General features: G+C 40.6%; 5 protein-coding genes across 8 annotated transcripts in view; 2 read left to right on the top strand and 3 right to left on the bottom strand.

The window, feature by feature from the left end:
- Positions 1–13931: 13931 nt before the first annotated feature.
- On the bottom strand, positions 13932–19870 carry pigr (polymeric immunoglobulin receptor). 3 transcript variants are annotated; one of them, XM_032532220.1, is made up of 8 exons: positions 19722–19870; positions 18798–19142; positions 18592–18673; positions 18155–18381; positions 17050–17146; positions 16818–16906; positions 16625–16680; positions 13932–16509 (listed from the first exon to the last, which is right to left on the bottom strand). In XM_032532220.1, exons 1-7 carry the CDS (start codon positions 19768–19770, stop codon positions 16637–16639), a joined length of 933 nt encoding a protein of 310 aa, XP_032388111.1. In that variant the 5' UTR covers positions 19771–19870; the 3' UTR covers positions 13932–16509; positions 16625–16636. The 3 variants fall into 3 exon arrangements, with proteins under 3 accessions (XP_032388111.1, XP_032388113.1, XP_032388112.1); XM_032532222.1 differs by having other exon boundaries at positions 16625–16674; XM_032532221.1 differs by having other exon boundaries at positions 17050–17143.
- Positions 19871–23036: 3166 nt separating this feature from the next.
- dad1 (defender against cell death 1) lies at positions 23037–27364 on the bottom strand. Its single transcript, XM_032532224.1, has 3 exons — positions 27016–27364; positions 24614–24783; positions 23037–23225 (listed from the first exon to the last, which is right to left on the bottom strand). The coding sequence occupies exons 1-2, from the start codon at positions 27224–27226 to the stop codon at positions 24653–24655; spliced, it is 342 nt and encodes a 113-aa protein (XP_032388115.1). The 5' UTR covers positions 27227–27364; the 3' UTR covers positions 23037–23225; positions 24614–24652.
- Positions 27365–27806: 442 nt separating this feature from the next.
- Positions 27807–53649, top strand: abhd4 (abhydrolase domain containing 4, N-acyl phospholipase B). Of its 2 annotated transcripts, XM_032532219.1 has the most exons (9): positions 27807–28022; positions 28884–28978; positions 29608–29712; positions 29822–30110; positions 31419–31606; positions 31689–31800; positions 31935–32121; positions 32310–32399; positions 53611–53649. In XM_032532219.1, exons 1-8 carry the CDS (start codon positions 27970–27972, stop codon positions 32397–32399), a joined length of 1119 nt encoding a protein of 372 aa, XP_032388110.1. In that variant the 5' UTR covers positions 27807–27969; the 3' UTR covers positions 53611–53649. The 2 variants fall into 2 exon arrangements, with proteins under 2 accessions (XP_032388110.1, XP_032388109.1); XM_032532218.1 differs by lacking the exon at positions 53611–53649 and having other exon boundaries at positions 32310–32977.
- On the bottom strand, positions 35728–57347 carry tgm1l1 (transglutaminase 1 like 1). Its single transcript, XM_032532212.1, has 14 exons — positions 57098–57347; positions 50753–51027; positions 50387–50578; positions 47236–47487; positions 44708–44826; positions 42850–42957; positions 42201–42378; positions 41229–41367; positions 40246–40438; positions 39650–39803; positions 38563–38847; positions 37095–37255; positions 36825–36961; positions 35728–36709 (listed from the first exon to the last, which is right to left on the bottom strand). The coding sequence occupies exons 2-14, from the start codon at positions 51024–51026 to the stop codon at positions 36565–36567; spliced, it is 2337 nt and encodes a 778-aa protein (XP_032388103.1). The 5' UTR covers position 51027; positions 57098–57347; the 3' UTR covers positions 35728–36564.
- A 5615-nt stretch (positions 57348–62962) lies between these two features.
- nop9 (NOP9 nucleolar protein) overlaps positions 62963–70538 on the top strand; it is a 7649-nt gene continuing 73 nt past the window's right edge. Inside the window, exons 1-7 of the mRNA XM_032531864.1 lie at positions 62963–63026; positions 63820–64128; positions 65480–65716; positions 65828–66023; positions 66757–66854; positions 70188–70310; positions 70454–70538. The exon at positions 70454–70538 is cut by the window's right edge and continues 73 nt beyond it. Of these exons, the coding sequence (XP_032387755.1) occupies positions 63903–64128; positions 65480–65716; positions 65828–66023; positions 66757–66854; positions 70188–70310; positions 70454–70538 (965 nt within the window). The 5' untranslated portion in view covers positions 62963–63026; positions 63820–63902. The remainder of the gene's footprint in view (positions 63027–63819; positions 64129–65479; positions 65717–65827; positions 66024–66756; positions 66855–70187; positions 70311–70453) is intronic.

Genomic DNA, 70538 nt, shown 5'->3' with positions numbered 1-70538 from the left:
TGTCGTGGACACAGTGGCAAATGCGCAAAATGTATAATGTGACTGGCATTTAGAAGTGTGTCTGTTGTTTTGTAAAAAACCCTCTATCACTGAATACACACTGAGTGTGCTAAACTGTTGTTTAATTTGTATACAGCGTGCACCTCCTCTAATCATTGCACATTATTTTCAAAGATCTCCCCCAGTGTACCTGCAGGCTGTGCTGTTGATTAGAGACCGTCATAATTGATTTAACAACCAGACAATTATGCAGAAATAATAGTGTGGAAAATAGAAGTGTGAAAATCAAGGTTTAAATGTACTGCTACTGGTAAGAACACCCCACTAAAAGGCTTTTCATTTTCCAAAATGCGCATGTGGGATAGGTAAGGCGATTGTTCTAACATTTTATGATGGTGTAAGAGGTCTATGGTTGAAGATTTAATATTCCAGATTCTGGAAACTCGTTTTAGAGCTGTGTCTGAATCTGAACATTTTTCATATGCTTGTGGGGGAGTATAACAGTTTTGGTTTTTGGTATTCAATTCATACAGTTGTCCAATGTTACAATACTTTTTTTTTATCAAAAAAGAGATAGCACATTCTCTAACAGTTCAGTACAATCATAATGCACATTCACACAACATAGAAAATGGATGCACTCCAATTGTTATTGCTGGAATTCTGTACCAATCACATTTTGCTTTCCCTTTTCATAGCAAAGGTTGCCTGTGATCCCATCAATCAATAAATCAAAGTGGGGATGGTTCTCACATTATTCTTTTTTTTTTTTTTACCAATCCAACTTCTTTCATGTATCTGTTCTCATCTCTCTTGACACTTGGTTCAACATAAGGGAATGGATTTTCAAATGATGTCAAATATGAAATATGTGACAATGAAGTATTGATGTACTTCTACCTTGCCTTGACAATGGCTCTTCCCAGAATAATTTGCATAAATTTATGTCACAGTATGAACAATACAGTTACAGTTAATTAACAGAAAATACATATCATCAAAAAGATTAAATATCTGTGTGCATATGCAAAGAATGTGTGGCAAAAGAAGACTCAAACAGCTAGCAGCCTTCTTGTGCGTTGATTTAATTAGTTAATAATATGTATACTGTTTAATTAGAATTTCCAATGTAGTTTTGCCTGAATGGTAATCTTCATTCAGGGCATGAGTGAAAAGCATGTGATTTCTCTCTAAGGAACACATGAGTAAAGAGCCGAAAAAAATCAATACAGGTCAAAACTATATTTTTTAATTTAACACCAGACCTGTCAAACAAACAACAGATATGAAAATCTAACAGAAAGCCCACAGGGCTGGCAGAATATTTTGGATGAAAAAAACATCAATGAATCAAGCTGCACTTGAGTGTCTTGCTTGATATCTGCAGAGCAATTTCTTCAGTTGTGCTTTATCTTTTCAAATGGACCTGAGTCCTGCACAACACCAACATCATAGTAATTGGTAACCTATGAAGAACAGTGTTAGTATTAAAAAATGATAGTATATTGTTGTGGTTTGGGGTTTTTGTTGGGTTTGTTTTCCCCGTTTCTGCCTCCTTGTGAATGTCTCAGTGTTTTCCCAGGTCCTGTGTGCTGTGTCCTGTTCCGTCCCCCGGTTAAACGTCTGTGTGTTTCCTTCCTGTTTTATTGTGAAGTCGGCTTCCTGTCTAGTCTTGTCTGTCTTGTCTAGCTTCACTTTGTTTGTCTGATTGCCCTGCCCCGCCCTAATGTGATTCCACTGATGTCTCACCTGTTCCTCATTACCTAATTACCTCTGTATTTAACCCCAGTGTTTCCTCTGCTTCTTGTTGGATCATTGTTGTTTTGTCAGCCTGCCTGTTCCATGTGTTTGCAACGTTCCTGATCACCTCGTGAGTTTTTGCCCCCAGTGTTTTTCTATTGTTTTTCCATCTTGCCCTGCTCCTGTGCCTATCTTTTGGACTTTTGGAATTTGGATTTTACCCCTGGTCTTTGTGCTCCTTCTTGGATCGTTTTTTTGTTACCATACTGTAATAAAGCCTTGGTATCTGCTCTCTGCCTCTTCGTATCTCTGCATTTGGGTCCTCCCCTCATCATCCCGTCACAGAATGATCCAACCAGATACGACCCAGCAGAATACGTCTTCGAGCCGCTCCTCCACCCCTTGGACCCTTTGGCGGACCTCATGGCCACCGCATTCCGCCGCTTTCATGAGGAAGATCCCACGGACACCTGGCACGTCCATGTTGGGCGGTGGGAGGGGTGGACAGGAAGTTTGGTCCCCTCCCGGAGCCTACGAGACGGACTCCCGGGGAGTTGCCACTGATAAGTCCTCCCGGTGGGCGGCGCGGACCCAGCAGCCTTCGAGGAGTTGGACAGGCTGGAGTATGCCGTTGGCCGGTTTGTCGTCGAGCTGGGAAAACCCGGACTGGGGCGCCGACTATCATCTGTTCCCTGATAAGAAACGCTGTGACAAGCAGCCGGGCTCTTTGAAGTCCCAGGCATGAAGACCCTACTCCGGGAGGTTTACCAGCTGGAAGCTAGCCTGCAGGTCACTCTTACCCCCACCAGCGAGCTGGCGCCTAGTGTTCCTGACCCCCAGCTGAAGACTGCCGCTGACAGCCGGATCCTCAGCAGCCGGCATCCAGCGCCGATGAGGCGGACCCCCAGCCGCCGGCCCCCGCCGATGAGGCGGACCCTCAGCCGCCGGCTCCCGCCGATGAAGCGGACCCACAGCCTCCGACTGCTTCCGACGACGCGGACCCCCAGCCGGCGCCCGGAAAGACTGCATCCCAGGGAGTGTTCACTGATCAGTCCTCCCTGGGAGCTACCCCGGACCCTCAGCCGGTGTCCGCCGCCGCGGACCCCCAGTCGGCTCCAGCAGAGACTGCTCCCCAGGGAGTGTTCACTGGACAGTCCTCCCTGGGAGCCGCCCCGGACCCTCGGCCTGTGACCGGATGTTCTGCCTCTCAAGGAGTGTGCACTGACCAGTCTTCCCTGGGAGCCGCCGTGGTCACCCAGCCGCCGGCTGCCGCCGCAGCTGACCCCCAGCGGCCGACCGGCCCCCCTGACCCGGACCGGCTGCCTGGCCCCCTAGACCCTGACCCGCCGACCGGCCCCTTAGACCCAGATCCTGACCGGCCGACCGGCCCCCCTGACCTGGACCGGCTGCCTGGCCCCCTAGACCCTGACCCGCCGACCGGTCCCCTAGACCCAGACCCCGACCGGCCGACTGACCCCCCTGACCCAGACCAGCCAACCGGCCCCCTAGATCCAGACCAGCCGACCAGCTTCCCAGACCCAGACCAGCTGACCGGCGTCCCTGACCCAGACCAGTCAATTGGCCCCACTGACCCAGACAGGCCGACCTGCTCCCCTAACCCAGACCACCTGACCAGACCTCCCGACTCTGATCAGAGGCCCAGCATTTCTGACCCCTGGCTGGCACTCGGTGGTCCTGCCCCCCGGCCGACGGCAACAGTTTCTGGCCCTCAGTCGGAGGTCGGTGCCACCGACCGCCAGCCGGTGTCTGGGCCTCTGCCCTCTCTAGGCACTGGCTCCCGGGGTCCCCCTGGTACCGGTTCCAGGTGTCCCCCGGGACTCAGTCCCCTGGCTTCCTCAGGTCCTGGCCTCAGTCCCAGGTCCTCCGGAACCCCGGCCCGCCATGTCTTTGCTTCTCCTAGTCCTAGTCTCCCTGGTCTTGTGTCTGTCCCTGTCTCTGTCTTTGTCCCCGTCACTGTGTCGGTTCCTGTTCCCGTCTCTGTACCTGTTCGTATCCCGGTCCCAGTGCTTGTCCCCGTGCCTACGTCTGTCCCCGTGCTTGTCTCAGTCCCTGTGTTTGTCTCTGTTCCAGTCTTTGTCCCTGTCCCGGTCACTGTCTCTGTCCCTGTCACCGTTCCTGTTCCAGTCTTTCTTCCTGTCCCTGCGTCCACCCCATCCAAATTCATTCCCACACCTGATCAGTCTGTAGTCTCACCGTCTCCGTCCGTCCCATCTAAAACTGCCCCTGAACCCGACCCCTCTGTCTCCGTGCTGTCCGTTCCGTCCACGTCCCATTCTGCCTGGTCTACGCCTGTCCCGTTTCCCTGTGGGTCTTCCGTGAGCCCCTCCGCGGGCTCTTCCGTGAGCCTCTCCGCGGGCTCTTCCGTGAGCCCCTCCGCGGGCTCTTCCGTGAGCCCCTCCGCGGGCTCTTCCGTGAGCCCCTCCGCGGGCTCTTCTGTGAGCTCCTCCGCGAGCTCTTCCGTGACCCCCCTCCCGGGGGCTTCTTCGTGTCCCTAGTGCGCCCCCCGTGGGTTTCTCCGTGCTCCTAGTGCGCCCCCCCCTGTGGGCTTCCTCGTGCCCCTAGTGCGCCCCCTAGTGGGGTTTTGTGGTATACCCGCTCGTACTTTCCCTTGCGCTTCCTAGTGCCCTTTCCTTTGTCCTTCTTCGGTCCCTGTGTTTGTGGGTCTCCCGTACTCTTTGTCTCTGTACCTCTCTCCCTTTTGTTTGTTGGTCTCTCTTCTCTCTCTGTCAGTGTCTCCCTCGTTTTGTCTTAGTCTTGTCCCTCTCTGTGGTCTAGTCAGGTCTCAGTTCTGTCCCCTGTCTTTTTGCTTTGTTTCTTTGCCCGATTTGCCACCGCTGTCTCTGTGTGCTTCTCCATGTGTTTGTCCAGCTCACCTTGTCTCTCTCACCCGCTCTGTGTCGCTTTGTCTCCTCGTCTGTTTCCCCCATTGCCTTTTGCTCTTGATGTCCTTGTCTGTTTCTCCCCTCTGTTTTGTTCGGTCCCTGTGTCTGTCGGTGTAACCACCTTTCGTTTTGTTTGGATCTCTCTCCCTGTCCTGGCCCTTAGTCTCTTCTCTGCTTTCTGTCCCCCGCCTGTCTCGCTCTCTTCCTGTCCTGGTATCTGTGTCTCTTTGCCTTCCTCTCCGCTCGCCCAGTCTCTCTGTGGGTTCATCTCGCTCTGTCCCTTTCGCTTCGTTTTTGCATGGTTGTCTCTCCCTTTCCCTGTGTCTGTCCTGCTCTCTGGGTTTCAGTCTTTTTTCTTTTTGTCTGTATGGGTGTCTCTCCCTGTTTTTTTTTTCCATTTTTCGTCTGTCCGTCTTAACCTCTCTGTGTTTTCACCCGTCTCTCCGTGCCATGCTCCCTTTCTCTGTCCCTCTCCTTCAATCCCTCGCTGGTTTTTGTCCTTGCCCGGTCTCCTTTGCTCTGTCTCTGTTGTTCCCTGTGTCTGTCTGTCTTCTCTGTGCACCTCTTGCTCTGTTGTCTTTGTCTGTCGCTCTCTCTCTCTCTTTCTGTTGGTTGTCTCTCTGTTTCTCCCCATCGGTTTTGCTCTCCGTCCTAGTGTCTTTTCTCCTCTGGTCCCTTGCTTGCCACCTGTCTCCGTCCTTTTTTCTGGACTTCTTCCTTGTGCCCTCTGTCTGTGCTCTTTCCTCGACTGTTCTCTCTTCTCCTTGTTTCCTTGAGCCTTCGCCTTGCCTCCTCCTCTTGCCTCCTCCTCTTTTGTCCCATGTGCCTCCGTTCCCTGGTCCTTTGCTCCCCATGTTCTTCTGTCCTTAGTGCCTTTTGCCCCCGCTTCCCTGTGTCGTAGGTCCCCTGGCCCTTGGTCCCCCTCTCTCCAGTCTGTGGTTCGCCCTCCCGGGTTTGTTTTCTGTTCCGTTTTGGGGTTTTTATTTGACACTCTGGAATCTGTCTTTGGGGGGGGGTACTGTTTGTGGTTTGGGGTTTTTGTTGGGTTTGTTTTTCCCGTTTCTGCCTCCTTGTGAATGTCTCAGTGTTTTCCCAGTCCTGTGTGCTGTGTCCTGTTCCGTCCCCGGTAAGCGTCTGTGTGTTTCACTTCCTGTTTTATTGTGAAGTCGGCTTCCTGTCTAGTCTTGTCTTGTCTAGCTTCACTTTGTTTGTCTGATTGCCCTGCCCCGCCCTAATGTGATTCACCTGATGTCTCACCTGTTCCTCATTACCTAATTACCTCTTGTATTTAACCCCAGTGTTTCCTCTGCTTCTTGTTGGATCATTGTTGTTTTGTCAGCCTGCCTGTTCCATGTGTTTGCAACGTTCCTGATCACCTCGTGAGTTTTTGCCCCCAGTGTTGTTTTCTATTGTTTTTCCATCTTGCCCTGCTCCTGTGCCTATCTTTTGGACTTTTGGAATTTGGATTTTACCCCTGGTCTTTGTGCTCCTTCTTGGATCGTTTTTTGTTACCAGACTGTAATAAAGCCTTGTGTATCTGCTCCTGCCTGCCTTCGTATCTCTGCATTTGGGTCCTCCCCTCATCATCCCGTCACAGTATATTATGTCATAAAAATTTAAAGTGTAGTATGCCATAAAAATAATCTTGAAAAGTCATGGTATTGTATGTCATAAAAAGGTCATGGTACAGTATGTCATATAAAGTCAAAGTATAGTATTTTTTTATTTTGTACAAATTTCATTAAAATGTTGGAATGGAAGTAGCTCACTCTGCAGGGAGTCAGGTTAAGAACCAGAGGGTAGCTGATTCAAGTCACAATACGGACTAGAGTGCGGACTGGTAGCTGGAGAGGTGCCAATTCACCTTCTGGGCAAGTCATGATGTAGCATGTCAAAAGGCCATTGTATACAGTACGTAGGTTTTTTGCAAAAAGTAATTAAAAAAAACCATGGTGTACTATGTTGATGAAAACATCGAAGTATGGTATGTTGAAAAAAGTGGTAAAAAGGTCATGAAAAATTCATAGTATAGTTTGTCATAAGAAATTATGTAAATACATAAAGCAATTTGATAAAGCTAAACTGGACTGTTGGCATAATTGCGTAACAAGAAGGTGAAGTAGTGAGAATAGTTGGAAAAGTGGGAATGGTGTTAAGTAGTATGAATTTCACTGAAGTGTTAGGGTGGCAGTAGCTCTGCGCGTAGCGTGTTAGGCTAGGATCCAGAGGGTCAATGGTTTGAGTACCTGTAGAGACAGAAATACGGTGTGGTGGTAGTTGAAAAAGACATAATGTCATAATGTAACATGTTCAAAAATCATAGCATAGTTATGCCGATAAAAGTCATAGTATAGCATGTTGAAAATGGTGATAAAAAGCCCAAGTATAGTAAGCTGAAAAAAATTTAAAAATTGATTTTATAGAATGTCAAAAAGAGTCCTCAAGAAGTCATTCTTGAAAAAAGTCAAAGTATAGTACGCCGAAAGAAGCAATAAAATAGTCATAGTATAGCATGTTGCAAAAAGTATATAAAAGTCATAGTATAATATGCCAAAAAAGTAATAAAATAGTCATAGTATAGTATGTCGAAAAAAGTTATAAAAAAAGTCATGATATAGTGTGTCGAAAAAGTAATAATAGTCATGGTATAGTATGTCGATAAAAGTCATAGTATAGTATATTGAATGGAGTCATTAAAAGTCATGGTATAGTATGTCGGAAAAGAGTCATGAAAAAATAATTTTATAGCATGTAAAAAAAAAGCCATAAGTAATTATTGAAAAAAGTCATAGCATAGTATGCCCAGAGAAGTAATAAAATAGTCATAGTATAGCATGTCGAAAAAAGTCATTATATAGTATGTCGACAAAAGTAATAAAACAGTCATAGTATAGTATGTCAAAAAAAGTTATAGTATAGTATGTTGACAAAAGTAATAAAATAGTCATTGTATAGTATGTCAAAAAAAGTAATAACAGTCATAGTATAGTATGTCAATAAAAGTCACAGTATAGAATGTTGATGGGAGTCATGAAAAGTCATAGTATAGTATGTCAGAAAAAAGTCATGAAAAGGTTATTGTATAGCATGTAAAAAAAAAGCCATTAAGAAGTCATTGTTGAAAAAGTCATAGTATAGTATGCCCAAAGAAGTAATAAAATAGTCATAGTATAGTATGTCGAAAAAAGTTATAGTATAGTGTGTCGACAAAAGTAATAAAATAGTCAGTACAGAATGTTGAAAAAGTAACTAAATATTCATAGTATAGTATGTTGAAAAAAGTAATTAAAAAATCATAGTATAGTATGTCAAAAACAGTAATATAGTAGTCATAGTACAGTATGTCAAAAAAGTAATAGTACAGTGGATAGAGAAAATTGAAAAAAAATCATAGTATTGCATGTATGTCAAAAAGTCACAGTACCGCATTTGGTGGTATAGAGTCAAACTGGATGCAATTAAATGATTTCTTATCCCACTTCAGGCCGTAAATAAAGTGTAGGTAAAACCTTTAATTGCCTTTGTGACACTGTTGTAACTGATGGTCTAGCACACGGGTGTGTCCTTCATCCCTGCCCGTCACGGTGTCTGCTTCCTTCCCATCATCCCTCAGCAGGCGAATGTCACATTGTGAAACGTGAACGGCCGTGCGGGATTGCAGACCTTGAGAACCCTTCTGATAGCTGCTAAGTACTGAACACTGAACAGTTATGCTGCCTTCCTCTGCCCCACTCAGTTTAATGCTGACCACAGATACATATAGACCAGCAACATAACCATAATCCATATATATTAAGGGAGGTTAACAAGATAGTCAATTGCTTTGTCATTTCAAGGCAATAGCAGTACGGGATATTTCAAGGCAGGTGCATGACTAGATGTACCCACTTTGAAATATACTCTACTGCTGTTGTTCGATAGAAAATCTGAAAAATTTTAGGAAGAAGAACAGCCTTTTTGATGTATCTTACACATTTTAAACTGTATCTAATGCTAATGGGATTTGAAAAGGTTTGACAAGAGAATTGTCTCATTCTGCAGAGCACCATGTAATCCTTCAATCGAGGCATTAGTGTTAAAATAACAAAAAGCGTTTCGACAGAACAAGAGCAACAAATCCCTTGAATATAAATGGAATACGTCCTAATTACTGTATATATTTCACCCTTTAACACCCACTCACCTTTTTGTGGTTGCCCTAAACAAATGGACCATTTTTGATTCCTTGACCCTTGCAATTGATTTGGACATACTGATTTCAAGGATTAATTACATTGTTGGACTGCTAGACTGCTTGAAAGGTAGGGAGACTCTAATTATAAATTTGCACTGTATCCACATCTTTTATATTAACAATCGAAGGAATTACTTTGTGTAATGTTAAAGGGCTTGCTGATGAAGACAAATCTGCATAAAATTATCCTTTCAGCTCATTATTTTGGTTTAATACCCACTAACTTTCCAGTTTCAGTTTATTCCATTTTTTCCAGTCACAGAAAGAAGCTAATTTAATCAAAAAACTGCTGAAAACACACTTTACAACACCTGCCCAGCACCTCATGGGAGTGGACACAGCATTAAGCTGCTAAAGAGCCTGGTGTTTCACTCAGGAGATGGTGGAGACAAAAACCAAGGAGATAGGAGGTTTTGACACATTAGCTGTCCAGTGAAATGACTCCAAATTAATTCTACTATATCCACGTCGGCTGGATGTGTAAATAGGAAACAATGTTTCATAATTCATTGATGTATAATGCCACAAAACATTTCTAGGTGTGCTGCACCATAGCTCTGTAATGAGAAATTGAAACAAGAGCCCCACAGAACAACCGTCTGTATGTTCCCATACAACTAGGTAAAAGTATCATGTTTGTTTGACCCATCCGTCCACCCCAACCCCAACACAGACTTTGAAAGTGTATTTAGATTAGAAACGTGTTTGTGAAACATTAAAAACAAATGTAATGCGAGACTAAATACTTTTCCCTTTGTTAATTCAGAATGCACTTTTGTTGTGGTAACATAATTTTTGTAGGAAACATGGCTGCACAGAAAGTACATAGTCCCAGAAAAGCAGAGAACCTGCTGAGCTGGAGATGTACTAATGATAACAAGGACTCCGTGTTGTTGTATTTGACTGTAACATAAAACTCACAGGCATCATCAGGCTCTATACGACCAAACTGACCTTAAAGCCAATTTATACACACACAGAGCAGGTCAAAATGAAGTTGTTGCACCAATAAATTGTACATTGCCAATTATTCTACAGAAGCATGAAATAGATATTGATCCTGTTGTGTGCCTCTATTTTCTTCAGCATCTTCTCTCTAGCAAGGGTTGTAGATCTTAGGCATACACCATAGCCAAAGGTAATTACCTCCCAAGACTCCACTTATATGTTCTCGGATTTTTATGTTTTGAAGACATGAGGTTAGTTTGCTAAAAACGTTCTAAATAATTAACTCTTTTCATTGTAATTTTATATTTTTTGTGTGGCGCATATTGTAGGAGTACTTTCTAGATGCAGCATCCCGTAGCAATCTTTTCTCTGGAGCAGAAAGGATTTGATATGCAAATGACCAATATCTGATATCACAATGTCAGGGATTCATGTATATTTGATAGGATTCTAAAATCCAACATTATCATTGAGGGCATTGTTAGGACTTACATCAGAGTTGTTAAAGTCAAAGGCTGACAGAAATAACAGTGATCTCTCAACATTTTTAAAGGTCAATAAACATTTTACATATAATGAATTTGTGTTGCTCAAGGGCACTGCTCTGTCAAGCAAATAGATATTATCGGTACCTGAATTGTGCTTCTGATGTTTTTATGTCTCTAAATATGGAAGACCGTTGTGTACCAGTGTTTTTCACTTTTGAACATAATTCAGCAGTTGTCTTCCTTCAATTGCAAGACAGCTCATTTGAAAAGTTGAGCTGTTCCATTTTATGCATTGTTAAAATGAAAATTCGCCCCAAACATTTCAGAAACTATTATTAGATGTTCAGATTTGTTGATAAGCAAAGTATAGAATGCAGATTTCAGTCTTTCAGTCAGTGTTTCAGTCGTTTTCTTCTTATTTTCTGTGAAAGTAGAGATAGTCAATGTCAAATACAGGACAGGCTTCTGCCTACGCTCGGTGCCCTTTGTTATCGCTGTGCATTTTCTGCAGATGATGAGAATACAATGCTTCTTGACCTACTTGGACCACTTTGCCGGAATGCTGCTTCACGCTGGCAATGACATTTAAAATCCCAATCCTCATTGTAGAAGGAGCTGCTGAACCCTTATGCAGCCCCATCAGCAAATGGTCAAAACAGTTGGTTTTTCTCTCGCATAACCCTGTTTTCAATAGGAAGCAGCTATTCCTTTTACATGAAATCCAGCTTAAACTCAACTAAATGTCAGGAATATGTTATACTCACATTTATGAATCAATCAATCTTCTTCACCTTTGCTAACTTTTCATTTTAAATTCATTTTAATTTAAACCATCAATAAAGATTTACATAATCATCCCATGGCGTTTCCCCTGAAAAAAAAAAAAACCATTTAGTTTCAGGTTACCTCATTGGTACCCATGGGTAAACTAGGTTTACAGTCAAAAAAGCAGGACATTCTTAAACCTTTGCAGACCACCACATAACATGCAACACACACAACATTAAAACATATAAAACAGACATTAGAATATGGATAGAAAGAATAAAAAACAGTACTTGACCAAAGTGCTTGTGCGTTTTGTCCAAGTAAATCCAATTCTACAGTTTGTTTGATACAGTGATTGCCGCTACGGAAAAACTGTTCTTGAATCTTGTCGTTCTGCAACCAGAGACCTTTAGCTTCCGTCCAGAAGGAAGATACTGGAATTCCCCATTCAAATGGAGTAGGCTATCTCCTAAGATGGCTATAGCTATTTGCTGTAATTGTTTAGCATACAGGTATGTGGGGTGCAGCTGGGACTCCCCAGTCAGCTTACGTGACTAATTTGAGTTGAGGAATACAGACAATTGGTGCAAAGCTGGGCGAAAACACGGTTACACTTTACTTGAAGGTTTCTATATAAGAATGACATGACACATGACATAAACGCGTCATAAACATTATAAACAAGTCACACACATTTATGACACAACGCTTCTTTTAGTAAGTGTCATTCGGTCATGTCATTTTATGTTTATTTTATTGTATGTTCGTGTTGTTCAGGAGTACAGGAAATGTTTCTACAATGGGTTTGATGTGAGGTCTGGTTTTGGAGATGTACCTTTAACAGTAATGTACACAGAGTACACTGTATACATGGGACCAGCCTGTGCTCTTCATTGTTAGTCTTGTCGTGCTCTCAGTCGGTAAGAGGCATTCTGGTAAGTCTGGTAAGTTTTGTTTTTAATTTACAGTTGCTATAGAAACACTAAAGAAAATTATGCCTTTTTCAACATGCACCGGTGGACCTGTGATAGCTAAGACACAGTATGTGTTGAAATTGTGCTTTACAACCGGCTAAAAATGAATGTGAATTAGAATTTTAGTCAAAAGAAAACAACAACACCTGTGAACCACAGGTTTTACATTGGTTTTATGGACAGCCAGTATCACCCCTTGAAACAGCAGTATACCCTCTACCCGTAGACTAAAAGGTAGCTTTTAGTCTATGTATGTGAAATTATTTTTGTCCTAGTTGATAATGAATTTTATTTTATTTGATAGGGACACTGCAATTTAACATAGTTCCGACCGTGGTGCTGCACAGAGAGTTTATAACCATTGCTAATTTTGTCCCTAGTTGGGCTTTTAATTGTACAGAGTCTAATCTAAATACAGCTTTCAGTATCATAAAACCATAGTACAATCCTTCCGTCAGTATTTAATGAAGACTATGCATGCTTGTGCAAAGCTTTGCCTTCATATTGATTGTCACAGAGCATAGAAGAGCCACTTACGCGTCATGCTGGCCATCCGTGTTTCCCACTGATGCCTTATTATCTTCAAGCAGCCATGCACAAGGAGAGTGCCAATGTATTGATTGATTGATTGATTGATTGATTGTTGATGTCCTCAAATGGCAAGAGTCAAGGGCACTGTTAGAAATGTAATTTCTAATGTTAAGATGTTTACATCCTGTATTTCACTGTGTAGAGCTCTGTAGTGACAAACAACAACTTCTGGCTTTTCTGCATTTTTTTCCTATACAGAACATTTTGGTCATGAAAAAGAACCATTTTATGTGCTTGAATAGACTCTGACTCTGACTCTCTCTCTCTCTCTCACACACACACACACACACACAAAAACAGCAAGCTATATAACAAAAAGAACATATTTCATACAGGGTTGACCTCCATCTAGTGGCAGAACTGATTCCACTTACGCACACATTAAGATTAATGACTGAATTCCTGTAACATGGACACAGTGGTGAAACTCGACTGGACTAAAGTGGGCTAAAGACAGTAGATAGAATAGAACCCAATAAATAGAATAGAACAGAATAGGATAGAGTAGAATAATATAACAGAACAGAAGAAGATAGAACAGAGGAAAATAGAATACAATAGAACAGAATAAAATAGCATAGAACATATTAGCAGAATACAATAAAACCAAATAGAATAGAATGGAACATAAAAGAGTAGAACATAGAACACAGAATGGAATGGCCTCCACTACAACATAATTGAATAGAATGGAATAGAATAAAATATTACATAATAGAGCAGAATAGAAAAGACTAAAACAGAACTGAATAGAATACAACATAATCAAACAAAGCAAAAAAATACAATGGAGCATAATTAATTACTTAACATAATTCTTTACTTTTTATTTTTATGCCAATCCACAATGAAGGCATTGGCCAGGTATGGTAGTTGTTATGTTTCTCACACAAACCCCCCTTTATACACACAACCATGGTACGGCGCCCCTGGAACAGTTCGGGGTTTGGTACCTGGCTCGAGGGCTACTCAGCAGTGCCCAAGGAAAACTGGCAGTTCTCCAGCTACCAGTCCACACTGCATACTTGGCCCGACAGGGACTTGAACCGGCGGTTCTCAAGTCAAGTCCCCACGGACTGAGGTACCACCTCCCCCAAATTCTAGAATAGAATAGAATAGCGTAAAAATAACCACAATGGTGCACCCTCAATCAAACTGGTACCTTATGGAGACTTTTTTTTAATATCACCTTTATTTAGCATTCTACATTGTAAAACCGATTCAAAACTTTACCACATAGGCCTCTATTACTGCAACTGTTTAAATTCAATACAAAATAATTCTCCCAGTGAATGACAGGTATTTAATCAGGATGGAGGATGGATGAGTAAAAGCAATGACATTTTAAATGCAATCATTTCCAAGTGGACAATGTAAATTACAATTACAGCCATAACAGTTATTACATTCAAAGACACGTTTCATTATAATGGGATGATATGAAAGAAAAAAATCCTTATTTACATGTCAGGAATAATGATGTAGTTGTATTTTGTTGCTCTAATTTTAATTTAAGTCCCATTGAAGTTGGAAACCACGTTTGAAAGATGGCAAGCATTAGGTTTTAGACGAAACCAACCAAAATCAGGTAACATATATTATACTATACAATACTAAAGACATGTAAAGGTATTAAAATGAAGCTAAAGTGAGCAATGAACAGAGGTAATATACAAATTAGTAATTTAAATGGCTTTTCCTCATATGAAGGGAAGGGAAACTTATTCCTAAGAGTTCCAAGCTCTAGTTGGTTCCCCAGCAGTTTTGCCATCTCATTAGCTTGTTCAATTTACAATTCTAACACATCGTTTGAGGTTCAGTATGAGAACAGACAGTTCAAGCATAAAATGTAGAGCTGTTCTCTAGCAGAGTTAATTTGTGAACTCCCTACAATGGTTTCTGTCTTCATTTGCTCACTTCTTTCTAAAATAAGTAAGCCTTGTAGCAATGTAAATATTGACTGACATTGCTTCTGTCAAAAAGACCATGTATCCAAGCCTAAACGTGTTAATTAGCCATTTCATTCTCATGTTTTGCTATTACACAGCAGTCTAGTTAAAAAAAACAATAGTAAGCAAAACTGAAAAAGTACTATCAGTCCCACTGGGCTTCTGTGCAGTACAAGATTTACCATCTTAGCACTTACTTACTCATTCAAATTGGGCTTTTTTCTGTGTTAGAAGCAAAAAAACAGCAGTTCAGAACAGAGATCTTGCTGCAGCGTGTATGCATGGACACAGATATCAAAAACGTTACTTTCGCTCAGCGTTATTGAGTAGGCCATACGTCACACAGAATCAGTTATATTATTATCATTATTGTTATCACCCATTCACATAGTAACAGTTGCCGCTGGCTTGGTCAGAACCCTATAGAGCTCAACCGTTCACAGCTGGTTTTGGAAGTAAAAGTACAATGCAATTTCTCTATTGACAATTAAAGTATAAGCCAGTCAATCGGAACAGTCGATGGTAGACTTAAAACCAGCTACCACATGACTTAGCGATTGTGTATGCTCATGTAGATGCCAAAAGTTCATGGGGCACCAACCTTGTTTTGAGATAAATGTCTTTTTTTTGCAATGTCTTGGATAAGTACCCACAATCCTGAACAATCCCACAATCCCACAGTGTTACCTCTGATTGGTGGAACTCATGCTGGTGAAGACGGGGAGCTGTCGGTACCTCTGCGCATGCGCAAGATGAGAATCCTATTTTATGAGCATTTATCATAGACAGTTAAAGAAATGGATTTACGACAAATCGCCGTCTGTTCCCACCCTCCTGCCGTTAGCCTCCACCGGGGAGCTAACAGCTAATTTGCCTAACCGCTAGAGAACAGCTTTATTCAGGCTAAAAAATGTTCAACTCAAACTAAACACTGGGATAAGCAGGCTACAGTGGTTTTAAATTTTAATGGGTATTTTCAGGTTTTATTTTTAGGGTCTTTTAGAGTTACTACATGCTGTCTCAGCAAGAGATTAGCCAAATTAGCCGTTTGCTAAACAAACGTGAGCTTTCTTTATTCAGTGATGTGCGGTGGTTTATTAGTTCCTTCGCTCGATAATGAAAAATGTACACAGTCTTGTACCTTTAACTTTTTTTTTGATTTTCTGTTCCTTTTTTCAATCAAAATAATATGTTGTATGGCATATACTAAGACATGGTCTAAAACTCTTTATATACAGATTTATCCAGACGTCAAAGGGAGAAATGAATGAGACATTTACTTCTCGAACCCAAGCTCTCGGAGGAGGGGCGGGACTGTTGAGCTCTATAGGGGTCACTTTTTAATGCTCTGTGAATTCAAACAACACTAACATTACTTGGTTAGGTTTAGGCAACACAGCTACGTTACATAAGATAGTTTACGTAAAGTCAAAGTTGACTTTTGGTTTAAAACGGGACATGAACACCAGTCTCCCGTGGTAAAAATCCTGTGTTTGTGTAAACCATGAACCCCCAAAAAACATTCTCCTATTCGCTATACTACTCCCTACCATTGACGCTCATCATCCTACATCATTGTACAGCGCTGTGGTCTAATCTAACGAAAGCATACATAAACTCCACCAATTTGCTAAAATTCCCAAATGTCAACAAAAATACAATATACTACAATGATTACATAATGTTACAGCAGTTTCATTATGTAAAGCAGCAAGCAGAAAGCAAGTTGTGCTGCTATGTTAAAAGTCACTGGAAAGAAAGCATGTCATGTGTGCAGTGAACTGACACAAAATGAAATGCAGTTACAAAGAGTAAAAATCAACCCTGCATTGATGATGCTCAGTACATTGGTACATTCTGGGAGTCCCTGTTAAGGAAAACGAGAGCAGAGTGGTGCAGGTCACCTGGGTACATCTGTCAGAGACAGAAAGAAAAATGAACAATCGCTCAAGCAAATCCGTCATAATGGTGTTTATCTTTACACAGAACAGAGTGTAATGTTATGACAGACAATGTAGTGGGGGCTTACATTGCACCTTGCTTAGATCTCCTTAACTGGTCTGAGCACAGGATCCTGTTCATGAACTGGATTTTGAAGATATTTAAGCCATAAATGATCATGTAAACAATATGCATATGCAATATTTCATAGACCTATATAGGAGGTTAGTGGCAGGCTTATGCCAAGATTTTAAATTTAAAGAAAGGAGAAGTTGCCTTACTCTGCTGTATCCACAACTTTCTCGCCAATATGGCCAAGCCCACAAGGATCATTATAGAAGCACACACCAGCATCGACTCCAGGATGTGGCTAAAACACAGACACAAGCACACAGCCGTCTGAGCAGATAGTCCAGCTTCAAGAGCAGCTCAGGCACATACTCCATCTGTTCTCACGTAGTCACATGATGGCCATGATGAAAGCACACACATGAAGTATTGCTTTGCTCTCACCTGTGACTCTTCCAGGACTCCTTACTGATGGGTTTGGGTGCAGGCAGGTATGCAACAGACTGACTTGCTGTAGGTGTGGATGTCACAGATGCTACTGCTGAAGATAAAGACATTATAGCTGAAAAATAATGTTTTATTATAAGCAGAAGAGTGTTTGTAACAGCACCCGCAGAGTTCATGACATCAATAATCTTGATAGGTGACCCGTGATAATCGATACCTTGTACAGCTGGAGACCTAGAAACCCCTGCCATCTGCCACAAAAACATATTGATCTTCAGTGCTGCTCGTGGCTACTTCTCATTTCAGTAGCTACAGAGTGATGTGTGGTAAAAGGCAGGAACTCACAGAATTGTGCCTTATTTCATGCCTATACTGCCGGTTTTAAATAGTTCTCAACATATTGGCAAGTCAGATCACTCTCTAAACATCTCCCCACAGTACACTGATTTGTCGGGTTTCCACCCGCTAACCTCAACAGAGTTTTAATAGATTTTTCCCTGACTGAAATCTCATATTGAAAACGGAGCTTGTGTGATTTAGGCTGGCTTTGTAGTGCTCATGGTTTAGGAGGATTGAAAGAATAGTCTGTTTTAAGCTTAACTAATCAATATTTTTATATAAGTGAGTCAAATGATTATGCCTAATGCGAAAGTATTGGGTCTTTCAGCTCATTGTTTTTCGTTTCAAAGCCACACAACATTTCTGTTTTGATTCACTCTTGTGGCTCTCATGAACCTAGTTTCCAGCCAAAGCCATTTTCAGATAATGAGCTGGATATTTTTCTCAGTTTTTTCAGAGTTGTTTGAAACCAAAACAAAACTAAAATGAGAGTGAATGTTGGACTTGTATTCACCAAGGGGCCAGAAACACAATTTTAATGTAATGCTAATTGCTCCATGGAACTAAAACTAAAAGTGTTGGAATTTCAACTTCATAACATCATAATATGTAACTGTTGAGTTTGCTTGTTCTGCTTCTCTCAAGTGCCAAATAGGAATAAATCACTGACTTGTCTAGATTCCAGTTGAATGCAAGGTTTTGATATATAAGGATCATTTGTTGTATACAATTTTCTTTTTATGTTTTTTGTTTGTTAACCTACTGGTCGTGGGTCGAGGTGTGACCAGCACATGCACATCCTTCTGCTGCCGTCCTGCAAAACACAAGTACCAGCCGGTATCTCTCATCTGCAGCTTCTTTAAGGTTATAGTGAGAGTCCTAGTTCTGTCATCGCTGATGGCCACAGAAGTGTCTTCGTATCTCCCGTCAGAATCTGTCAGTAGACAGGAGCTCCAGTCTCCGCTCCGACACCACCTCTTCTCGCTTTCTCTGTTGGCAAGCAGTCACAGGGGAGTCAGTGAAGGCTGACTGTCCATCAAAGTTTGGCTTGAATGAAAATTTGGAAGGGAAACAACCATGTGCCTCAGTTTCGCTGATGCTTTAGAAATGTTGTTATAAAAGTGAGGATTCTACATGGTCTCATGGTAAATAAAACTGACACAATCGTAACATGATGAATGGGACAATAAAATAGGCTACCTGCATCTCTCACTGTAGTGGCATTCAACTGTGATACTACTCCCTTCTTCCCCAATCAGGAAACTGTTCACCACTGACATGCCTGCAGGAAAGACACTAACTCATAAACACAGCCTTACATTTGTAGTCTAAGCATTTGAAATGCATGAAAATACAGTTTATTTCAATGGGGATCAACAATAGTTGAAAATCACTCAATTACTTACCATGAATGACCTTAATGTTAGTGTAAGCAACATCATCAGCGGTCCACATACCACCTATCTCCACGCCACACATGTACCACCCAGAGTCCCCCTCCTTCAGGTTGCTCATGGTCACTGTGAACACCAGCTGGACCGGGTCGTCAAAGATGCTCACTTCCTCCTCAGCTGGATTGGCCGAACGGGGCTCATCTGTCCGAGCTAAACTGCTGCAGAACTCCCTCATCTTCCCCCGACACCAGTATTTTACATAGCCGGCATACTGAGGCCCATAATGACACGGGACTGTGAGATGTTGGCCCTCCATGACGGTATGCTCCCCCTCGGTGGTTACCCCGCAGTGGAAGGCTGATGGAAGAGATAATTCAATGTTGAACACTAGCTTGATCTTCAACTTTCCGTAATGCTGCAGGAAAATCGGACTCACAGTGGACATTTGTAATCTATGATTGAGGAACGGGGAAAGTGGCCTTGAGCAATATTTGGATCACGTTTAGGGTTTCGGTTTCCTTTCTTACAAAACACTATTCCCACTTAAACTACCTTCTTCATACGCCTATTTACAAAATTGGATTATCCCTCTATAGTAGAGTTATGTGGGGACAAATATAACAGGCTTTTGGAGAAAAAATAAACATCAAATCTTGCAAAGGGGCAAACAATACATAAGCTTGGAGGATTAAAAAAAAGCCTTCTCTGAAAACCTTTCTAGTCTATCTTCAAGAAATGATTTAATACAGAAAAAATATATATATTTAAGAGAAGTGAAGCATAACAACTATTTTACATAGCACCAGCATTTGCCAAAAGCACACTGTTTAAGTGCGGGGGCTGCATCACTTATCTGCAGTAAAAAAAACAAATACAAAGGCATATTGTACAGCTTTTGTACAGACATAGGATCTCAATAATTTCAGTAGTTATTACCTGGGAAAAATGGGAACAGGCTGAGGGCGATAATAAATGGTGGCAGCATGTTTCACCGTCAGTTTGAGGTTTACAAAGTGAACTCTCTCCCTTGTGTAAACATGGATTCCAGGTTCCGCAATTCCAATTTCCCCTTAGTCATGTGACCATAAGTTGGATCCAGATGTTCCAGATGTTAACCATGTAGGTGCCAGTTAGATTTGAAAAGTAATGAATTTTATTAGGAAATGACTAACAAGCTGTGCTTACTGTGGCACTGATGTAAAATACCACAAATGTTCTATAACCTTCTGTAAATAAGTCAGCTTTTTTCCATGACCTAAAAAGTACTTCTCTTTTTCTAAGCTCATAAAACATTCTGGGAAAAATTGCACACACAAAAATGCAATACAAATTGTTGTAATTCTGTAAATTTACCCATTTGCTATCATCTTTTGTATTCTTCGACTTCCCAAGAGGATTTAAGTATATATCTTCTCAGACAGTCTCTGACTGGACAAAACTTCCCAAATTCCATAATTTTAAAGAAATTAAGATTTAAGGGGCATAGTTGTGCATTTTACAAAATAGGCTAAGTTAGATGAAAAGATTGGTATGGTAAATTAAAGAAGAGTGGTATCAATCTTCTCATCTAATTCTGAAGAAGAAAGCAACAATGCTTATTTCCGAGAATGATGACACATTCTTTTAACTGCGGTGTTGGCCTGTAAGTTTAAAAATGTCCTCTTTCTTCTCATTTCCCCTACGTTAAGTTCATTTCAATGTTTTTAATAACCTATTCTTCTGAGCCACCAAATGCTGAGTGCTTTCCCTCCATGGTTGCATAGGATTCATTTGGCAGGCTACAATGAATTTGTTTGATTTTGGTGCCTGAAAACGTTTGGATTTAGTCCAGTCTTCATCTGTCGGATTAGGCTTCAACCCACAGCCCCCTCAGCTACTGAATTAACAAACAGTTATTCTAAGCCTCTCAATTTGCTCTGTGAAGGGTGTCAAACACGTCCCTAAAGTCTCTTGCTTTTTTTTCTTTGCCTGCAAAGCCTTTTATGGTCAGCCGTTTCCTGGAAAAATGTAGAGAGAATTGAAACTCATGTCAGATTTGAGAATAGAAACTTAACTTTCACAAACCTGATTTATTTGCTTCGTGCCTTATCAGGGCAACCATACATATCCCAATGTCCTGATATTTCCTTCAGCTTTGTGCAAATATATACATTTGAGACAAATATATATTTATTTTGGTGAATTGCTTCATCAAACTAAGCAAGATTAGTTAGAAAGTGTCGGAGGGAAAAGATCTTCTTTTAGTCTCTCTGTCATCATTCTTTTTAGGAAAACTGAAATGTCTTTACTGATAAATGGTGTCACATTATGTAAATAGCGCTTTTCTAGTCTTAAAGACTACTCAAAGCACTTTTACATCTACAGAACACATTCACCATTCACACACATTCATACAAGGTGCCACCTCCTCATCAGATAAACACTCAGAACTCAGGGTTCAGTGTCTTACCCAAGGACAATTCAACATGGGACTGCAGGGCCAGGGATTGAACCCCCAACCACACAACTGGCAGGCAACCGCTCTACCACTGAGCCACAGCCTCCTTACCTAGTGGTTTGAATGTACTCTACTTCAACACTTTAATTTTAAGATATTTTAAACTTCCACTCCCCTACACTTCAGAGTAAAACATTTTTCTTTTTACTTCTTTACATTTACTTGAGAACTTTAGTTACTTTGCAAATACAAATATATACAATATGAAACATTTCACAAACCAAACAGTCAATGGAATTGCTTAAATCAGCTCAACCTTGACCAATCATGACACTAAAATGTGGCTTAGGGACAAGAAATGTTATGCAATATTATACATCATAACTTGGACTGTGACCATTTTGCCTGATAATGGTACTTAAATGTTCCATATTATGCTCACATTCAGCTTTATGCCTGGGTTTCCACAAGAACATATTTACATCCTTTCATTTAAAAAAAACTGTTTGTTTTTTTGTCTGAAAATACCTGAATTCAACCTCGGTCTGAAACGCTGGTTTGAATGAAATACTCCAATAATGTTATCCATTCAATATGTAGAGGTAGGTAGATAGACTACCTCTCTGTCTGCTTTTACGTCAGCATGGGAAGGGATGTAGCTCTGGCCTTTACAGGACAAACCTGGGATGCCAGCTTGATTAAGTCTGTTTTTCCATCTCTGTATGCAAGGCAGTTCCACATTCAGTTCAAACTGGCCCACACAGCTAAAATGTACCCTCAGGTCAGTACATTCTTTGAGAAATATAAGTGGATCTGCACAGTCACAAGCAACTGAGTTGGAAGTAGTTCATGCCAGTTATTCCAGAGCAATTGTTAGAACCCCCTCATTGCTCTGGGGTGCAATGTTCTTGCTTTCCCCTCTCTTACATGATTGGCAGTAGACCTGCTGCTAGTCTTGCATTGCCAGACCTTCCTCCACAGTGCTGCGAAGGAGGGTCTGACTAGTCCACACAGCATTCCGGGATGGGAGAAAAACGTGCTCTGGTTTATTGGCATTTCTTTAAACCAATCACAATCGCCTTGGACGGGGCTAAGCACCGAGCGGAGCCCCAGTGCCTTTGCAAAAATAGCCTCAGGAAGGAACTTGTTTTGGTTGGACGTGCACGTGGGGAAGCAAGCTCTGGAATTAAAATTAAAATTAGTGTGTGTGATTAGAATTTTACAAAAAAATAATATATAATTGTCTGTGTTAGCTCGATGTTTCCCGAATCGACAGACTAACCTGCTGCACACACTCATTCTTCTTCTTATATAAGTTCATCAACTTAAAAAAAAGATGCCACATGTGGGGTTCAAAAAACATTCTAGGAAGGAGGGAGCCCTTTCCAAGCAATGTTCGCTAAGTTATATATATATATATATATATATATATATTTTTTTTTTAAGATATTTGTTTTCTGCAGCCAACTCCAAATGTAACATGCAGCTTCTCCTACCTCTGATGGAAAAAGTTATATATTTTAAGCTGTAATATGATTATTATTAATATTATCTAATAATGTGGGTTAAGGGGTTACATTGTCTAAGGTGTCCAGTAATTAACTAATTTATTAATAGAAATACAGTAAAACTTTTGTATGTTAAAATAAAAGAAGGACAGTATGGCCCTGTAAAACTTATTTCATGAATTAATACATTTGTACATTACCTGTCCATACTCATTTAGAGAATATCATGCATTCAAAAGATGTAGATATTTACATTTTTAATTTGTTAAAAGCAATGTGTTTAGTGCAAGAACGACTTCATTATTCTCCAGGTCACCATTTGAGTTGTTTTTATTTTTTCTTCTCGGTGCAAAGGGGAATGCTTTACAAATTTTTAATATAAAAAAAAAAAAGAATGCAAGAACTCAATCATTATCTGTAAGAAAATGATGCAACTAATTCAGTGTTGATGGCGGGATGTATCATGTCTGGAAGGGGATCTTCTCTTGTCCTTAACTATGGGAAAAAAGAAGAAAGGTGGTTAGTGACATTGAGGTTATGAGAGTAGTTTTTAAAAAAGATTAATAGAGAAGCAAGAGCTGTATTCCCTAACCATATCTAAAAATGCAATAACACCAAAACCAATAACATGGTTTTTCTAGCAGAGCAAAACTATGACATACTATGTGCTATCATGTGGATCTCTGCAGAGAGCACCACAAGGACAACGATATATTCCTTGTTTTCAAAGCATCAACCAATAATAATAAAGCATACATCTGTGTAAAAGCTCACATAAACATCATTGGAGTTAATAAAATCTAGCATGTATTGCCTATTGAGATAGTCTACACTATGAACACTAACCACACCCACACACCCACACATCCACACACCCACTTTCAAAAGATACGAGCGGTGTAAAACACATAAAAACCAAATTCTTTTAAGTATGTGGTGTTTATGACCTTGGCCAGTCCAGTTTTAAACCATTTCAATAAACAGAATATTGCAAACAAACTCAAGGTCTGGCAGAAAAACGACTTAAGTAAATAGATTTTTCCAAGTTAGAAGTGTGCATGAGGTTATTTTTAACTTTTGACCTACTTGTCGCACACACTCGTCTCATAAAATAGATGTGCAAGTTATTCTTCCCTTTCCTTAAGAGGCTATGCCACTTGTCAGGCCGCCATTGTAAAAATAAAAATAGGATATACCTTTGTCCAGAATGTTCTCCAGCATGTTCAGGCCTAATTGAATTGAATAGTGGATCCAAAAAGTGCTAGTTGCTACTAGATTTGGGAGAAATCACTCAAACTGGTAAGTAGTCTTAATTAACAGCTACAGAAATGTCTTACTTTGAGCAGCTTTAAGCATTCAGCTGGAAGGAAAACTAACTACAGAATATAATACGATGACTGATGTGCCATGTGTTGTGTCAAATATCAATCAATAAATAAAAAACAAACGTGAATATCTCCTATTTGGATTGAATTAGACCGTGACAAAGCAAAACCTGCACTTTGGAATCCAACTGTTAAAACTCCTAATAGGGTTGTGCAATAAATCAAATTTTAAAATTGGGATTCCGATTTTGGGTGCAACGATCGCAAAAACAGAGTCATTGAGGAAAACTATTAGTTTGTACATTACATTTTAGATTGTCTTATCTTCTGAATGAAAAGCAAAGTTCAAACGGGAAAGGTTTTAAGGGATATTTTAGAGTTCAAGGTGTTTTCCCTGTTTGTTTTTTTAATTCAATAATTGCAACATCTTTCCAAAAAGTCAATGAGTAATAGTGTTAGATAACCGTGATTTCAATACTGAGCAAAATTATTGTCACTATGTTTCATAATCGAGCAGTCCTAACTCCTAAAATAAGAAATGCATGGGTGAATATGCACCTTCTAAGAGGGGGACACGGAGTCAGATTCACATCTGTTTCAACCAATGAAGTTCATCACAACCAGATGGAGGACGGTGTGAGCGAATAGGAAGTCAGCGAAGGCTCTCTCTGGGGAGATGGACAGGAAATCTCCTTTATTCTGTGGGTTGATCTGGATACGAAGACACACTAAGAAAAATGAAAAAGAGAGAATTCAGTTGTTGAATTTTTTTTTTTTATATATACACACTTTAGACCCATAAATAACATTATGAACCACTATTTTCATTATTAGTAAAAAAAAAAAAAAAAAAATTTATTAATTGGTCTATTTAGAAAGTTATTCACTTCAGCACTTATATGGACAGAGTTAGATTTTTGAACTGAAAATAAAGCCCTGCCACTGTTCCTATGGTTACATTCTCACAAACAGGTGGATCTGAATTAAAGATTAATGGTGCATCTGTCAGTATGAACAGGAAAAAACCTGAAACAACGGATTTGGGTACTCAGAAAGCGCAGACCTCCGCCAAGACATGCCCTATCTCACAACATTAATGCAGTGTCAATTTTCACAGATTTTTCCGATTATTTTGACAAAACCTGAAAGCAGCACAATTGCCTTATCACACACTATTGACATAAGCACATTTTGTATTTAATTTAAACGGATTCTTTTTTGGCCCATGCAACACCCTTCCACTAAGTTTCATGAAGTTGGGCCAGTAGTCGTTCTGCTGCTGACAGACAAACAGAGACGGTAATGAGACTTGTAATGTCAGTAATGGAGTCCGATTCAGTCTCCCTAGAGCTATGTAGGCGGTCAATACTAAAACTTCTTCCTCATTGGACCCACAATTTGATTGTATAACAATAATCTATACATTGTGAAGTTTCTTTTCAAACTGATAACCACATTTTAAATACTCAAACAATTCTGAGACATTAAGAAATATTACTAGAAAATTTACAATGGACATAAATTGATATTACGGTGCAGTAGGGTTTAGAGACCATCGGAAATAGGCATCACCAACTATTCTAAAACATATGACTTAACGCTGGTCGCTGGCTCTCTATTTTCCATCCCTGTAAAGTAAACTGAATATCTTTGGGTTGTGATGGGCTATTTTGAGGTCATGAGCATCATATCAACCCAATAGCTCAAGCTTACCCATTCTATTGTTTACTCATGTAGTTATGCTGATATGGGCTCTGAGTAACAGTTTTCATTGTCCTCCACTATGGGAATACAATTGATTCTGAAAGTCCTTAGGTACACCCAGTAGCCAGTTTATTCAGCACACCTAGCTAATACAGATGTTTTCTAATTAGGGCTGCACGATATGAGGAAAATCTCAAATTGCAATTATTTTGACTAACCCATTGTGATTCATATTTGGATATAGGAGGGAATGATAAATTTTTTGGATCATCATTCTAATTGAAAAACAAATAAAAATGTACTATAATCACGCAGTGTGATTTTTGCAAGAATCTGTACCAAACAAAGATGTTTTCCTTTAGGCTGTAGTAGAGGATTTGTAGGTCTGTAGCAACACAATACTTCATTCAGAATGGTTAGACACATATTTTGCTTTTAACAAATACTGCTGATTAATTGTGCAGCCCTAACGCTAATGCAACAAAACCTGCCTTCATGAGGGTTAGAATGCGCTTCTTTAAACTGTAGTGGAGAGACCTGTGTTCAAACAGCTGTATGGCCATTTTGGAGGCTGTATAGTTTGTGATACTTTTGTTTTATTGAATTTTACATTATACATTTTATGACACTAAGGCATTTCTTATTAATATTTAGTCTTATTAGACTGGGTGAATATTTGTATAACCAGGGTTTAAAATTAGCACCATCTACTAGCCAAATGCTGGCAAAATAGGCAAGTGGCTGGTGGATTTGCTTTACTCTCTAGCCAAAAAAACAATGGTAAGCTATTGAGTGGCTGGTAAAAATTGAACGTTCACTAGCCATTTGGCTGGTGCACTAAACGTTAATTTTGCTCCCGGTTTATAACGTAACACAATTAAGTAAAACCACAAACTAAAACTACGAAGTTGAATAAACACCTTTCTACAAACGTTTTAGCAAAACCTTCATGAACGGTTTATTAGAGGGCTTTTGTAACGTTAGTAGACTAGCTAACTTTTAGCTAGCTGTGCCTAATCTGGCAACTGAGTGCACTTTTTAATTCTAATTGAGTAGGTGAACTTTTCCAGACTTATTGTACGTGCTGTATAATTTACAACTCCAGCGGTGGGACGTTAGCATGGTTAGCTAACTTGTGTCTGCACACAGGTTCACTAATGGGCCAGAAGTCCAGGGACCGACTGATACCATTGAAACTGACGCATTGTATAATTCATTGGCAGTGCATAACAACATTTAACGGAATTAGTATTTACCTCCGAGAATGAAAGCGCCCACACACGAGATGAAGCCCGACAGAAAGCTATTGAAGGGGAAGGTGCCAACGAGTAGACAGTAGAGGAACTGCAGCGCTCCTGTCAGCAAGATGTACAGCAAATATGCATCCACCACCTTCAGTTTGTTGGGCGTCGTGGTGGTGTACTCCTCTAGAAACCGAGAGATAACCGATATGACTGAATTCGACATGATTTTGCCGTCTTATTTGCACAAATGAGGTCAACGAGCGAGTTTTGCACAGGTCCACTTCCTTAAGCGAATGAGTGACGTGTCCTCGTCAACCGGAAGCGGCCTTGGTGTCACAAAGAATATATTCCGATTCCGTCGCTTGGAAAGAAGAGCAAAGGGTCCGGTGTTGGCGGAAATAAGCGCCGCCCAACTTACGACAGAGAGGTGTAAAATTTGGACAGATGATTTACTCTGCCAGTATTTCGAGGTGCAGCTGTGTTAACTACATTCTCGATTCTGACCAATTTCCTGGGATCCAAATGGCCCCAGTGACATACAAGTGAAGCTTTTGCAGTTTGGAATTCCACCAAAATTCCCACAAAGAGCACACACCAATAGCCATAACATTACACTAACATAATACGTGTACTTGCCCGCCCAATAATAGTTCCTCCATTGCCAAATAGTCGTTATTATTATTTCATTTTTATTTTTTTTAACTGTGAATGGCCTTTCAGATTTTGTATGACTGTGGAAGATGATTGACTATGACTGTAATAAAAAAAAATAGCGAGTTAAGCTTGTAGCTGGCCGTTGACGCATCTTTCTAGTAGACCATCTTTGTGTTTGGTCAGCTGATCTGTGAACGACTTATGAAACATCAGAAACTAGCCTAATAGACACAGAGGTGTAAATTTTGAAAGCGGATACAGAGAACCGTGTTGTCAAACTCTTAAGTTGATGTAACTAAATGTAGTTAACCAATGAAGCCTGCTACAACACACACAGCTCCGATACAGACCGATTGCGAAACAGAGTAAGTAACTCAGATAGATGAAGAGTCTGGTACAGTAACCTCCTTCCGCACACCGCTGGGCTGATGGCATCAAATGCTAACTGAAATTTAAAAAAAATAATACTGTGTTGTGTCATGTTCCCTTTTAAGGGGATCTGTGTAGTACAATACTGGAGTGCTAGCTATCATTGTGCCAATATCAATTTGGATATTAAAAATAAATGTTCTTAAACTTAGATGTGTTATATCCATGTGACATTACACTTAATTACAGCATTTTATAAATGTAACCACCTAACAGTTTTAATGTAACCCAACTGCTGTAACCAGTAAGTACATGAATAGGGGGTTCAACAATTGTAAAATCAGTGATTAAAAAGAAGTCTATAACTGGCTCACTTTAACTTACATAATCTGTACCGTAGGGCTATTATTTATGTAGGGTTTTTATTAATGACCAGGACCCCACACAGGAGTGGCTTGTGACGGAATGGGATGTCTTGGCCTGCCACTCCTGTCAAACAGTTTTTTTGTTTTTTAATTTGCATTTACTGGAGAGAAGAGCAGCTGTGAGTGACACTCCAAGGTGAGCCAGTTGACTGGATGACTCAGCATGTTACAAATGCATGTTGACTGTACGTATGGCACAGTAAACTTCCTGAAATTTAAATTACTCGTAAAAGGTCAGAGGTAATCGTGATAAATATTGACCGTTGCTGCTGCTATGGCTTTGATTGCCAGCATGGTGGCTGTAAATGGGACACTCCTGGGCGGGTTTGGTCCATTCAAACAATGATAACCTGTTAGTATGGTACATTCAGCGTGTGTGGAATAATTCCTGTACTACCTATTGTCTCTTTGTTCTTGTTTCTCTCTTATTAGACCAAGTTCTGTGACTTCAGTCTGGAGCTGGTGGCCGTCCTGGCGTCCAACCTCCATGTCCCTTTTAAAAACTACAGAGTCCAAGATTCTTGCTTGTAAGAATGTTTTGACAGATACTCGCAGATTTTTAAATCACAATAAAGTAATATAAATGGAGCTAAATACTTGTAATGATATTTAAATGGCTGCTAACTCTTTATGAAATATCTAAATGAGCCTCTGCAAGTGTAAAACGTCACTAGCTATATAGTCTCGCATTGCCAGACCTTCCTCCACAACACTGCGGAGGAGGGTCTGGCAAGTCAACACAACATTTCGGGATGGGAGAAAAATGTGCTCTGGTGTATTGGCATTTCTTTAAACCAATCACAATTGTCTTTGGCGGGGCTAAGCACAGAACATTTAAAAGGTGTTTTAGTCGTGCAACAGAAAACTCAGGTTGGACAGATAGTCTAGTTATAACTGTCTGGATTTACCCTGCAGAGATCTGAGGAGCAGGTAACCATAGTCCTCCTGAATCGCCCAGAGCTTAAATGCCAACTCAAAGAAAGCGAAAAGTAACAGACATCCGGCAGAAAAGAGTTGCATCTGGTATTTCTGGCGGCACCCGGAGCAATCCTGGAAGTGGAACGTTGAGTGGCTATAGACTACTAGCAATACAACTAACACAGAACCTCACTGAGGGTGTACTGATCAGTTCCTCCTCTATGTCTGGTTACAACAGGTATTCAGAATGACCTATGGGCTCGGTTTGTGACCCTGCCAAACCAGGATAGAATATGGACTCTGACCCTCACCAACAAGGCGCTGCGCAAACCTGCAGAACCGGGTACGACCCTCCTCTCAGTCTTAGTTTGTGTATTTGGAGACAACGGCTTTACTTCTAGAGTGCTGTATGCAGTAGAAGACTCATGTCTGTCATCCTCCTTTTCCTCTAGCCCACAAGACTCCCCTGGTGATGGTCCACGGCTTTGGAGGAGGGGTGGGCCTGTGGATCAGGAACATGGACGCGCTGAGTCGGTTACGGCCTGTTTACGCCTTTGACCTCCTGGGCTTTGGTAGGAGCTCCAGGCCTTCCTTCCCCTCAGATGCTGCCAAGGCAGAGGAACAGTTTGTTGACTCTATTGAGCAGTGGAGACAGTCTGTAGGCCTGGAGAACATGATTCTGCTGGGACACAGTCTGGGGGGGTACCTGGCTACCTCCTATGCTATCCAGTACCCATCTAGGTAATAATACTAATGGGACATCATGTAAAGCTTGAGATGAGGGGCAGCTGCAGAACAGAATACTTGCAGCCGGCAGTGGTTGAGGGTTTTGTTTGAGAATAAAGGACTTCAGTAAGTCATGTATTATAGACAGACCATTAATGAAGGCAGGTATTGTATATGAATAGTGAACAATGAATTTGTCATGTTGATAATTAACCTGATTCATATCTAAAATTCAGAAAACTGAATTTCAGTCAGAAAGATCAGCAATAATCAAATACAGTGTCACACTATTGTTTCAGTTGCTACAGTTTTTGTACCTGACAAAATATTGTTTAATTCATTTATTTAGGATATCCGTTGTAAATTCATTTCAGTTGTTTGGAATAAATGTAATTAAAATTTTTGCCAGTCAGATATAATCTCGATTGGCACTAATCATTTTCCACAACCTCCAGGAAAATCCACAGTAATTTATGCTGTGGTTGTTTTGCCAATTATTGTAGAACACTGTATTTATGATTTAGTTCTATTGAAGTTTGTTACTTCATACAGGTGCTATCAACATAATAAAAATGTCATGCTCTTAAGGGAATAGTTTGCCATTTTGGGATACAATTCACTTATTTACTTTTTTGCTGAGAGAAAGATACCACTCTCATGTTTGCATGGTAACTATGGAACTACAACCAGCGACCAGTGAGCTTAGTTTAGCACAAAGATGGAAAACAGCTAGCCTAGATCTGGCCTGCAGGACTATTTCTGGGCCAGTTGCTGTCACATCTAGGAGTCTCTGCAGACTCCAGGAAGTGACTGTGCCAAGAAATAGCCCAGAACACAATCCGCCATAACTGGTCACTTCTACACTCCAGCTTTCGTAGAGATTAAACAAACACGCTGTGAAGTGTCGACTAGTAAGAGGGGCAAAGGGGCAGATTTTGTTTGCTTTGGACTGAGTCGGGCTAGCTTTTCCCTCTGTTTCCATTCTTTACGCTAAGCAAAGCTATGCTACTTGGCTGCTAGCTGTAGCTTTATTTTTCCTGGGGTATCGAACTTCTCATTTAATTCTCAGCAAGAAAGCTAATTTATTATTAGTATTATCAAGTTAGATTGTTTTCAAAATTGTATCACCGTATTGTCTAGACCTGGAAAGCAAAACAATCAAAAATGTTCTCTACAGCCGATGTGTCCTATATTTGGCGCCCCCTAGTGCTAGTATCTAAAAAGACAGCAATGCACACCTCTGTGTGCTAGGATGATGTCAAATAAATGCCAGTTGATACAAAGTTATTATAATAAATAATATATTCTGCTTTCTGCATGCAGAGTGTCACATCTTATCCTGGTGGACCCCTGGGGTTTCCCCGAGCAACCCGAGACACAAACCCAAGAGGGACAAGGACAGGGGACAGAAGTGGTGAAGAGGCCCCCCCTGCCGCGCTGGGTAAAAGCTATTGCAGCGGTGGTTTCCCTTTTCAACCCACTAGCTGTCATTAGAGCAGCAGGCCCATGGGGTAAGATATGTTGTTGTTTATTTAATATTGTGCTGTGCTACATTATAACTCTTTCCACTCATACAGTATGTCATCGATTCAGGTCCGGGCTTGGTGAACAGGTTCCGTCCTGATTTCAAAAGGAAATTCGAAGATCTGTTTGAGGATGACACTATGACACAGTATATCTACCACTGTAATGCACAAACCCCGAGGTAAGACCAAAGTAACACACAACATTTCATCACCTTTTTTAATAACGGTCACATTTTTTAATTACGGAGCATAATCCCTTTTTAAAAAGTTGACCAGTTGCCTAACACCTTTTTATTTCCTTTCCTCCTCCCAGTGGTGAGGTGGGTTTCCGGGCCATGTCAGAGTCTCTGGGCTGGGCCAAGAGGCCCATGCTTCAGCGGGTTCACCAGCTTCCCCCCTCTATGCCCCTCACCATGCTGTATGGAGCACAGTCCTGGGTGGGCAGCTCGTCCGGGGACAAAGTGGCTCAGATTAGGGACCAGGCCTACACCAAAGTGCTGGTGAGTACAGATGCAGAGCAGAGTCATGAGGAAGATATTATCCAGTTAGGAGTCTAAACGGTGCCGTCCAGCTTTAAATTAGTATAATTTTAATTCCATTTAAATGAGTGTTTTCTTCTTCATGTTGTGCTGTATGATTGCTGACGGTTTGTGTTATCTTTTTCCCCCCTAATTTTTCCGTTGTGCAGCTGATAGATGGTGCGTCTCACCATGTGTATGCTGATCAACCAGAGGAGTTCAACAGTGTGGTAGAAAATGTATGTAACTCTGTTAACTGATTGTGCGTGCGTGCGTGCGTGCGTGCGTGTGTATAAAGATTCAGTCAATTCATGGGGGTTTTACCCTTGGCCTGTGGAGCATGCTGGATGGTTATGTGTTGGGGCATATCAAGACATCATGTTGTAGCTCAACATGAGTTTGAGTGTTATTTGGTTCTAAATCCTGTTGTCATAGTAACAGGTTATCAATATATTATTGTAGTAAAGTTCTCTAGTCATTTGTAAGCTGATATGTTTGTTTTTTCAATTAAGGGTTGTAAGTAAATGATTTATTTATAACATGATGGAATTTGTCATATAGAGAAGGCATTGATCTTAATTCAGTGCTAAATTATTTTGCCAATTGTTACATTTTTGACACTAAATGAGACACGCACACCGCTCTGGATGCACTGGGTTTTTGTGTTATCAAGTAGCCACATGGCTACACGGTTTATGTGCCTGACATGAAGTATTGTATGAGATATTTCTTCATTGATCCCTGTATTACTTCAAAATATTGTTCCCCTGTATAAAACAGCTGATGGTATTTTATACCTTGAAAACAATAAAAGCTTATTTGACAAACTGCTACTGTAGAGATCGACATGTGATGCACTTTGTGGCCCAACCAGTAGAGGTCAGTAACCATTCTTACTAGTTTTACAGGGGCTTCTGCCTGTCAGCTGTGGAAATGGATAGTGTTAAGGCCAATCCAAATGCAATCCAAAAAATGTATATGTTAAAGCACACAAATATTACTAGTTAAATATACAATTAAAAGTGCTAGTTATGAAGGTTGAATTGCCCTATCATTGTTATATTTATGATTTAACTGAATTATCACTACTGATTATGTTTCAACAGCTTTTTATTGTTGCAACTGGTCAAGGTGGAGCTAATTTAACTATTTTACATAATGTTGATTTAGTTAAACTATAGCCATCGATAAACGTAGTAGAGTAAGAGATAAGAACCAATATTTCACTCTGAAACAAATGAGACGTATCATAAAAGAAAAAATAGTCAAATAAAGAACCTTTGATTGCATTACACCACTGCTGCCTGTGCTTAAACTACAGGATAGCATGTTCAGGTTCATTTTGTTATACTCTATCGTCATCCTATCAGTGGTTTAAGAAATATTCAATATTGGAAACCTCTTATAGTGATCACAGTTACAGTGATCAACCGCTTATATGGATCAAAAAGCTTGGGATACAGTCCTTTCTATATAAATGCAGTTTAAATAAATTGCTTCTCATGGTTTGAGTTTTTGAGGAAAACATTTATAAATATGGTTTATAGTAATTTGTTCATATATAACTGTCTAACTTCATTCCCAATATACATTTAATTATTTTCTTTGACAAAGATCAGAATATTTTATGAATATGTTTTCAAACTCTGCTACCAGTTTGGTATTGATAGCCAACAGTTTATTTTCAGCCCTGTTAAAATACATTGTAATGATAACAGCACAATGCTATTTTAGGCTATATTTTGAATAACAGTAAGCTGTATTTTATAAACAGTACTGTATTATATTGTATTTTAACTATACACAGTACAGTAATTTGATTTGGTCATTTCAGCAGCGCTTGAAACAGCTGTACTGTCAAAACAGTCAATACAATTCAGTAAATCGGAAGCTGTCCATTTCATTACCTTATAATTATGTAATACATATGCAAATGTTAGTTATATGGTGAGCTGCATAAGAAATATAGAAAAAACACTTAACTTAACAGTGATCAATTTGAACTCGACAGAAAAAGTAAAAATACTAGAATATAAAAATACTAACTACTCCAAGAACATAAATAAGCAAAAAGCAACAGTACAGAAGTGTTTTCAACGAAATTAACTTAAAACATAAAAAGTTAATGTACTCATTAGACAGCAGAATGGCCCGGTCAGTGATGTATTATATATATGTTATTATTGATGTATTAATGTTTTGTATGTAAGGTTTAAATGTGAAAAGTGGCTGGTAAATAGCTGGTAAATTAATGCATTGGAGTAAAAAGTCTGTAATTCCCTGTAAAATGCAGTGGATTGATGTATAGCACAGCATAAAGTCCACGCACCCCAAAAATTGTGCTTAAATACCTGAGTAAATATAACTTTGTTAGACTCCACCACTGCCCGTCTTCCCAAGCAGGTCTTAAGACTGCAGCTAGTCAGTCAAACAGAGACTACATCAGCACGTTATGCAACATATCTTGAATGATGAAAGGCAGCAAGGGTGTGTCCCCTGACATTACAGTTGCAACAAGTCACTATACAGGAAATTATCCCTCATGCAACACACTTTTTTTCCAAGATATAAAACGGTTGATTCCAGAAATGAAACAGGTAGCCACTTGCTTTCTCTCTGATCCCTGGATTACATTATGATTAGTCTTTCATTGCCAGACTTATCTCCACAGCGCTGTGGAGTAAAGACTGGCTACACTACACATATATTATGTGACAGAAAAAAAACTTTTAATCCATTCATGGCTCATGAAAGTTTTATATTGACCCCAAGCCCCGGACGCAGCGACGGTGGCTCTGCTAAATAGTCTCGGGAGGGAACTTGTTTTAGTGGAACATTTACACACTGAAAAGAAAAGAAAAAAATGGCCTCAACAAAATTAAATGAAGTTATCTGTTCACACTTACAATTTACACATACAATTTAAATTGGCTGGATGCATGGTTAAAATTAATTTGCTCTTACCAGTGTTTCATCGTGTGTAGGTCATCCAGGTCCCAAAACATCCCAGTTGGATAGTAAATGCTGTAGTCATGTTCTTTGTTCTTCCCCGAAAGAACCAAGCAGCCGGGCCTTGTTTAACAATCTAAATTTTCTTCAAAACTTGCCATTTTCAACATGCGGCTTGCTAGCTCGAAATTTGTTGTTTCCACAGTTTAAGAACGGCAACACACACAGAAGGGGAGGAACGTCAGGCAATTATCCTGGAAATGTATTTTTACTTGATCCAGATGATCCAGTCAAGACTTGTCTAATGATATACGGAGATAGGAGTCAGGCCAGTATTTCAGTGTAAGGTTTATTACCATCACAATATACAATACAGAAAAAAAAACATTCCAGGTAGATATGGTAGATAAATATTGTTATATTAATAAAATACTTTCCTTCACATTGTACTTTGAGTGGTCACGTTAAAAAGACGGGAACCAGGTAAAGCTAAGGCGAGTTAAGACCACTGTGGTGTGGTCTGACATGGTTTCCTAGGATTCACAGCAGTGACAAGTCCCAATTTTGCAGGCAAGTTGCAATATACTGTAAAACTGACTACAGTGTTTTATATTACACACACACACACACACAACACACACACACACATGATGGAGTATCACACACAGAACAACATCTGTGAGAATTCTTTCTAAGGAAACCTTTAGCTTTGCATTCTGAAAATGCAAAGCGTTTTATGAGTGGTAACTTGTTGATTTTCAAAATCAAGGAGGCATTATTTGCCTTCTATCTAGTGATTAAAATAACCTTTTTGGCAATTTCCTTATAGATTTTACTTTTTAATTTAATTTATAGTTTTCAGTCAAGTGTGACCAAAAATCATGGGAAATTACAATAATTTGCCTTTTGCAAAATGTCACAGCCAATTTCAACATCATTCCCTTTAAAAACATCTCACAAGACCCTTCCTTCATGTAAGCCATGTGAGGTTCATTTTGTCTGACAACACTTTTCACATACTTTTCATCCTATGCAAAGCTATAGGGATAATAGACACACAATATTTACATTATCACGCAATAACCTAACCTGGCATTATGCACCTCCACATGCTTCAGTGTCTTAAAACGCACTAGTGTTAGAACAGTCTGTGTAATCTGACAGTTTTGTAACTTCAATCTGCGTATGCTTGTTAACTACAGCACTGTGTTTGCTGTTAGTATATTTTTAAGCCTCCTGCATACATCACCACAGTTTAGACATCTCAGAGCAAGGCAGAAGTGTGAATACTGATAATGCTACATTTGCTAATTGTCTATTCATAGTTTTAAAAATATCAAAAACAGTTTTTGCTGTAGTACAAAATAATCAAGATGGTTTAAGATACAGGAAGATTACACATTTTTCATATAGTTAAAGGCTTTTGGTTCATACTTTATACGTAAAAAGTAATAGGACAGGAAGTGATGTTGCCCCTCATTGCTCAAGAACGACAATATCAGCCACTCCGTGCACTTGTGTGAGCTGTTTACAGTCAAGAGACGCCACCAGCTTTCTGGGTCCAGGCTGGGTGGGGATGAAGTGTTCTGTCAGTGTCACTATAGAGTGGCCGCCTACATCACTGAAAAGGGAAAAAAGGAGTAGTGGAGTATTAGTATGGAGAAGAAATTGTTGGGGGAATGTGTGGGTGAAAGAGATAAGGAGTCAAAAGAGAAGGAGCTATTTAATGTTCTTACCCAACAACCACTTCATGGCCCTCCTGCAGACCCAGGCCCTCCACTCTGAACACCACTCCCTTTAGCATACGTGGCAACGGGTTGGTGAAGGTAATCTTGGCTGCCATTTCCTTCCCAACAAAAGCATCTCCCAAAGGCTGCCAGAGGGTAATTCAAAATGAGTCAGGAGGCGTGAACAAAACATTTGCCTAGAATATTCCTTTGCTCCTTTGTGAATTATGTTCTATTCTAGAAGCAATCTTAAACATCTACAGAAAATCAAAAACATACTGTGATTTTGAGGTCAGGTGTGCGGAGCCTGAAGGAGGTCTGGTTGGCTAATACTTGCTGGGTCTCATTGACTCTTCCAGACAGGGTCAGCATCAGAGCTGCCTGATCCACCAGCTGGTTTTGGTACTGTTGGTAGGGCAGCACCCACTCAATGGTCTTTTCTGTGTGGTGCAGAGGTACAGAAAAGGTTCGGGGCTCAGTATGCACCATTTTCACCATGCAAGTTTTACTTTCTTTTGTATTGTTAGCTTATTAGATTTGCATAAAGCCTCGAAACAGGGGGAAACAGCAAGCCTGGCTCTCTCCAAAGGTAACAAAATCCCCCTACTGGCACTTTCAAAGCTCACTAATCTACATAACTTCTTTGTTTAATCCAAAATTGCTTATTAGCAAAGCTCCCCTGGCTGTTCCAGTGCATTACATTGCATTAAAGCAAGACTACTGTATTCACTTCTGAAACAAGAGACAACACATTCTTTCCCACAAATGAAAAGTCATGGGCAATTAAACATACCCTTGCTTAATTTGAATTAATGTCAGGGGTTTTGCTGCTGCAGCCGTTTTGGGTCTTGTATGATGTTTAGCTCCCAAGTTTAAAACCCAGATACATACGCTTGTTTTAACCCTGAATTAACACATTTTTAGGCCACTTGGGGACAACAGAAATAGGCAGTAAACACCACGCTGAGCTACTATCGCCTTTTGCGTTGCTATGACAAAGTTAGCAAACAGTTGCTTCATAGACACGGAACAGCATTAGCATTCATCACTCTCGTTTTAGCTCTAGTTTGGTCTCCACCCACTCCTAGGGAATAATAACCAGCTAGTTGTTAACTTTGTCTGTCTGCTGTGTGATTATTGACTGACAGTGATGGGAATAACGGTGTTATAAATAACGGCGTTACTTTTTCAGTAACGAGTAATCTAATTGATTACTCTTTCTATCTTAATAACGCTGTTACCGTTACTGCCAAAAAATGCGTCGCGTTACTATAACTGAAGCTGTTTTTTTTCAGACCAGCTAGATCTCAGAGCCCAGAAGCAAAGACTTTTTGTAATTTTTTTTACTTCCTCGGTTAGTGGGCAGTGCACGAGACAAGCGCATAAATGCTAACGATTCTCTGAGGTTTGCATTTTGTTGTAGTTAGTTTTATATTTTTCTAGTTAGTTTATTTATTTATGTGCATTTTATGGATTGCTATCTAACAATATAAAGTGTATGTACTTATTAGCCACTGTTTAGAGATTTTATTTATTTATATATTTAAGTATCTTTTGGTTTTTAAGTGTCATGCCTCTGGCGTTTTCCTCAGCTTAATGAATTAATTTATTTGTGTGTGTGTGGGGGGCAATTTGTGCTACATTTACATGTACTTTCTATGAAAAGGGCTACATAAATAAAGTCTGATTGATTTAAAAATAAGAAAATATTGATTATAGCAGCCTTAAAGCTTGGTGGACAGCCTACCTTCATTGGGCAAAAGCTCCACATGCATCTGCTCCTTCTTAATAGTTCCCTTCAGCACACCCGTGTAGTACATGACAGCCACCTGGCTGTGCAGAGTGGTCCTACGCGGCTGTGAGCTCAGGTTCTTCACCAGGATGCTCAGCTGGGCGTCAGCACCCATCCTGGGCCCCTCGCCCTCCATCTTTACCTCCAAGCACACATCCTCCGCCATGGCCGACGAGTAGACATCTGGCTTGCTGCCATAGCGACTGGCAGTCTCCACAGCGATGCGTTCCTCATCCGAACCTGATACAGATGCAGGAAAATGTAAGTGTGTGCACCTCATTCTGTCTGATGTTTCAGGATTTATTGACAGACACAAAAGATAAGACATGGGTCCTTCAAACTCAGCAAACAGAGATGCATATTTTAATGTTGTGAAGAGCAGGCGAACAGTTGAGGGGTCAGATGAGGGAAAGCTACAGTGAAATGATCTATGCGGCAAGAAAGGATCAGAATCAGAATCAGAAATACGTTACTGATCCCCGAAGGGAAATTGTGTGTTACAGTTGCCAGAAGTATATAAATATCAGAGCAGAAATATAAATAAAAGAAATATAAGGAATGTGGATATGTAGGGTATTTACTTAGTTACAGGAATTTTATGATACAGTACTTACATAATTAAGGAATTCTAGGTGAACAGTAATGATGAATAAATAGTAGCAGCTATTGTCCAGATTAAAACTAACTAAGTGTCTGTGTGTCAGACACTTAGCGGGAGGAGTTCTAAAGTTTGATGGCCACAGGCAGGAATAACTTCCAGTGGCGCTCTGTGGTGCATTTTGGGGGAATAAGTCTTGCACTGAAAGTGCTTCTGTGTTTGAGCAGCAAGCCATTGAGTGGGTGGGAGACATTGTCCAAGATGACATGTAGTTTGGACAGCATCCTCCTCTCTGACACCACCGACAGAGAGTCCAGCTCTACCCCCACAGGATATTAAATCCTGACCTTTTAAGATTTCTCCGGGTAGTTTTGAAATAATGATTCTGGAACATTAATCTGGGATAGAAATGCAATAAGCAAAGTATGATATGCTTGCCAGTACCTTCTGGGTGTTTGTACAGGTGTGTGATGTCTGCCCGCTCGTCGGAGCCCACTGCTTTAGTACTGATGCAGTGGCCGACAGCTTTCTTCTCACTTTGGATCTGTCGGAAAGTACCGTCCAGTTTCCTCTGCCAGTAGATCTTATCACTGTTTACCTGATTAAAAAATACCAACAAGTACATGAGAAGTTTTCCTTTCATACTGATGATGAAGTTGAACCAAGGTGTGCATCAGTCTTATTCACTGTTAATCTTTTATTCGTACAAGTGGACAGGGTAGACATTCTCTCTTTGTTATTCTGCGTTGAATAACACAAGTGCGTAATGTTCTTGATCTAGCGAGAGACAGGGATCCAAGAAAGTAGTCCCTATTCGAAAAGAATACACGCTGCTAGAGAAGCACATATTGATATCTATTAAATCTAAAGGTTTCACAATTCATGCTTGATTATAGTTATTCCAGCTCCAGAGAGCACCTTTTTAAACCCTCTATGCCTGCAATTTAGTTTGACCAGCTTCCTCTCACTTTGGTAATGCATCAAAATGAACCTCAAGAGAACTAAAGAACAATGTGCACCTGCCAATTTCTGGCACTTACCTCGGCAAAGACAAACGGCGTGTCGTGTTTGAGGTAGACCTGGCCAGAGCGGATGGCGTTGACAGAGGCCGGGCCGCAGCGGAAGGTGCCCTGGCTCGTTTCCTGGGGAGTAGAGTCAACAGCCTGCCAACCTCCATGACCAGGGGGCAGGTCTGGTCTTGCCAACCAGCAGTCATTCCACACGTGGAAGTTCCTACATGGGATTATGTTATATTAAGGGCCTATTTCAAGTAATATTAGACATTGTTTTGCCAAGATTTAGATACTTAGCTTACCATAAAGGCAGATGGAACTAGGGGGGAAACAGCTACCTTTTTTTTTTTTAATTAGGAAGCGTTGGTGGTCGGATTTAGTTACTTTTGGGCAAAGCCAGGCTCGCTCAACTAAGGTAAGCTAACTTTCTCCAGGCTTAGCTTCATATCTAACAACAAATAATAGAGTGGTATCTTCTCATCTACCAAAAAATAATTATGAATATTTCCCAAAAGTTTTGAACTTCATTTTAGTTTCAGATTTGTGTTACTGTGGCTTTATGAAAATGCATGCAGGTCAGACAAAAGGGGCATCCAACATTTGTGGAGCAAGTATCCATACAATGTTGTGGAAAGTGCTAATTAGGAATTAGCACTTGTGGATGTTACATGAATTATTGATGCAAATGAAGCTGGCTGACCTACCATTTTGCTACACTGCAACAACTACCTGGTGTACCTTTGCTAGGGATGATCAAGAAATGGCACCCATCATTCTAGGGACATTTAAGGGACACAACACTACCACAGAGTAGATAGATACCAAATGAACCTCCGCAGTCTGAGAGGAGTTGCAAATAATTCAACCGGCATGATGTCTCTGAGGTGTCAAGTTAGAGGGGACTGCTTTTGGAGCAGATCTAAATATATGGCACATTCCTAAGGTATGGATTTAGCAGCAGGCAATTTTCCTTGCATGGTGTGCTGGCCATGTAAAGTTACATTTCTTACCACACAGAGTCCCTATTGAGGTAGTCAATCAGCTTCATGTTCTCATCGAAATACACATCTGTGGTGAGGGATACATCAGTATCATGAGCTGACTGGAAGTTGGTCACACTGCGGGCGGGTATGCCAAGACATCGCAGCACTGGCAACAAAGACAGACAGAGAGATCCATTAAAACTCAATTTACAGGTCATTTGATGAATGAATTATGTTCCCAGATGCTTAGACTTGAGCATAATGACTTCCGACATTTCTGCTACAGTATGATGGCATTTGCATGGTTGCATGGAACTTTACCATCCCCGCTGAATGAAAGCAACACATGTAGCTCTATCGGTAAAAAAAGTAGGAGGTATGACAGGAATGCCAATGCGAGGTATTTAGAGTGTGAACTATGGCTTGCTATCAGGTGCTACGGTCATGAATGAAGTATTCTGATACAGAGCAATAAATGCTAATGAAAAGGGCCAGGGGCAGGAAGCCCTGACCATGATCTTTTGACTGTTAATCTAATTCACATGAACACTGGGAACTTTGTGGTATTCACACATGCACATACACATACACACACACAGCACGCGTGCGCACACATACACACACACAACACGTGACACACACATTCAGAGCAGTCTCTTCGCACGCCTCTACCATAAAGTATAGCTTTCCAACCTGTCTCCACATAAACACACATATTCCTCTCACACACACACACACACACACACACACACACACACACACACACACACACACACCACACACACACACACACCGTCACATGTTCTCTGTTTTAATAATAATAATAATAATAATAATAACATTAATAATACATTTTATTTAACAGCGCCTTTCTAAGTACCCAAGGTCGCTTTACAGACAATAAAAAAACAGATACAGGGAACAGAAAAGTGTAAACAGTTATGAAAAAACTGTTGGTGGGTTTTGAGTCTAGTTTTGATGTTTTTTAATGTTGCTCACCTGTTGTAGTGATCCCAGAGAACACCCAACACTGTCCATATGACACAGGCGTTCCGTTGGAAGACAAATACTTCCTCAGGATCTCCACGCTGCTGCTCCACGCTGACGGAGAGACTCCATCGGAGTAATCCCCAGACCAGTTCCCCACCAGAACCCCAAAGTCATCCTGAGCATTTATCTGAAGGGAGGATGATGACGCAGTCAATTACAAAGGACTGCTCTCATTCACTGATTAAAATGATAATTTTCCAAGGAGAACATGATTAGGGCCCTGGCTACTAATGAAGACTCTGGGGTCACGTGCTCTGCATTGTTCCTGGAAATATGTTTTTGTTTTTTAGTAACCTGAGGTTAGCTACAACTTATGTTTTAAACACATGGAGGGTATTTCATAAGCTTTTGGCAGAACGTTGAATATATTTCAATTTCACTACGTGTCCGTCCTACACAGTATATTTAACCGCCACAATTGTATTCCTGGCAGTGTGGCTTTAAAACAGCATATTATGTTGGTAAACAACATTCATAGCAAGTACATTGAAAGGTTTACTGAATAAATCAAATATAAGCATCGGGGGACTTGAACTCATGCCCTAAGTATTTCTAATATCCGGAGACAGTAGGATGTTAATATAAATCTTAAACTTACCATGGCAGATATGACTCTAACCACATTGACAGGATCCCCTCGACCAGATGGCGGCATGTCACTCTTTTCCAGGATAAACAGACATGCTTCCAGGATTCCCTCATGAAACTACAGCCAGAAAAAAATGCAGATCCTCAGCAAAGAAAAGTAGTTCATTCAAACACACAGTACCTCTCCGTTCTCCTCCATCCATACACCCCACCCTAAAACCTGCGACCCTCAGACACTGGCCTGCTCTCCATTCCCCACACCAGACTCTGTACCTTTGGAGACAGAGCCTTTAGTGTTGCAGCCCCATCCCTCTGGAACCACCCCCCCCCCCCCCCTCATTGCAGATATCCAAAATGCTACATCCCTGGAAATTAAAACAAAATAAAAAATAAAATAAAAACTCCTGAAACACCACCGGTCTACCACAGCCTACAACCTCCCTTAGCTTAGCCACAGTAATTCTGTAAAGTGTCATTGGGTTTCATGAAAGTCACCATATAAATAAAGTAATTATTATTTTTATTATTATTATTATTATTATTATCATCATCATTATCAATAATAATACATGTTTTCATTCATATTATTGGGTTAATCTTTTTAAATTCAAAAACGAGTCTTGATATTACAACATTAATAAATAATTCAGTATATAACATGAACAAACTATATGACGTGAATCATCAAGGATACGATTTGCAGCTCCTACCAGCCTCTATGCTTCACAGTATTTTGCATTTGTGGACAGCGTTCTGGCACAGAACTGGAAGAAGATGCTGTTCTTTCACCACAGATGGAGACAAAAATGACAATGGCATCTGGTGGAAGACTGATAAGGCTACTGAAACCAAAAACGGAAAGCTGCCCTATGGAACTTTTCATTTGCAAAGCCAAAGAAACAAATTGACATGAGAATGGCCTGGTGCCAATTCACATCTTACAGCAGGAACATGATGTTTGCAACTGATGTCTTCATTTTGAGACGCCTAGACCTAACAATATAACTAAAGTAAAATAAAGGTTTTGGGTCGTCTAGTTGGCCACTGTCTTGTTTGTTTTCAGTAAGGTAGGACAATAAGATTCATAAGAATTACAGGATATTGGGTTGACAGTCTATGCTTTTCTTATTGTTAACAAATCCCAGGAGAAGCCAACAATGAATTGATCATGCTAAAAAATATTGTCTGATGTTCCGTATATCGGATTCCCCTGTGTCATAGAAAATCAATCCATGGTGGTTTTAGAACTGTAACCTTTGCTTGTGGATCGTACTGGATGGAAGTCAATTGACTGAAACTATTAAAAACTCATAAAGGTTCAATGTTTAAATCCCCTTTTCCAACTTTCATTCATAACCATATACTAAATGTATATTATTTTGCATCTGAAAATAGTGCCCAACAAACAGACACTGTTTCCTCCTGTTTGAGAAACATTTAATTTGTTTTAATAATTTAGATTCTAATCAAGAATTTGGCATCCTCTCTGTTTTTTGAACGTTACAAACAACAGTGCCCAGCTGTTGTAGAAAATGACTTAAGAAAAAAAACTTATAGTCGTGACAATGTTTTAAAGATATACATCCTTACTAGGGGACAAATGGACCGAGTGCTACAGACAGTGATGAAATGATCATTCAAAACCGTAAGCCGGGGGGGGGGGGGCCTCTAGCTCACCCAGTAAAAACATTCGCCCCATGTTGGCTGAGTCCTGCAGCGGGGGTTCGAATCCAACCTGCGCCCCTTTGCTGTGTGTCATTCCCTATTTCTCTACCCCTTACCTGTCTATCCACTATAATAAAAGGGAAAAGCCCCCCCCCCGCCCCCCCAAAAAAAACCATAAGCGTTCAGCACTTTCCAGTCCATACCTGACCAAAGTTCCATGTGCGGGCACCTATTTGTTTCTCTGTGCCATAATAAATCCTTCCGATGTCATTCAGAACGTACTCCTTCCTCTCCTCCTCGTCATCCAGGAACACCACATCCTCTGAAAAGACATGACAACATTATACCATGGTAATCTGGCGTTTTATAATACTGACAATATAGCATTAAGGGAACAGTTTTACATTCTGTATGGTATACATTTAAATGTATTACTTTTACATATAACTACAGTTGATCCTATTAAACTAGCCTTGACAGGAAATACAAGGAAACACTTTCTTTGTAGAAATGTAGGATTTGTTTTAATGATATAGATTCTAAACAAGAATGGGGCATGCTCTCTGTTTGTGAACATTACGAATCCATGCTTTAATCACCTCTTCAGTGACTAAACCCCTTAAGAATGTGATTTTTTTTTCATAAATTCTGTGAAAAAATCCCCAAAGGAAGCCAGGAAGTAGTAAGGAAGCACAATGACGCCATTGACCTTGCAGTGGGGCCCACGTTCATTTATGGGAGACAGTCTGTTCTGAGTGACATCAGCCCTGCAGACTTGGGTGTGTACCCCTAACATCAACATCACAAATAGGTTAGGTTAGGTCTTTGTTTTTCCATAGCTTTTATCTCTTGCAGTTGCCACTGTGATTACCAGTGGGTGGGGTACAAGAATGTGACAAAAGAAAGAAACAGAAAGAGAGACGAGAGAGAGAGAGAGAGAGAGAGAGAGAGAGAGAGAGAAGAGAGAGAGAGAGAGAGAGAGAGAGAGAGAGAGAGAGAAGAGAGAAGGAGCAGTAAAATTATCAGAGTGTTCAAGATGTACATGACAAAAATCTACTGGGAGGAAGAGGTTTCACAAAGTCATGAGGGACGAATGAAAGAAAGAGGGATATGCTTGGAGAGAAAGGGTGGAGGGAGTGAGGGTGAGTGGAGCGTAACAGAGTGTCTTGAGATTTTACAGGAGAAATTCTGAGGCTGACAGCATCTGGCAGCTGTGATAATTAACACACAACACACACACACACACACCACACACACACACACACACACCACACACACACACACACACACACACACACACACACACACACACACACACACACACACACACACACACACACACACACACACACACAGGGATATGAAGGAGCAGGAGGCCAGAAAACAGAGGGTCGGGTCAACAGATAAGAAGTTGGAAGTGCAACTGGATGGGAGAGGCATTAAGACAGAAAATACACATGACTGCAGTAAAAGTGAGGGAGAGGACAGGTTGTCACCAGCTGCAGGATTACTGTGAGCTCGCCCCATGGCGTTTTTTTTACAGTAATTGTAGGATTTTGAATTTTATGAGCGCGAGGGAGAGATTGGTCTCGGGAAGAAAAGATTGAAAGAGGGAAGACTAGATTGGGCTTTCTGCCAAAAGCAGCCACGCCGTAATAAAAAACGGTGTGTTTTTATCAAATCCAGGCCACAGTTTTTTTTATTTTGCTGTGTTGCAAATACATTTTGTTTTGTCAAATATCCTGTGCGGATAATTTTTAGTGCTCAGGAATATGAACCCAGCAGAATAAACAGTGCACCTTATTTCCCAAGGCTCTATTAACCGAAGAATAAGAATGCCTTCTTTTTTTTTTTTACACAAACATGGCAAAACAAACCTGGCAAATTCGACGTACTTATAGTAGAACTAGAGGGGATGAATTTAGACATGTATCTGAAGTCTGACTATTAGTTATATCTAAGCCAAAGTCTATTTTTGTGAAACAGGCCCCAGTGCTCAAAGGAGAGTGAATATGACATTCAACAGATCGCCAGGTGTTTAAATAGGCATCAGTTTACTAATATGTTAGCCATATTAAAGCTGCAGTTAGTAACTTTTATAAAAATATTTTTTTGTCATATTTGTTGGAAATGTCACTATATCCTGACTGTGGTACATGAGACAGATAATATGTGAAAAGAATCATGTTACTCTGCCTTCTCCTGGTGGTTAAATGGTATAACTGAGTGTGTCTTGAATCTTAGCCAGTGAAATTATATAACTCTCATAGTTACATACAGGGTCACGCTGCAGCTTTTTGATGGACAGGAGCATGCATGTGGATTAAGTTGGCCTTTCTCCCCCTTGTGTTACATTATCAGGTCTCCTCTCACATATTAAACATCTACTTCGTGCCAGTGCTTGCTATCAGAATGCTGATGCAATTTGTAATACAACAGCTAAGTTCTGGGAACACTTTTCCCAGTAATTGGGCTGTATCAGACAGTTCTACTGCAAGAAAAATATTGACTTTTTACTTAGAAGTAAGCAAATAAGTCATTCCAGAAATGTTATGTAACACTGTATGTCTTTTCTTCTTACATTTCTCTCTTCTCACCTATGTCTTCTTTCCTTCCTCTCTTTCACACTCCTAGCCTTCGTCTTTGTAAACGCTTTGCCCCCGTCCACCCCCACTGCCAATCTTACCTTTGTAAACCCTCTGCCCCCATCCACACCCACTGCCAATCTTACCTTCACACCAAGGGTTGAAGAGCATGACAATGCTGTTGCTGGAGTTGTAAGTAGTTGGCGCCTCATCCTTTGAAGAGCTAGTTGTCACCGTGACCCCGTACAGGCCAATCACAGCACTGGCTGGCGAGTTGACGGACAGCTTGATCTTGTTGCTGTTCTTCTCTACAATCTTGGCCTCCCAGCGGTCATCCTCCAGGTGATCCACCAGTGGGACAATGACATGGGTGCCTTTGGACACCATGGGCAGGGGACCTACAGCACACAGGTTGTATTTGAGTCATGTTGTAGCAGAAAGCTACATTAAAGAAAATAAAGGAAACAATCCCAAGGAACAAAAGCCTGATGTTTTACAATGCATCTCATGCCAATGCTTTCATGTGGTACTGTACATACGGTCTTTGAATTTATGTGCAAATGTCTACCCATTGAATGGAATAATTTGGCATTTTTAGAAATTTGCCTTTTTATTTTCTTATGGATAATTGGATAAGAAGGTTGATACCACTCTCATATCTGTTTGTTAAATATGACATTTTAGCCATGACACTGTTGCTTAACTGAGCACAAAGACTGTAAACCAGGGGGAAAAAGCTAGATTTTTTGGCTAGCTCTTCTTTTTTTAAATAAATTGTCTACTGGCACCTCTAAAAATCACTTATTAATGAGTTATATCTCTGTAGTGAGTATCTGTAATGACCTTTCTGGGCAGAACCAGACTAGATGTTTCTCACTGCTTTTATATTTGTGCTAAACTAAGCTTAGCTAAACCGAACAAACGTATTTCCCAAACTGACAAGATTAAGGTTAAATGTATGCAACTGATTTGCTGTAAACCACTAGAGCTATTAAAATACTTAGCAAAACATTGTATATGGATAATTAGACATAACAAATAAAGAAAACACCTCTGCAATACAGGAACATATAGGAATATATTTGAATAGCCTTTCAGGGGGGGATGACCAAGATAAAAAACACCCAATAGTGTAACAGTTTGTCTGCTACGATATGGTCTAAAGAAAGTGTATGCACATGTGTGTTTATGCACATACGTTTGTACATGTTGAGTTTGTGCCTTCAACGTATTTTTGAATAACATTTTGCTTTATATGTGCAAGTTAAAATCAAGTTGTGTAGTTTGACAAAGTGCTTTTCAATTCCTTGGATTTTCAGTTATCCTTGATCATTTTGATTAAAAATAAATGGAAGGACTTCACTGCAACATCGGAGTAGCCTTGATTATACATGTCACAGTAATTGCTAGGCTGTTCCCACGGTGGATAACACAAACAAAACAAACTGTTAACAAAAAATGTCACAGCCTTTCGCCCCGCTGTGCATAGCTTGTTTGGGTAAGAAGCTCCCACACTGCCCATATGCACACATCTCTGCAGAAAGCCAAGAAAATGTGTTAGCTTGGATATTCTCTTTTACTTGGCTTGATGATTTTGCTGAAGGCAAACAAATTCATCTTATCATTAACGACTTTTTGGATGCTTTCCTCTAAGCTATTTGCTTTGCGACACCCTGCTGGGCTTTAGCTGCATTTGTTGAAGCGATAATAGAGTTCATTTAGAAACCATTGTTCTCCATCCAACCGCAGCCTGGACTTCGTTTCTTACCTCATGTTCAGAAGGATATCAATAAAAAACAAATCTCTTTTCTGCTAGATCGGCCTCACCTTTATTGAAAATGAACTTGTAATCTTTATTCAGCATCCACGCTGACCAACTAGGTGGCTTAGAAAGCTACAATGATACAAGACACTGCTTTTAGTGCTGCACTTAGAACCTTCTCCCAGCGAAGATAATGGGAGTCTGTCGAATGTGGGTGGCTATATTTATGTATGTCAATTTGGTTTCTCCTCCACTCTTCCCATGTAACTACGCGGCAGCAAATCACCTCTCTACAGTGATGTAATGGCCATGTATTCCCAAGTGTGCGATGGTTAGTTGTAGTATGAGGCCTGTAAATACCAGAGCGAGGTGTCCCGTGTCCTGCAGCCTGGGAGCTGTAAACACTGAGGGGTATTGGGTGGAATTTAAAACATGTGATGTAGTTATGATTAAACTGCTGCTCGATTTAAATGTGAATTTTGACCACATTTCCCATGCTTTGCCTCAATTACTAGTTAAAGGGGCATTGCAAATAAACGGAGAATTCCAGTTGGTTTCAACATGTAGCTTTGTTGTTTGGAGCACTGTCAGTAGCAAGAACAACAATCGGTGCTGCATACACTCTGTTATCCTCCTGCTAGCATTAGCACCCAACAGGCTTAAACAGGGCAAGTTTTAAACATGTTTTTTAGCCTCTTAACATGTTCAAAATGTCATTACCAGTTCCTAGCCATGTGAAGAGATTCCTTCTGAAGGAACACATCGAATCTGATTGAAGAAGATGTGACAGAAAGTAATAAAAATGGTGTTAACCCATGCCTCAGTTTATTTCATGTTTTCAGGTGAAGTCCACACTACTCGATTGTCGATCTTATACAATCCAATATTCCAAAATGTATTTTTTCCACACAAAAAAAAACAATTTGCAGAGCAGAGCGGTGGCTGCAGCAGGTCAAAAGTTCAAGAGCCCACTGTTGCTTAGTTACCTATGCGCATGAGCCATAGCTCTTGAACACTTGAAGTGCAGCCTTCCTGGCTCCACTGTGGTGTCAGGTTACATCCTGTTTCTACATAGTCATTACTAAGGACATAAAAATGGCAAATCGTTTTTTTGTGGAAAAAAATACATTTTGGAATATTGTATTGCATGAGTTCGACAATCGACTAGCGTGGACTTCAGCAAAAGCTGTGTTGTAAAATGTCTTCTGTGGCTCCAGAGCAGTGCTTCCCAATGTCTTTATTGTATGACCTACAACTAGAACACTGCCAGATGAATTCAAGTACCCCTTCATCAACACCACCTCTTATCTTAATATCTTGGATTGGGCCTTCAAACTTCTAACAGAGAGTCTGTGTTACGTACTTGGGCTTTTAGTGTAAAGAAGTAGGCATTTACCAGGCAAGGAGGTTCAAACTTATACTGTGTTCCAGTTCAATGATAATACCGATGATATTTCTTTATCATATAAATCATAGATTCTGTTGGAAGGTATGATGACACACACACACACAGATACTGTCGATCCATTCCCTACCTGTTCTTAAGTCCAGATGCAGCTTGTCATTGTCAGCATTGAAGGGCCTGTTGAGCTCCAGCTCTATCTGGAAGGTCTGTCCTCTGCGGATGATCAGCTCGTCCCCGTGATACAAGTCGGTGTGGTGCTCCTGTCTGTTCTGACCCATCTTGGAGCTGAGCAGGTCCACGGAACACACTGACAACTTCATTTCTGAGAGAGGAATGTTAAACATGAAATGTAATTTAAGTACGTGTCTGTGTCACTGCTGCTATGGATATGTAGGGATCATTGTGATATGTGCGACAGGCAAAAATTGTCAAGTTTAACTGAAGCTAGTCGTTACAATGTAATACCAAAATTTACACCAAAAGTCAGTGAAATTACCTTCTATTTCCTTTGCTTCTCCATTCTCAGGTTTTGGCTTTGCAGGTGCGGGGGGTTTGACATATTCCACCTTGTCTGTAACATCATATGAGGTGCTGTTCTGGCGCTTACAGCAGCACGGACACATCTTCCTGAACCAACGACGGCAGCCTCCCTCCTCCTGTTTCTTCTCCCCCTCATTGTGAATGGTCAGCTCCACCCTGGTGGGCGGGGCTGCTCCGGAGAAACGCCCCACCTCCGATGTGTCTCTTACTGTCAACCGCTCACCTGGCATTCTAGGAGACATTTTAGAAAAATGCCTTAATGTACTATTAAGATGTTGACCTAAACTGGTTAATATTATTTTGGTAAATATAATTTTTCTTCACTTTATTTTATGGCCATTCCATTTTTCAAATTTCTTAGGTTTTTTTTGCCTAATGTCCCCCTTACTTTCTGACACCGATTTCAGGAATAGTAGATACAAATCAGATGAAGTCATTACTTTGTTTGGTGCACAGATAACATTACACAGTTGATTTATTTTTCTTATCATCTCTTTAATCATCTTGTTACCAATCAGATTTACTTTGGGTCCCACTTGGGGGTCTCGACCCCAAGGTTGTGAACCACTGCTTTAGCTGTCTATCAATGCAAATAGTTTGAGTTTCATTTGACCAGGTTTTGAAATATTTGTCTGGTGCCCAGACCTTGCTGTAAACAGATTTTATTGGAATTGTTCTCTTTAAAATGACTTTGTAGTGGTTTATCCAGAGCCATGGGTACATTGTTTCTTGAAAAAGATGCTGCTGTTAATGTAAATGATTGTTTTTAATGATGTGAGTGCCGCAAATAGCAGAAATGCCAGAGGCTGACAAGTAAAACCAAACCTATCTGCAACAACTAGAGGAAGTGAGAAGCCCGACAGTTCAACAATAGTGTGAGTACACTAGACAGAGAGGTCATTAGCAATGTGCTTCTTCCACCATTACAGATCTGCACTCTCCTCGGCTGTCAGCCTTTCCCAAAGCATTCTGGGATAGCCTTTTGTCCTTGTCGGCTACACTCCCTGAGCAATCTAACATACCTTCTACAAGCAGCTGGATTCCATCTGCCTAGACCCAGCTGTTGCGTAACAATGTAGTTTGTGTGTATGTCTCTGTGTGTGCACATACACTGCAGATTTGTCCAGTACTGCAAATCATTTGTGAATAACATTTATCACACTGTCACATTCCCAGCCTCATACAGTGCACTAACAACCACAGCAGAATTACATCATTTGTCACATAAATGATAAGCCGGCCTTCCTGCCCATCCGCATATTTTAAAATCGGGTTCACGTGGGTTACGCCAAATGACAACATTAGGAGAGTGAAAGCAAAAAGTGTTTGCTACAATGAAAGAATAGGGAGGGAGATCATCATCGCCTTCTTCCCCGCTTTTTCCTTACCATCTGCAACTCCTCCATTCTAACAAAAAAGTCACACAGGGCTGTGGCGTTGCACGCAAAAATAAATCTTTATCAGCACCATTGGAGCACCCCAAAACACCCCAAAAACTGTAACGAGCTGCAGAAATGCACATAGTCAGGAGAAATGCATTCTTTAAGTAAACACATGCTGTATAAGATGTTCGGTTTATAGGGTAATTATTCTCATTTATACAAATGTCCTATGCTATGCCCTGCCCCCCTTAGTTACTGTTGCTACTCACACTTTTCATGCTAGGACAACGCTTAGATCAAGCTTATAATGAGAATAGTGATATTTGGAATGGTAAGCAACCTGATATAAAAAGGGTCAGCTCTTCAATACAAAAAAATCTGATGGGGGATGAACATGCATTAAAACTGTACAACTGGGCATTTGTATTGAGAAGTCTCAGCTACTGGGTAAATGAAGACAAATGTTGTCTTGGAAGGATATGGAACAAGAAATAATTGCACCAGTAAGATTAAAAGATTTCCTGCATGACATATTGGTAAAAGACTGAGGCTAACACTAACACGTTTTGCTAGGGGTTACCCCAAATCTGGTCTATATCCTTGACGTTCCACTTCCGGGATTGCTCCGATACCAGCGGAAAATCCGCTGGATTTCACTCACTTAGGCCGAATATCCATTGCCTTGGGCTTCCTTTGTGTTAGCATTTTAAACTCCAGTCGATTTATGAGGGCTATGGTTAACCTTTTCTCAGATCTCTGCAGGATGAATCCAGACAGCTAGCTAGACTGTCCAATCTGAATTTTCTGTTGCATGACTAATACAACATTTAAACATACACAAGTTCCTTACCGAGGCTATCTCCGGTGCTTAGCACCGCCCAAGACGGTTGTGATTGGTTTAAAGAAATGCCAATAAACCAGAGCACGTTTTCCTCCCATCCCCAAATGCTGTGTGGACTAGCCAGACCCTCCGCCCGGCGCGCTTTGGAGGAGGGTCTGAAGCAAATGCTTTATGGTGATGAGGTGCTTCTCTCAATGTGTGTCATTATGTTGACTTTTTTGTGCTTTAACATTTTGTTTTGCAAAGTAAAACTTGAGTTGAGGCTGGACAGGTGATACTTGGGTGCCATCCGGTGCCATCTGAGGAATGTTACAGTACCTATTGCATATAGATAAGGAGCACTGAGTCTTTGTTCAAGTGCTGTTACTTTTCTATTGATTTGATGGCTAAATATTTGCATGGGACAGGCGTATCAAACGCAAAGGCTAAGCACCCTGGTTTTGGGAAAAAGGCAGTGATAGCAAAGTTATGTGGTGCAGTTCAATGGGAAAACAGCTGAGGAAGAGGTAGTGGGGGGGGGGCCTCAGAGGATAAGACCCTCAAAATCCATGTGTAAGTATAGAATACAGTATGCATGCCTGCGTGTGTATTTGTGTATGTGTGTGTATCTGTGTGTGTGTGTGTGTGTGTCTGTGTGTGTCTAGTGCATGTGATCTATGCTCACTTTTGATTTATGAACTTCTTGACTTTCTGAGTTCATCTGCTGGTCAGATGACTTACTCCTCCCTCCAACGGTTTCCAAATCCTCTAAATATTTGGCAAATACATTCATAATCATTGTGACTATGAATGTTCACACAATGGATTGAGTCAGCTGTATGTATTTCAACATGATCTCCACCCAAATCTAAAGTCACGGTCACTGACCCCTTCTGTGCTGCCTTCCTTCTATCTAAAAAAAAGGAACCCGTAAATTAAAACAAAAGGAAAATCATAACAAGTTCAGCACATTTTGGTTTGGTGAGCAATGAATTTAAGTAATCATGTAAAATGGAGCTCCCATGCTGCACAATAGGTGACTTAAAATTTGTGATAATAAAATGCAAGATATAATTGCAATAGGCCAAATAATACTGCAAATATGAATTATTTTCAAATGTAACAACTATCAAAAGCTTTTCTGGCTGTTTTTAGTTCTTTGTGTCTTCCCAGGCTTTAATTAAGGACATGTATCTCACTACTGCACCTTAGGTGGCCTAAAATTGCCCAATTAGAGTCATCCACTCAACCCCCTGAACCATGAAAAGCCAAATTTTTGGTTGCCTTGCTCTTCCCTCACACTTTAATGCACAAACACCTAAATTGATTAATAATACAGCCACCAGCCAAGCCTGAAAACAATAGGCCCCCTCTGCCTTTCCCTACTACGTGTATCACTTTTTTTCGATTCTACTGTGCCCTCTCCCTCTGCACTTCTCTTCAGTCGGTTTGTGTTGGCATGCTAGCAGCTCTGGTATGCCCACTGGCCTCTGAGATAAGCACTTCAACTTCAAGTCACTGTTTCCCAACAACACCAGATTTAAATGGCCAGGCTTGTTTGTCTGGTGATATTGGTCCCATGATGTACAATTAATTGATTAAAGTGCTCATATTATGCTTTTTGGCTTCCCCCCTTTCCTTTATTGTGTTATATATCTTTTTTGTGCACATTATAGATTAAAAAAGTGACAAAGCCCAAAGTCCACCGCAAAGGGACTTACCATCTCAGACAGAAAACACTCAGTTCACAAACTGCTCCAAACAGCTCTATTGTGGCCCAGCCTTTACTTCCCTAACACACGTTATAATGCTCGCCTAGCTGCTAGCGTGGCCCGCCCTCACACTCTGCTTCTAGACCGGCTAGTAGTCCTTACTGCGCATGTGTGACTCCCAACAAAGATTGAACAGAAGTGTGATGCCTTGCACTGTAGCTAAAACAGAGAGCTCAACACATAGGGTGAAAAGAGGAGCTGCAGCAATGTGCAGTACAACAAAAATATGGTGGTTTTTAAACTATGTAAACCTATTATGATACAACCTCTAAATACAATTATGAACCTGAAAATGAGCATAATATGAGCACTTTGAATAAATCACAGGCCTCAGAGACGAAAAGAGAACCAGCTACAGCTGATTGGCCACCAACCAACAAGGCTGAGGGCATGAAATGAATGAATTACCTCTATTCTTCTTTTTTATTGGTGCGATATGTAACACTCACAGATAGCACTATAATAATAGTAATAGTTACTGCAGTCTGTACCCTACTGACAGACAAAAGTTTTGGTCTTAGAATTACAATAGGAACAGCTAAAACACAACAAGCTCGCTGTCCTCGCCACCCGATGGACAGACACACTTCCTCGGCTTAGAATTACGGTAGTAACCGTTAAAAATAACACATTACCTTGCCGTCTTCTCCACCCGACTGAATACACTTTACTAGCTCAGAACTACAGCAACGATCTCAGCCCCACTTTCTTGGCTTAAAGGTCCCATGACATTGTGCTCTTTGGATGTTTTTATTTAGTTAGATTATTTTTATTTTATTTTACTTAGTGGACCCCTAATACTTTATCTGAAGTCTCTTTTATATAAACCTTAGTGGTCCCCTAATACTGTAACTGAAGTCTCTTTCCCAAAATTCAGCCTTGGTGCAAATTACAGCCATTAAAGCCAGTCCCACAATGAGCTTTCCTTAGGACGTGCCATTTCTGAGTCTGTAGCTATTGAGGAGGAGAGGGGGGGGGCAAGGTGGAGGGTGAGGGTGTGGCCTTGACCAATTGTCACTTTGCTTGTTTGAAAGCCATGATGTTTCTCTCTCATGGGTGGGCCAAATTCTCTGGGCGGGCAAAGCAGAGAAATGGGAGGTAATCTTGCTCCTTATGACATCATAAGAGGCCAGATTCCAGATAGGCCAATCTGAGCTTTTTCTTTTTTACCCAGGGCTCGGTTCATACCTATCGCCATTTCTTGCCACTGGGGGACCATAGGTAGGCTGGAGGAACTCATATTACTGTTAAAAAAAAAAACTCATGAAGTGAAATTTTCATGCCATGGGCCCTTTAAAATAACTTATCGTTGTCAGCTACGGGCTGCTGAACAGGCTACACGTTGTAAAACAGCTGTGACGTGTTTGCCTGGTCCTCTGGTAACGTTTGCAGGGTTAGCATGGCAGCGTTAGCTAGCACCAGTCGGGATCACTACGGACTGTCTCAATTGTTTTAGCGAGTAACCAACTCGGGTACTCTAGATATATAATTCAATGTGAGTAGCCTACACAAATGTTGAAATTACATAAAATGCCCGTCCCTTGTAGCCAAGATAAATTAGCCTCAAGCTAATGCTTACCTGTTCAGGAGGAAATTAGTCAACTCTGCATAGGCTACTTTTGGGCTTTAAGCTGTCTCCATCTTTCAAATACATCTCCAATATTTACCGGGGTTTGCTACGTCTCTCGTCACGAAACTGTTAGACACATGCCATTTTTGTTTAAGTCGGGACGAATCTATCTCCCTTGATTCATTTGTTTGCTGCCATGGCTACCTACTAACGTTATATAAATAATATATATGTATAGATATACATACATACATACATACACACACATATACATGTATATATACATACACACATACATACACACATACATACACCCACACACCCACACACACACACACACCACACACACACACACACACACACACTGGACCTTTAAAGCAAGTACAACAGCAACCAATTCAGTTCCGCAGGTTCTATGCTTCAGTTCAAACTTCACTCATTAACAGCAAGACCATGAGAAAAATTAAGGGTGTTGAAGTTCAACAAAGGCAAGAAAATTCTTTATAAATGGAGTAAGACCAACTTTTACAATGCTATATGTTTTTGATATGGTAAAACTGTGCTTAAATGTCTCTTTCTGTCTGTACGGGATGTGAGCCTCCCTCTCTTTGGAGGATCATCCTATAAACCTCTACTGGAGACTTTCTCGCCTAAAAGAAAAAACCGTTAGGTCATGCGCGTTTACACTTCTCGTACCATCTCGCTTATTATTAGAAAATGCTTGGAGTAGGCCCCTAGGAGTGACTGAAAATCTTACTTTATCCGTGTGGATTCGTCTCTGGATCAGCGATGAATCCTCTGCGATCGTCCCGAGTAGTAATCTCACAGGGTCAAACTTTTGCAAACTTTTTTTTTTCCTTCACTCGCTCCCTTCTTGAATCAGAATACTTGCATGCCTGTCCCGGAATGTACTGCACGGTATCTTTAAGCTGACACACACCCCCTTCTCCTACCAACTGAGCCGACCCAGCCCCACCCTGTATGGACCGAAGTTTCCCACACCCACCAGGAGGTCCTGTTGCATCAAACGCGATTTGGGCGCGCTGTGTGTGGTGTGTGTGTGTGTGTGTGTGCGCGCACACACAGCGCGCCCAGATCGCACGCACGCACACACACACACACACACACACACACACCACACACACACACACACACACACACACACACACACACACACACACACACACACACGGGGGCGATGGAGTCTGGAGCCAAACCGTTACGCAATCTCATATCATCACTTTTCCAATACAGGGAAGGGAGCGGTAGCTGCAGTCAAAGTTGGTCAGAAAGAGATAGGAAGGCTATTTAACGGTGTATGTACTGTATGTATGGTATGTATGTATGGTGAGTCCTTATGCATGATCACCCAATAATGTGGCTCTGTAAATTTCAACCTATAGACTTAGGTACATTGCAGCTTACTATCATTGCAGTATTAGCATATAGAAAAAGTTAAGATAAGGCGTAGTAATAACCACCAAAATAAAACAAAACCACAGTTTAGGTGATATGTGGATCATTCAAGGTTAAACGTCTTGTGTCAATTTTGTACGAGTCACTAAAGCATTACAGGACATTGAACTTCCCCTGTACACTTTCAATTCTCCTCTGTTGGTCAGTGCAGAGAAACCTCAGAGGAAACACCCACTGTGACCTTTTATCCATAAAGTCCCATCCTAAATTTAAACCATCTGATCACAAGTCCAAAAAGGCTTAAACTCACTAGAAACAGAACCAAACCTCAAGAAGATGACCACCATGCATTTGTGATTGCATATTGTTGCTTTCAGTCCTAAGCATCTACTCAACAAAAGCACAATGTGATGAATGTTTTATTCAAGGTAATATGGCTTATAGATTCCAATCTTCCAAAGTGCCAGCAACCAATGAGGACAGCCAGTGTGGATGACTAAAGGTATACCACTAATTTGTGGTTTGGCAGGAGATCATAATGAAGTCATATCTGATACGTAATGTTGATTACTAGGGAAAACTGAGGATACGTATCTAAACCTGCCTTCCTCAGTCAGCATTACAGTACGGGGGGGCTGGCTACTGAGGCTCCAGTCCCGAATGTTTTCTTGGAGCTATAGCGGGCTCCATTTTAAAGCTAGAGGGAATATATTGGAATTGAATCAAATATATAGTGTTTTGGAATCCACTTGTACCCTTGTCATGCTGGCTTGTCGGGAAGGGGGCTAAATAAAGCTCAAAATTTAGGCAACGTTTTTGTAAGGAAAAAACTGGCATGGCCATTTTTAAAGGGGTCCCTTGACCTCTTACCCTAAGATAGCTGAATGAAAATTTGTTATTTGGGAACTCACAAGTCTGCCCTTCACAAGCATTCCCACTTTATGCTAATCCTGTAGTTTGGCTCTCACTAGACCAGGCCAAACTCCTTAGATTTCGAGATTGAGCATTAGTCTGAGGAGTCTGCTCTATTTTTTCTCTGCACAAGAGGCGGGACCAACAGGCATAGTAATTGGATAGTCCTTCAACCAATCAGACCAACGATCCGGGTGATGTAGAAGTGACAGCGGCATCAACGGGTTGCTGCGCTTATGTGGCCGCTATGTTGAATGTAAACAAGAAGCTTCTTGATTTCATTGTGTAATAATAATAATAAATAATAATAATAATAATAATAATAATAATAGGTAGATAAGCCAGTTTGTGATTGGTTCCCGCAAAATTGTGAACTAAAGCAGGAGAATTACAAGTGCAGGTTTCCAGACCGAGCTGCAAAATCAAATCGCCTGCAAAGTGGGCGGGGTTTACCCAGTCTACTAATCCTGTGCAGTTTGGGGCCAAAACCATGCAGTTTTTCTCTTGCAGTACAAACAGATATATATATTTTTTTTTATTGTAAGATTTGTAGGTTAGAAGCATAAATTTGTGTCATGACTATTTGTATTTTGAAAAATGCACACCATTTACCAGTCTTATTCATGTTGCTGGCTTGACACCAATGTGATAAATGACACTAACAACATTTGTGGCTTCTGCAGAGCAGTGGCCGTGAGAGGAAACAAAGATGATTTGGGTTTGCTGAGTATCTGAGCATAACAGATGGGACCGTGGGCCCTGGCTCTCATATCGTACGTGGGAAACCAAACAGCTAGCAGCGGGCCAAAGGAAACTTCCTGACTGTGGGAGACATTTTATGGACTGGGGAGAAATGTTCCCTTTGTGTTATATACACTTTACTAACAAGAAGTGAAAAAACACAGTAAAGGAATCAATCGCTGTGGTTCATTGTAAGCAGATAAAATGTGAGCACTTACATTACAGTAGCATTGGCCTGTGTCAAAGAGTGTCAGTGAGAATATTTTTGGTATGTGCTGTATTAACATATCTATGTTAAATATTAACCAAGTTCCTCTGACCTTTTCTCAACTTAAGAGGATCAAAAAGATACACAGACCCACAATACACACTACTAAATGATCTGTTTTACATCCAAATTAGCCAGACAATACAGTGGATGAAAACAGCACAAACTAAATGTCTGTGTTACGGTAATAGTTTGACATTTTTGAAGAAATAATAAATTTATTTTTACTATAGTTAATATAAAGCAACAGCCAGCTGCCAATTAGCTTAGCTTAGCAGAAAGATTGGCAGAAGAGGAAAACAGCTAGCAAAACAGCTAGCTTGGAAATAAACACATCTGCCTCGCAGCACTTCTAAAGCTAACTAATAAACGCGTTGCATCTTGTTTTCATTCTTTAAAGTGGTCTAACGTTCTCCTGGGCTGTAGCTTCATATTTAATGGACAGTCCAGCTTTGCCCTATAGCTAGAAATGGAAATAGCCTAGCTTAGCATGAAAACTGAAAGCATGGGGGGCAGCAAGAAATAGCCACAAAAAATTGTCCACTACATAACCTCTCACCTTAACTTGTGTGATGTTTTTACACTTCTTTTTTATATGAATTAAAGAAACAATATATATGTTAATTAGAAAAAGGTGCAGGTATAAAAGATTTTTACCGGTGGGCAAAGCCAGGGTAGCTGTCCTCTCCCTTTCCAGTCTTAAAGTTGAGCTAAGCTAATGGTCTCCTGGTTGCAGCTTCACATTTTATGCACAGACATGAAAGTGATTTCAATCTTCGTATATAACTCTTAGCGAAAAAAACAACCACAAACAATCACAGTTCCCAACATCTCCAACTATTGATATGTCAGAGGGAAAAGCATTTGCCATATTGTTTCAACTGTTATTACTAATATAACCTCTCACCCGGTTTCACAAAAAACATAACGGCAAGTAGCCATACCAGAGAGTAAAAAAAGACAATGTTTGCGTGTGCTGAAGAATTTCTGCCAACTTATTATTTCTATTTCTATTATTTCTATTCTATAAGTATTGTTCACGCCTATAATAGGCAGGAGTGGAGTATTTACCAGACAAATACCACTGTTGCTCTGATTCATAAGTTTCATGCTCTCACATCAAAAGTTTCACAATGGAATGATGAAATGATTCTACGTTGGTGAGAGTGACTCTTAATGAATTGTAGTGCTCATTCACAGTTTGCTGCGCACAGGCTGATTCATGTGCTGTGCACGGGCTGATTCATGTGCTGTGCACGGGCTGATTCATGTGCTGCAGTTGCTTTGGAGATGTACACAAACAGACAGAGCCAATAGGAGCTCTGCTGTTGAACAAAGGATGTATGTGTTGCCCTGCCTCTCTGCACCAAAGCTCCTGCTCCTGCTATTAAAACATCCTGAGCATGTAAGGTTCACTTCACTCCTCTATTTAAAGGCAAAGCTAGGTGTTTTCTGAACACATTTTAGGCAGGATATGCCATATGTTCTTTCCAGAAAAGTATTCTATAATTTCTTAAGAGCAGACCAGAATGTAATCATTTATTATTATCCCACAAGCTTGTTGCTCTCTCTGCATACATTGTCAGTGCAAAGCATTGTGTGTGTGTGTCTTACTTATTTTGTGTCTCCATTTTAGCAATCCGCAACGCTGCCAGCCCTATGAGACTTGCACAGCTGGGCTCAGAGCTACATGCTAACATCAACATGTTACCATCACTAAACTACAAAAACAACTATTGCAAAACACAAACTACAGCTTAGGCTGATGTGAATGTCATTATTTGGTCAAAAAACAATGCACTTGGAACAGTTTTGATCTGATGATGGAGCGAGAGGAAAAGTTAAAGAATCAAAGTTATTACAAGTCATCAGAATCGGAAAAGGGTTTATTGCCTCAGTAAGTTACAGCTACAGGGATTTGCCTTGGTAAATAGTGCATTAATACAGTACACAAACATATTGAACATAAATAAGGAATAAACTGAGACTAGGGACGGGGGGATGGGGGAACGGGGGGGTTAGGAGTCAGTATGGACATCTGTACCAAATTAAATGACAATCCATCTCAGGTTTTGAGATATGCCAGAACTGGTGGACCCAACAAATAGACATGGCTGAAAACTTGGAAATCTCAAAATCATCTACTTCTCTTTATCTTGTCTTTGAAGATCTAATAAATCAATTTTGCCTGGATACACCTCATCAGCGGACATTTAAAAGCCAATTTTAAAACATGATGTACATTCATCATATAAGCTATTCCTCTTTCTAGTACTCTTGCAGTTTACCTGTGGAAAGTATTACATGCGCTGTTTCCATTCTGACCAGAAATGACAATATCTCAACTCTCCTCCCCTCTGATTCATTTATTAAACATAGACTGTAGGCAGGGGTATGTCACTTTTAAGAGGAAGTAATGCTCTCATCATCGTCAGAAATGGGGCAGTCGGACCATTAATTCGCAAGTCAAAAGCAAGCCATAGGTCCAAAGGTCATAACTTAAGATTTAGAACCTTGACCTAATCAGATCATTTTAATGTGATGATGTAAATAGCAACAAAGCAAGATAATTTACTAGTGTATCAAAAAGAAATATATAAAAAAATTTAAGTTTTTTTTCCTTTCTAAAGATGCTTTGGTTTGGTGACAAAAATTGTATACTACAAATTGACAAACGGCTGTCTATTTTCTACAGGCAAAGTTGAATAGGTTATACAGGAGTCACCCTGCGAGGTTGTTCCTCTTTGTGCTTGGGGAAGGTATAAGGTATTTTGTGTCAAAAGTCTTCATAAAGTTATAAGTCCCTGATGGTAAAGAATGTATTTTAATGAGTTACATGCCTTGTGGTCACAGCTCTGAGCGTTACCACCTACAGCGAGGCTTGGCTCTGGGTGTGCACCGTCAGCAGGAAAGTGACCATGCTGCCCTCTGGTGGTTACAACCAAGGCTGAGTGCACGTTATCAAATTACAATTATTAACACGCTGTAGAAATCAGCAATTGGTTTTTCAGAGAACCTTTTTAATAGAAGTAGGATTGTTCCGGTCAGGCTTTTTCAGTTCAGGCTTTGTCACAATGAGTTTGGTGCCAGCAAGCTGACACGGTATTACAGTGGTACTTTCTAATTGGCAAAGGGCATAATAATTAAGTAAACTGTAAACATAGTACGGGATATTAAGGTAGTATTTCTTTCTGAGAAATGGGGGGGGGGAGACATAAATAAATAAATAAATGGCATGATTAAAAAAATAATTAAATCATTTTGAATTGAGCCACACAAAAAAAACCGCCCGCTGCTACGTCATCACTACGCGTCCAAAACACAGGTCTACGGGCTTCACATCTGGCACGTGAGTTGAGCTACATTCTTTTTGCCTTGCATGATTTCAGCTTCATGTTTTGTAAGAATTAAACTAAATGTCTCATTTAAGTGTTTACATTTAAAACATGTCCACTCGTTTCGAGAAAAAAAATCGAGTTAGTTTGCGCACATTTCTCATGCAGGGAGTTGGCATGGCAGCCTTCTCAGCTGTGTTCGTCTTTTAGCCAGACTGCTTTTTAAAGAATATGTCCATACGTTTCCCTGCTTATCGGCAACCGTGTTGACCTCGGAAACATGACTTAGGACACCGTCCGAATCATTTGGAGCCAAAGGCAGTGCAGTGCTGTTGCTTGAGTCCCTTGTTTACAGATCATTTTCAACTTGGCCTCCCTAATATTAACCTCGATTACTAGTCTGACGTATCACTAAACAACATTGATCGCAGAAAGTGTTTCCTCTGTCAATTAAAAAACAGTGGTGGTCTTAATTACTGTACCATTAGTTCAATTTCTAATTCATCTTATAAAGTTTTGCCCCATTTTATTATCAGATCAGACTAGCCTGTAATAACTAATAATGTAAAATAATGTAGTGTCACTACTAGTATTCTAGGTAAACACTAATCGTTTGGTAAACATTGGTAATACTATTGCATAAAACACTTGTATTTACATTAAAGCCCTACACTTTAACAACATTAGTGTACGGTGTAAACCAATGTTAATAAAGCATTGCTGTTTGATGAATAAGGAGAATGTGGACTTAACCATCAAACTCTAACGATGACTTCATGTTTTCCCCTCACCTGTTCCCTGTTCTAGCCAGAAGATCAAACTGAGCATCCTCTCTAACAAGAAAGACCCAGGCATTCCACTTGTAACCTGCATGCTGTAAGGTCCAAGCTATGTTGACAAAAACAGAGGAAAGGAAGCCCCAGAAAGGGGAAGGGAAGAAGAGGAAACATCCTGGTGAAGATGGAGATGGAGGGGAAAGCAAGAGGAGGGGAGGTGAAGAAGGAAAAGGGGGTCAGGGAGACGGTGGCAGGAAGCGTCTGGACGCCCTGAGTGTGGGCTACTTCCGCCGAGTTGGGGAAAGACTCAGTGAAGGCTTTGAAGATGACGAGGACAGAGGTGAGACGGATCCTTTTTCTGGACATTTGATCAAGCGATGACTGGAAGTTGATTTTAAAGTTGGGTATGTGCAGCAGAAAAGCATATTACACTAAAAATGATCTATAATATAGGGCAGCCAATATAAATAAATATCTTTGGGTTATTGGTTGGGGAAAAACAAGGAATTTGGAAAATGTCAACTTTAGCTCTTGTGATGGACAGTTTTCACTATTTTCTGACATTTTATAAGAAAAATGAATAGATAACTTGAAATCATTGGCAGATTAATCAAACATGAAAACAATCTTTAGGTGCAGCCCTACTCACATTCAGTCCAAGATATTCCAAAAGAAACCAGACTTTGTAGAATTATTTCACCAGGACTCACTCATGATATGAGAAAGAAAACTTACATCAATTCTGAAATCATCAAGCAATAAATATCAATACATTATCCAGCCCTGCTGTGCAAGAGTTTCAGACCGTATTTTACTTTTTGTACAGCTGCCTGTGTTTTAACTTTTTTAGAAACTTTTTTTAGCCTCTGGTGTTGAAGGAACAAGAACAGGTTAAAATTGAACTAAATTATCAAAAACAAGAAAACCTGTAATAGAGCAACAAAAAAAAAGCTGCATGTATACATAGCTTCCAGTAACCAGATGATTACATTGCATAAATGCATTCTCCAATACCCACATAATTAGAGCTAATCAATCTTTTATCAATACTGTGATATGAGACTAGACATTGTCTTAGATTTTGAATAACGTAATATGACGTAAGTGGTGTCTTTTCCTGGTTTTGTAAGCTGAATTACAGTAAAGTTGTAATTTTCTGAACTTACCAGGCTGTTCTATTATTTGCCTTTAAACACTTTGTCATTATATCTACATTATTGATGATTATTTATCAAAAATCTCATTGTGTAAATATTTTGTCTAAGCACCAATAGTCAACACTGCAATATTGTTGCGGTATCGATATCAAGGTATTTGTATACAAATATTGTGATATTTTATTTTCTCCATATTACCCAGCCCTACACGTAACCTGGTTTCAATGAGTAATCTAGTTACTTTAGTACATGTAAACACACTGTTAGATAGCGGGGATAAGGATAGAAGAGGGACATCCGGCGTCGGCAGGCTTTATCCTAGCAATGTACATTCGTCGAGCCAGACTTCATGAAATATAAAAAGCAGGTTAAGCTGCCAGTTACATTAGTTATTTTTTTTGTTGACTCCGCCACCGCCAGAATTTCTTGTCTCTGATGTTTGTAATGACCTAATATTTGTCGTTAGATATCAGATGCGCCATCGATGCCTGCGTATAATTTCTCTTAACTCTTGTCTCAACGTTTCTTCTGTAGAGATGTTTGTGGAAAATGTCCTGACAGAAGTGAAAGGTAAAGCAACGGTGGTGTCGATGGACCAGACGGGAAGCATCACCCTGCAGCGGCTGCTCCCTCTGTGCAGTCCTGACCAGGTGGCCACGGTGCTGGCTGAACTGGGTGGAGAATTAGGGTCAGAGTTTAAAGCGGTTTCTTGTGATCGGTGCGGCGGCCACGTAGTGGAGAGTGCAGTCAGACAGATATCCAGGTGCACAGGTAAGATTACACGTGTCACGACTGAGTGGGAAGCTGCTCATCATCACTGTGTGAAACGCGTTGCAGTTAATAGGAAAATAACAACTCTGCTTTGTTTGTCTCATTTTTTAGAGGCGTCTGCTACTGCAGAAGAAGAAGAGGAGAGTTGTGGAGTGTTGGAGGCCCAGGTGTTGTCTTTAAGTAGGGCGGTGAGAGACAACAGCGAAGAGTTCATCAAACATGTCCATGGCTCACACGTGGTCCGCACACTTTTACATGTGCTGGCAGGCTGTCTCGGACCAGCCCGCACTGAGACTCGTCCAGGTACACACACACACACACAAATAAATTGCAGGTTTTCAAAGTCTGACTCTGTGGACCCCCTAGCAGAAAAAAATTTAGTCCAGCGCCCCTGTTTGCAGTTTATTTATCTTTTGAAACAGAAAAAAATTTCAACTAATGATTATAGGAAGTTAGGGGTTTGCAAAAAGTTTTTCATGATTTTTTTACGGTTTGTGGCTTTTATCAAGAAAAAACCCTTTAAAAAATGTTATCCTCGGCAAGGAAGTGTTCGTAACGGGTCGTTTTTATGGGGGGGATGAGTTAGCCGGGAAAAAGGTAGTTTTTTGAAGCACTAAGGATTTTGAAATTTTTAAAAAAGCCCCCCATGAATGGACTGTGTGGAAAGCGGCCAAAATCAACATTTGTACAATAAGCAAAAAAGGAACTTATTTAATTTAGAAAAAACAGTTTCACAGCCCTTTCCCCTATGCGTGTTCCCCCCACGTCCCCTCGCAGTCGCTCAGAGTTGAAAACCCCCCCTAACAAAGTGTTTTAAAAGCGGTGGTGTCAAAAATGGTTTTTTCACCGTGGGGAAAAAAGTGAAAATAAAAGTGTAAAATAATTTCATCTTTTTTTGGTGTTTTTTTTCAAAAAGAAAAACAGCAAGAAAAAAAAGCTTGGGTCTGGGCTATTCTGAGAGGCGGCCCAGTGGGTCAGACCTCCCAGCAGAAGGCTTGTCTCTTTTAGTTTGTTATGCGTCGTTTTTTTTCCCAGGGAAAAAAAGAACCCCCAGTCGCTCCTCAACTGAAGATTTTGAGATTCCCCCCCCTTTTGGTACGGCGGGAAAAGTTAAAGAGACCTTTGGACAACTTTAAATGTGAGTCTTTGTTCACCCAAACCCCAAGAAAATTTTCCCCACGTACCCAGAACAAAAAGTTGTATTAGGTTTAACAGGGGGAAATCGGGTATTACGAAGCAAAAGTGCTATCGGGGTCAAAGAGTTGAGAAATTTTTACACACCCATGCTAAAGTAAAAAAAAAAAAATCTTTGGAAATTTATCTAGGGGATGGGAATTTCCTAAAACACTCTAAGCCCAAAACAAAAGCTATAAGCTAACGAAATAAACCCCTGCCAATCTTGGTAGGGAAGGGAATGTAATGATTTGGGATTAGTTTAATTCCAAAAGGGAAGGGGAAAAATTTATCAGGATGCTAGATCTTGGATCCCTGAAAAAAACGGCCTTTTAACAATAAAAAACTGCCTGTTATGGGGGAATTTAAAGGGGGTGTGTTAAATTTTTGCCCCCCGTTTTTATGGAGAGGGAAAATTTTTATGTACATTTTCATTCACAAAAAAAATTGGGTCTTTAAAAAAATGGATTTTCCAAAAATATTTTTAATTAAGGCATAAGATCAATTTTTTTTCCCCTTTTAAAATCACCGCTGGGTGTGAAAATTTTTCAAACATGTACACCCGTAGTTTTTTAGCAAAAAAATACCATAAATCAAAAAAGAAAAGCATTCCATGTTTATTTGACCCCAAGGATATACCCAACTGTTTTGGTGGGAAAAAGAAGTAAAAAAACTTTTTTTGGGCCCGGTGGCACCCCCTTTTAAAAAAGGCAGAAGGTCTAAGAAACACGTCCTCTCCCCTGTTTTCCCCTAAAAAGTGTGATCGATGCGTTGCAAGGTGTGTTTTCCAGACATGTTTATGTTTTTGACAAAAGCGGCCTAACTTTTCAAAAGCCCCCAAAGCATTCATGGGACCCGACAAGTCGCAGGTGCCCGGGTGAGGTAGACAACGTCCCTTTCTGTCCCGGGAAAGGTCGCCTGTGCCCTGAATTCAGTAAAGTGGCTTTTTTTCTTTCCTTTTTTTTGTCCCCCTTCGGTCTTTCAAGGACAAGGCCTCAGTACCTATTGAGACGATAAAAAGCATCCCCCCAAAAATCCCTCCGGGACCTCTACAAAAAACCCCCTCAGGGTCAGTGGTGACTGGCCCTCCACCCTTTCCAATTTTTTTCCCCCGAGGCTAACCCCCCCTCGGCCAAATCAAAATGGTGGTCATATTTTTGCGTCACCAGTGCAGGATTAGAGTGGGTTTTTTGATTTAAAGATTACTCCCTTTTTTTTTCCCCTCTTTCCCAAGTTTTCCCGAAGTTGTTTGATGGTTGATCCAAGGCGGGGGCCCTTTGGTTTCGGGTCACAGGGTGGATTGTAAGGCGAGAGCTGGCAGAAAAATGAAGAGAAAAAAGGGCGGGGGATGATTTTCAGGTCCTCAAAGTAAGCGTCAAAGAGTTTTGTAATTGGGGCGTAAAGGCCCCAGGGGTTCAAAACAAATAACCCTACCCCTTTTTTTTTTTTCACCCCCCCTTTTTTTGACGAAAGAAAAAGTGCATAACACCAAAAACTATTATTTTTTGATCTGTGGGTGATGAAAACCCCCTTTTGACAGTTGCCCCAGGGTTCCACTGTGCCGAGCCGGCTCTCGAACGCAGCTGCCCCCTCTTCAGCCCGAACCCTTTAGTGTTTTCCACTTGACAAAGCGAGGGCAAATAAGACAGAGGGAAACAACCAAGGGTCTTATCGAATTTGGGGGTTTGGAAGTCTTTCATTTAGAGAATAATTAGGGCAGAAAAGCACAACAAGAAGCACCCCACGCATATTTTATGGGAGAGGTCTCGTTGTTCTGATCATTTTCCCGTCCCCTTTTATCCATCTGTTACCCGGCCCCCGGGTGGGCCAGGCGTGGCCAAGTTAAGGGCGCTCACCCCCTGCAGCCGGCCCCGGCCCCCTGACCCCCTGACGGGTTTTGACCCGTGGGCAGCCACGTCCTAGGCCCCCATCACCCCAAACCGGCCCCCGGGCAGGGCAAAATTTCCCCAAAGGGGTGGGGGAGATAAGGGGTTTAGTGTCACTATGGAATTTTTCCTTTTAGCTAGTCACAGTTCCTGTTTGCAGTTTTAGATACTATTACTGACATTTAGGCTGACAAAGCTTGTTCTTGGTTTTTAAATTGGATTTGTTAACAAATGTAAAATAGCAACAGCCCCATCCATTAAGATGTGGTAGGCCATGCTGTTGAATTTCACAACAACTGTCAAGAGACAGATTACAGCTCTATTTTAAATGCTGCTGCTTCTTACATCTGTTTTAAATATGCCTCCAGTCTCTATGTAGACTCCACCCTCTGGAGGAGACCGTAAAATGAAATGGAGAAATTAAAAAACTCTAGTGACCCCCCCCCCCCCATCTCGGTTTGTAATCCCTAGGGGAGATCTTTGTCAACACCGACGCCAATGTTTCACTGCCTGGTTGGGTCATGAAGTCTCATTCTCTGAGACTGAGACTAAGCTACCAACGTTACCATGGCAACTACCAACAACGGGCAGAGTATACATGCTGCCTCCTGTTTACCCATGCACACGCATGCCCAGGATACAAGAATGTTGATGAGATATGTGATTTGGGTGTTAGATAAACAGAGATTAGTTCTTCTACTGGGGCTAAAAACACTTGTGTGTACAGAGCTTTTGGCTTAAAACTCTGCTCAAAAACCAAAACGTAGCAATGTAAATATAGCCTTAGAATCTAGAAAGTAAACCCCAGGGAAATACTTAATTTCTCAGAAAGACATTCAAGACATCCTTTTGGTTGTTTCTATGTTGGTTCTTCCTAACTGTATTCAGACTCAACACATAGCTGCTGTTTAGACTTTATCCCACAACTAACCATTACTCCCTGGGAAATATTTGGCATTTGTAATTGTGTTAGGAGGTCAGTTAAATGCACATCACATTGTGTAGGTGCAAAGCTACTGGAAATAAGCGTAGTGACTCCAAACCACAAAGTTATTTCAATGGACAACAGATGTGGTTGTCCATCTGTGCCTCCCAGGGGTGATTAATATCTCAGACTGGCCGTCAAACAGTACACAATGAACAATCTTACATAAATCCCACTATATAAAAATAAATTATGAGTCACATGTAAGGAAGCACTGAAATACTGTACACTACAAAAAGTAAATCCAAAAAAATCTCCACTCATCTACTTAACATTTTCCTATTAACATACACCAGAATAGATTTTTGGTACCTAAAAAAAACAAAAAAAACTAGAAACTATACCCAAACTACCAGCATAGGAATATGTTTTTATTTATTATTCTTATTTCTAACCTGAAATTAACATTTCTGTTCTTCGCGTTTACTATTTTGTCTCTCCCAGGGCCAGTATGTTCCAATGGCCTGCTCCAGGTTGGGTAGTCGGGTGCTGGAAGCCATATGGAACAGTGCAACAGTCAGTCACAGGCAAAGCATCGCACAGGAACTAGGTAATACAAACCATTGCCCAAATCCTGACTCTAAGGGGAGGCTTGATAGATTGTTTGGTTATTTCGTAATTTGGTTATCCATTTTGTCTGTAGTTCACATCCCTGTCGATGACTTTCCTTTCCTATCTCCCCTTACCTTCCAGTGCTGAGTGAAAGCCAGCTGAGGTCGGATCAGTTTGCTCGCCATGTGTGGGCCAAATTTGCCCTCTCCCACTTCACCCACAGAAG

Source organism: Etheostoma spectabile, chromosome 12 (assembly GCF_008692095.1).
Source record: "Etheostoma spectabile isolate EspeVRDwgs_2016 chromosome 12, UIUC_Espe_1.0, whole genome shotgun sequence".
Taxonomy (NCBI): Eukaryota; Metazoa; Chordata; class Actinopteri; order Perciformes; family Percidae; genus Etheostoma; species Etheostoma spectabile.
The sequence above is the reverse complement of the archived record's forward strand: the minus strand, read 5'-3'. Positions and strand labels throughout refer to the sequence as shown.

What these genes read in the sequence shown, in the direction of transcription:
- pigr (XM_032532220.1), bottom strand. Translation starts at nt 19,770, where the DNA reads ATGCTGCCACCATTTATTATCGCCCTCAGCCTGTTCCCATTTTTCCCA. An exon ending in CCTGTTCCCATTTTTCCCAG is followed by an intron (nt 19,143 to 19,721) that starts GTAATAACTACT and finishes CTCTTCCATCAG; the next exon opens with CCTTCCACTGCGGGGTAACC. An exon ending in GAGTCCTGGAAGAGTCACAG is followed by an intron (nt 16,907 to 17,049) that starts GTGAGAGCAAAG and finishes TCTGTGTTTTAG; the next exon opens with CCACATCCTGGAGTCGATGC.
- dad1 (XM_032532224.1), bottom strand. Translation starts at nt 27,226, where the DNA reads ATGTCGAATTCAGTCATATCGGTTATCTCTCGGTTTCTAGAGGAGTAC. An exon ending in GGGCGCTTTCATTCTCGGAG is followed by an intron (nt 24,784 to 27,015) that starts GTAAATACTAAT and finishes CATTTTTCTTAG; the next exon opens with TGTGTCTTCGTATCCAGATC.
- abhd4 (XM_032532219.1), top strand. Translation starts at nt 27,970, where the DNA reads ATGAAGCCTGCTACAACACACACAGCTCCGATACAGACCGATTGCGAA. An exon ending in AGAGTCCAAGATTCTTGCTT is followed by an intron (nt 28,979 to 29,607) that starts GTAAGAATGTTT and finishes TGGTTACAACAG; the next exon opens with GTATTCAGAATGACCTATGG. An exon ending in TGTAATGCACAAACCCCGAG is followed by an intron (nt 31,801 to 31,934) that starts GTAAGACCAAAG and finishes TCCTCCTCCCAG; the next exon opens with TGGTGAGGTGGGTTTCCGGG.
- tgm1l1 (XM_032532212.1), bottom strand. Translation starts at nt 51,026, where the DNA reads ATGCCAGGTGAGCGGTTGACAGTAAGAGACACATCGGAGGTGGGGCGT. An exon ending in CTCTGGGATCACTACAACAG is followed by an intron (nt 41,368 to 42,200) that starts GTGAGCAACATT and finishes CTTTGTTGCCAG; the next exon opens with TGCTGCGATGTCTTGGCATA. An exon ending in CGCCGTTTGTCTTTGCCGAG is followed by an intron (nt 39,804 to 40,245) that starts GTAAGTGCCAGA and finishes TTTTTTAATCAG; the next exon opens with GTAAACAGTGATAAGATCTA.